General features: G+C 39.4%; 2 protein-coding genes across 6 annotated transcripts; one reads left to right on the top strand and one right to left on the bottom strand.

The window, feature by feature from the left end:
• The first annotated feature begins 11,868 nt into the window (after positions 1 to 11,868).
• On the top strand, positions 11,869 to 35,638 carry p4ha2 (procollagen-proline, 2-oxoglutarate 4-dioxygenase (proline 4-hydroxylase), alpha polypeptide 2). 5 transcript variants are annotated; one of them, XM_085289555.1, is made up of 15 exons: positions 11,869 to 12,024; positions 17,648 to 17,747; positions 19,513 to 19,609; positions 19,765 to 19,916; positions 20,959 to 21,096; positions 21,325 to 21,564; positions 23,001 to 23,197; positions 23,830 to 24,006; positions 24,402 to 24,472; positions 24,870 to 24,969; positions 29,685 to 29,738; positions 31,995 to 32,060; positions 33,976 to 34,044; positions 34,425 to 34,521; positions 35,115 to 35,638. In XM_085289555.1, exons 1-15 carry the CDS (start codon positions 12,019 to 12,021, stop codon positions 35,183 to 35,185), a joined length of 1,635 nt encoding a protein of 544 aa, XP_085145681.1. In that variant the 5' UTR covers positions 11,869 to 12,018; the 3' UTR covers positions 35,186 to 35,638. The 5 variants fall into 5 exon arrangements, with proteins under 5 accessions (XP_085145681.1, XP_085145682.1, XP_085145680.1 ...); XM_085289554.1 differs by lacking the exons at positions 11,869 to 12,024; positions 31,995 to 32,060 and adding exons at positions 12,540 to 12,595; positions 31,874 to 31,933; XM_085289553.1 differs by lacking the exon at positions 11,869 to 12,024 and adding an exon at positions 12,545 to 12,595.
• Positions 35,639 to 37,134: 1,496 nt separating this feature from the next.
• LOC146566027 (sodium- and chloride-dependent GABA transporter 2-like) lies at positions 37,135 to 59,476 on the bottom strand. Its single transcript, XM_085289552.1, has 14 exons — positions 59,110 to 59,476; positions 58,878 to 59,012; positions 58,141 to 58,281; positions 57,278 to 57,359; positions 56,842 to 56,974; positions 53,463 to 53,597; positions 53,255 to 53,358; positions 53,015 to 53,139; positions 47,493 to 47,605; positions 47,267 to 47,401; positions 40,311 to 40,413; positions 40,040 to 40,140; positions 39,745 to 39,915; positions 37,135 to 38,878 (listed from the first exon to the last, which is right to left on the bottom strand). Exons 1-14 carry the CDS (start codon positions 59,309 to 59,311, stop codon positions 38,744 to 38,746), a joined length of 1,815 nt encoding a protein of 604 aa, XP_085145678.1. The 5' UTR covers positions 59,312 to 59,476; the 3' UTR covers positions 37,135 to 38,743.
• Between the last annotated feature and the right edge of the window lie 7,637 nt (positions 59,477 to 67,113).

Below are 67,113 nucleotides of genomic sequence, written 5' to 3'. Positions count from 1 at the left end.
TGTTGGTGCATCTGCCTAAGCTGCCTGTTCTTTCATTAGAAAGAGCTGTGTCAATATTAGTGAAGTTGTAATTCACTGTTATGCTGAATGGTTAGATAATGCTTCCATAACAGGAGGATTTGAGGAGTCAAATGAGGTGTGTGCTGACACATATGCTTCAGTGCACTCACTGGCAAACCACTTACGTGCTTGTACAGTACCCACAATAAAGGAGGGGGAAGGACAGAGAAAGACAGAAACACAAATGTACAGAAAGTTATACAGGAACGAAACACTATGTGTGTTTAACGTGTGACCTCTGTGGTTTCTCGGGATTATTCCTAAATTTGTATTATTGAAAGATAGATAGATAGATAATCAGCAATTAAAACATCATTGTTAAAAGTAAAAGTACCACAGGTTTGCAGGACCCACTGCACCAGCATAAGGTCAGACAGTGGGTTCAAGGATGTCATCCCGATAGTCAATGACAGTCAGGGTGCTGCTGCCTAGCCTGTAAAGGTCCATCCGTTTCTGATTATTTGATAGAGAAGTTTACACCAGTGCCCTGCAGGATATCATTTTGTTATGCTTTGACGGTGCTCATCCTGTTCCTCTTTGCACAAAGGAGCAGATATCCGTCCTGCTGATGCGTTAAGGACCTTCTACAGCCCCTTCCAGCTCTCCTAGAGTAACTGCCTGTCTCCTGTAATCTCCTCCACACTCTTGAGACTGTGCTGGGAGACACACCAAACTTTCTGGGGTTGATTTCATTAACACAAAAGCAGCTAATTGACAACTGATTAACAACCTCCTCTGCTACTTAACTGATCTTATAAAAAAAAAACAGAAGTTTAACTGACTTCATGCTATACAATGAATAAAAAGTGTTCCTTTATTTCATTTTATTTGTATGATTTACCAGAATGCTGCCCATTCCCAAATTTCTAGGGTTATTTCCAGTTTTTCCTGTTATCCTCAAGTGTATTGGTTAATTTAGGGTTGTCTGAATTAATATGAGTTCTTCTAACTGCTTCTTCTGATGTATTTTATTGACTAATCACTGATTCTCATGCTGAACAGTATTTAGTCTGGCACTCCCTTTAACCTTTATTGATTTATTGCTGTTCTTTTCAGTAAAACACCTTGAGGCCACTTTTTGTTTTGATTGGTATTATTTGCAGACTTGGACAGAATGGTCTTCACAGTTAAAAGACATCCACCCCTAATGGGTCTGACTTGTTTTTGACCTTAAATGACCCATAGTTGTAAAAATTATGTTTGTCTGCCAGATAGCCAGGCCTGTCCAGGGTGTAACTCTCATGCGACCTTTGCTGACCTGGACAAGATAAGTGGGTATCAAAGAGGAAAAAGGTCCACATTGTGTCAGAGAAGCTGTCAATAACACACCAGTCAAGCCAACTTTGCAATGGATTCCTGTGATTTTTTTTTTAAGGGTATCTGGTATCAAACGCCACCCATTTGGGAATCCTAGCTCCTAAAAACAAATGTTAGGGATTACTTCCAAATACTATTTGACATTTACGCATTACCCCTCATGTCCTGAGGGGGCTCATTTAGTTTGTGTTGATAGACAGCTTGTGTAATCCAATCCTCAGGTACTGCAACCTGTCCAGAGTCATTACTTTGTGCTGAAGTACACACAATGCTGCTTTTTAATGTAAATTGGTAGTGATTTGCCAGACATCATTGGTTGTAAAAAAAAAAATTAAAAAATCTCATTACCAGATAGAGGAAAAAAATACAAGGAAGACACTTTTTTTTCTGTTTCTTACAGGATTGTTCACTGTTGAGCTCTTGAACTCTGCTGATGATGAGTGATTGCAGCTGCTGAAACCCAAAACTTACTCTCTGTGTGTTCGCTTTCAAACACTCTGCCACACACGTACGTACCAGAGAAAAGGCGTACAGCACATACAAAGAGCTCACACACACTCAAGTGCTATGCTTTCTTTCAATGTGTTTCCTTTCTAAATCACCCATACACAATAAGGGAGCTTCTTGTGGCCTTTCTGATGCACAACTTACCAGCTTGAGCCTAGTAGAGGATGAACTTTGATGTTAAGAAACATGTGGAAAACCTTGATCTCAAATAAATGAATAGATCAGAGTAGATGATTGGCTTGTTGTGGTTATTTTGTCATCAGGTGACATATTGGCATTGGCATTGATCTAGAAAACATATTTTGAGGAAATGTTTCCACATAGTGTCTTCAAGAACGTAAATCAAAAAGGAATGACATAATCTTCATACTCTCAGATGGGTTTCTGTTGGACAATATGACATGCCAAGCATTCACTTCCTCTCGTGTAATTGCTGAATCAGTTTCACAGTCTGTTTTTTTCAGGAACAAACTGTATGTTGAGGTATGAAAATGACTGGTTTGTTAGTCATTGCTGAAGCATGACAGCATGGGGAAATTGCTGTCATTATTTCCTAGCAATAAAAGAGTCCTGTTATGTCATCGGCAAGTTTCAATCTGTATTATTATCCTGTAAACAGTCAGATAAGCTGTTTCATGTGTATTTTAATTGGAAATGTAATAGAGAGCATCTTCTGTGTGCTAAAACCAGCACAATGCGAAGCAGGTGAAGACCAACACCTGTTGACCAAACAAGAAAACAGTTTTATTGGTTGCACAAATCTTGTTTAACCTGTGCCCAGGGCCCTGTTTCAGGAAGCCGGTTTAGAAAACTCAGAGTTAAAAATGATACGCAGGGTTGAGTAACCCCGAACTGTCCAACTCGGAATATTCGGTTTCAGAAAGGCTGATAACAATTAGTTCAATCAACGCGGAGTTGCTTTAACCCCAAGTGAAGCGCGCGGACGAGGATACATAAAGCCCTGATAAGCAGAGCACAGATTAAGCGAGTCACCATGGAGACGGAGGGAAAGAAGGCGCGGTCAATGTATTTCACAGCGCTTGAGGCCGAAATTCTGATGGCAGCATATGCCGATAACATGCAGATTTCTCAGAAAAAAAGTAACACAGCCTCAGCTGCAAAACAAAGGGAGCATGCATGGCAAAACATAGCCGACAGAGTCAATGCGTGAGTGTTAATATAAACATTGATCGAGGGATTTCCACCCATTTAACACGTTATTTTATCATATGTTATTTTATCATATGTTATTTTATTTGTTATTTTATACATTTTATTTTGTGATGTGATGTGAGCGCAGGTGCAACCCAACAGGCCCCAAACGTTCCTGGCAGCAAGTAAAAATGAAATATAAAAATATAGTCCAAACAGGTGAGGTGTAATTGTATTATGAGCCATAGTGCTTGGTCTGTTTGTCCGATGTAAATCAATTGCAGTTAGAGGCTACATTAATTTTCTTTCTGTAAGCACTTATTGAAATTATCTGAGCACATTACAAGTACATATTTGCTTACTCTGTATGCTCAAATGTGGCCCGTTATAGCCAACAGAAAAAAAGCGGAGGCCCGAAAAACAGGTGGGGGTCCTCCACCACCACCACTCACAGAGGCTGAGCAGTTGGCCCTCAGCCAAAACAGTGGGCGCCCTGTGGCCGAAGGCATCTCTGCGGGGACATCCTCTGAGTCAATAACCCCGCAAGACACAAGTGCCTACATAGGGGGTAAATTCAAAATAATACATGATGTGCATACATCCTTTCTTCACAGTCACCTTTGCAGTGCGACTCATTCATTTGATAAACTCTTTACCATAATGGATTATTTTGTAGTGAAGTTATTTTCCTACTGATTTTGCCTTCCCTCAGTCTTGGTTGTCTTTGAGAGCATAATGACAATGAAGTGTAAGGTGATTGGTATGTTTGTTAATTGCCATTTGGTCCCTTGTAAGTTTAAGTGACCTGTATAAACCTCATATTCTATCAGTTGATGGTGGTGGTGTACTGCATCTGGTGCAGCCTCCTGTTGAGCCAGACCAACATGCAGTTGTGAGTACTCTTAATACTCCACAGATTATATGAGTTTACAGTAGAACAGTAATGTTGTTTTTTTCTTTACTACAGGAAAATAATGAAGAAACATTGACAGCTGTTACAGAGGAGGAAGCAACAGAGACACTTTATGAGGTTTACATCTTTTAATACTTTGTGTACAGGAAATACAGGCGACCAATAAAGCCAGTTGAACAAAAAATCTGTTTATTCTTCTTTCAACATGTTGAGGTGATGGGTCAAAGGAAATGATTGTGACATATGGTGTCTCTGACTGCTCTTCCATCTTGTATGTCCGTGGGAGGGTCAGGATGTTCATGGTTTGGATCACTGCTGATGTTTGGTTCAGAAGGACAGTGTTCTCCTCTAATTGTGGCAATGTTGTGAAGAATCACACATGCCACAATAATGTCACATGCCCTTTCTGGGGTGACCCTGAGTCTTTGCAGGCACTGTAACCGGGCCTTAAGCATTCCGATAGTCATTTCAACTCTGGCTCTTGTCCTGCAATTAGCCAGATTATATCGCTGCTGTGGGCCCGGTTCAGGGTCAGGGTAAGGGTAAACAAATAGGGTAAACATGGATACCCCCTATCACCAAGCAAGTAGCCAGTGAACTCTCCTAAGACAGAAGGGTACACTTCAGTTCAAATGTCCCTGAAGCAATTGGTCTTTATATATTTTAAAGTATTCTCAACTCGCCATGTCCAAATTTTGTGCTCAGTGTACATTCACGGAATATTTGTGAGTCATGGACAGAGCCTGGCCGCTTGGCTTCCACATTTGTGATAATGTTGGCAGCATCATATATGATCTTCACAGTGCAGAGAACACAAATTAGCATCCATTACTATAATGAAATAATTTGTTAGTTTGAAATGCTACAGGGAACTATGTACCTGTACATTAATGCTGTGGAAAGACTTCCTGTTCACATAGTCTCCTTCATTTACTGAAGGAGCAATGATTGGAATGTGAGTGCCATCTGTACAGCCAATCACGCCTGGGAACCGTGAAAATAAATGTGCAATTTAAGTAGTAGTCCAAGTAGCACCACATCATAAATTAAGTTTTGGTCATCCTGATACCTGCAATTTTGTGGCATCCCTCTTTGATAAATCTTGTGGGTCTATGACCGGGGAACACAAACGAGTACAGGAGACGTTTCAGTGCAACTGTAACATTCCTGACTGCCCGACAGACGGTAGCCTTGGAAACGTGCTCAGCGTCACCAATATTATACAGAAAGCTCCCGTTTGCAAAAAACCGAAGTGCAATACAAATAATATGTAATGAACTGAGAGCATGTCCGCGATGTGTCACATGCGTAATATATGGCCTGAGGATGTTATCCAAATAACTTATAGATTGTGCTGAGAAAAGGTAACGTTCGCACAGAAAATCATCAGGAAATGATAAAATGTCCAAACGCGCTCTGATCACTCTCTCCCGGCGGAGAGCTCTGCGGAGAATTTGGGCTTCACGATCTACTGGCTCTTCAAGGAAGGGACACGCCATGTCTGACACTTCCTACTGTCAGGTTTCCGACAAAGGGGCGGAGACAGTCAGGGTTAGTTGTAGTAAACCTGCTAGGGGGCAGGTTAGCTTCACGGAGTGTGTCGTCATAGTGACTCACTGAGGCTTCATCTGAACTCGCTTTGTGAAACCGAAAACCCAGAGTTTTCGTTAACTCAGGGTATACTTACTCAGTTTTTCCACTAAACCGGCTTCCTGAAATAGGGCCCAGGACACAGGTTAGATATTTCTACTAGCTGTGACTGGCTCAACTAATTAACCATTACTCCTTCAAAGAATTCAAAATATGTTGCAACGGATAAGGCTGTATTAGCATGAAAACATAAACAGTCAAACTCATGTGTCATTTAATGACAATGATAGTCTAATATATTTTATATTTCTTATTCATTACTTTTTACTTTTTTTTTTAATACTAACACTTTTTTTTTTCAAAATGTGCCACTGTTTGTTGTTCAATGTTAGCACAGCATGTGAGGCTGGCATGACTGCAATATTATTACGCTTGCACAAGAAAACAAAATAACAATTAAAGTTTTGACTCTTGAATCTTGCATAAAGGGTTTCTGGGAGACAGTCTGCACTAATTCCTGCTATGCAGGCAGAAAATAACTTGGTGAAGGGGCCTGAGGCTGTGAAAGCAGGTTTGTTTATCCATCCACTGAACACTGCTGACACCAAGTGGATCTTAGTGAACAGTGCATCAATGTTGTTAAAAAGCTGAGGTTGAAAGTTTACACACACTCATTTTCCTTCCCAGGGAGTGATTTACAGCATACACCTTTAATGACTTAAAAAAAAAAATCCAACTTGTGAAGCAAGTGGTACCTCACCCAGATGATTTTGGTAGCTATTAAGAAGCCAGGATTGGGTATTTGACTAACTTTTTTGGCAGAATTGGCAAAGTTCTTTAAATTAGTTGGTGTCAGACCTGGGTTGAGGCTGGTGCTGGGGATCATTGTCCTGTTTGAACTGTGTCCAAGTTTCAACCATCTAGCTCTTCAATTTGGATGTAGTTCTACTTCTTCTCATTTTGCAATATACCAGGACCACTGGCAGCCCAAGATCATGAAGCTACTATCACCATCCTTAAAAGCTGCTAAAGTATTCTTAGATTTAAAAGCCTCACCTTTACGCCTCCAAACTCTTGTCACTGTGGCCCGATAGTTTAATCTTTGTCTCATTTGACTCTAAAACTTTTGTCCAAAAGTTGGTCTGCACAGCCATGAAGGCAGCTGCAAATTTCAGTCATGCTTGAATGTGCTGATTTTGGAGCAGAGGCTTTATTGGTCATCCCATTTCAGTTTGTGGTGATTCCCCAGCAACTCATTCACAAACTGGATCTGATGGGGATCAGCACCTCACTGTGTAACTGGCTGCTGGATTTCCTGACAGGAAGAAAGCAGACAGTACGGGTTGGCAGCAACACTTCCAGCACAAGAACACTGAATACAGCGGCTCCCCAAGGATGTGTGTTGAGCCCCCTTCTCTTCACTCTGCTGATGCACGACTGCACACCATCACACAGCTTCAGCCTTTTCATAAAGTTTGCAGACAACTGTGGGAGGTCACATCAGCAACAACGATGAGACCTACTACAGGAGTGAAGTTAAACATCTGGCCGAGTGGTGCAGCAACAACACCTTGTACCTGAATGTGGAGAAGACTAAGAAGATCATCATAGACTTTAGGAGACCCTGCACGCCCCACTAACCATCAATGGTGCTGCTGTGGAGAGGGTAAGCAGCACCAAGTTCCTGGGTGTGCACATCTCAGAAGATCTCTCCTGGTCAAAACAAAAAAACCAAAACACTGCATCACTGGTCAGCAAAGCCCAACAGTGACTCTACTTTCCCTGCAAACTGAGGAGATCAAGAGCCTCAACCCCCATTATGAGCACCTTTTACAGAGGCACCATTGAAAGTATCCTCACCAGCTGCATCACTGTGTGGTATGGCTCCTGCACTGGGTCCTGCCGAAAAAAGTTACAACAGTAGTGAGAGCAACGGAGAGGATCGTGGGTACTTCTCTTCCCTCCCTCCAGGACATCTACTGCACCCGCCTCTGCATTACAGGGGACTCCACTCATCCGTCCAACAGCTTCTTCAGTTTGCTGCCATCAGGAAGGAGACTGAAGAGCCTCCAGGCTAGAACCACCTAGCAGACTGAGAGACAGCTTCGTCCATCAGGCTGTCAGGATGCTGAATTCACTCCATGCTCTCACACACACGAATTTCAGACCTGCATTCATCTCTTCCCTCTGAACCCTCGACCCCCCCAAAAATACAAATTCCGACCCACCACCATTCAACTGGACTTTCCCATTGTTCTGAGTATTGGTCAATCCAATGAGTGCTGTCAAACAAATCCTTTTTATGCTGCCGATGAAAAATAACCAGATGTATGCAATCATGATCAACTAATCAACTAATGAGTAGTTAATCGGTTTTGGCCTTGTGAAGCTAAAAGACATCATAGAGTCTTCAGCATCATTATTAAAAGATTTTGGCGAGTTCAAACATGTGTATCCAATTCTTGCTTCTTAAAGTCATTGAACATGTAAGCTGTAAAATCATTAATTTAAGACCACATCTCTGTAATTCTTTCTTCACATTTAAATGTTAAAAAACACAACTTTAAAAAGTTAACTGTTAACAGTTTGGATTTTTTTTCACTTCTTTGCAGTTTTTACCGTGGAAATTGTGTAGAAATTAAAAATAATCTCTGTTTGTTTGGGGTTTTTTTTTTACATAAAGTACAAAGAGACGGATGCGGAACACGTTAGTTTTGTCTTCCTTCGGTTAAAAGACCCTATTCGTATGAGTAATGATGAGTCATGATGTGTAGAAACAAGATTTGTTGAAGACCTGGAGAAAATAGGTCACATAGCAGAAAGAGGTAGCTTTGCTTTCTATCTACACATTGTAGTGTAGTATATTGTATTAAAAAAACACTACACTGATACAGTTGAGCTAAGCTATATTTTTCTCATACAAGCAGCCAAAGCACATTAAAGCATCTTATTCACTGCAGAAACAACACTAGTGCTAGTGCCTGCTGCAATTTCAGCAAGTCTTTCATCACATAGGTCTTCCACGTGTTACAGTATATTCCTCTGCAATCCCATTGCTTGCCTTGTAATTATACAAGTTTTATTACAAGGTAGGCCTATTAAATGTTATTGAAGAGAATTTCTCTTGCACATAATACACAAACATAATGTTTGAGGGAAAATGAAAAATACAGGCAAAGACTTCAAGAATAGCAGGTAATTGAAAAGCAATGTGCTAAAATACTCCAGATGGTTTTTAGTCCACCCAGCGAACAAGCTGTGGAAACCCAGACCCAACTGTAAACGTGCAGAATTGCAGGGATCACATTACCGTAAATATTCTAAAAGAGTTGATTGTAATTGGATTCCTTGGGGAAGAAAATGTCTTCATTTCCTTTTCCTTCATATATATATATATATATATATATATATATATATATATATATATATATATATATATATATAGCATTGAAAAATGTTTCCTTCATGGGGAGCTTCCAGTGAATTGTGAATGCAGGTGTTACTGTTGCTGTCCTTTGAACTGAAGTGCAGTTGTCGATGACGTATCTTGGTGCTCTTATTTTGAGACAGTTGTATAACACAACTATTTAGTATGTTCAGTATGTGTGTTTAGTTCTTTAGTGTAACATTACCCTGTTACTTTGGATGAGGTGACCTTTGTATTTACAGCTAGTCAAACGTTCACATACTGTACACTTCCACAGTACGGGCATGAATGTCATGGCAATTTGGGGCTTTTAATGATTTCTCAGTTCTGTTGCTGGAACACCAGTGAAGGAACCTTTACATCAACCAAGAAAGAAGCTCCTGTTCCAAGCTCGACTGACGTTTGCATCTACCCATGTGGACAAGCCAAATAAAGTTTTATTATAAGATGAGATAAAGATTGAGCACAGTTGGATGCTCCAACAAGATAATGATCCAAAACACACATCAAAGGTAGTTTTTGAATGGATAGAGCAGGCAAACATTAAGCTTCCAGAATAGCCTTCCCAATGTCTTGATGTCAACCCTATTGAAAACATATGGACCATACTTAACCCTTGTGTGGTGTTCGTATTTTTGTTACTCAGCCAGTGTTCATGGGTCTGGTGGACCCGCTAGAGTTTTGGCTTTCCAAATTAACACTATCAAACAATTTTATGTTAAATTACTCAACAGATGTTTACTTCATCCCAATTACAAGACATATGAACAGCAAACATGGTTAATTTTTTCCCTTTACCTTTGTTAGATCACATTTATGAATTAATGTGCTTCTCGTTTTTCTTTTATATAAAATGTTATAAATAAATCAGTTATAATCAAGTGGAGTGAGTGGAAAGACACAACACATTTACACGTGAAAAAATAATTAATTGTTTGATTTTTCTTTTGAAGAAAAATGAACACGGGTCTCACAGACCCGAACACCATACAAGGGTTAAAAGCTGGATCAGTGCCTGGAAACAAATTCAGATGAACTCTAGCAATTCTGCTAAGGTGAGCAGTCAAATATCCAGCTGGAATTATGCCAGAAGCTTGTTGATGGCTACCAAAAGCACTGAGGTGTAATTTACAAAAGGTCATTTTACCAAATATTAGTTGGCGTGTATGTATATATCTAAGCCAGTATGTATATTTTTAACCCTGAATTATTGTGACAAATGACCTGGATAATCTAGCCATAAAAATGCACTTTACTGCAGTAAAATAAAATTAACAAGACAATCTTACATCTTCCAGTTCATTAACAATAACCAGTCTAATTGTGCTTTTGTAGTTTCATCCACTAACAAACTACTTAACCCCTCCAAAACCATACCCTCTAAATTTCTCATCAATGTTATCAATAACCTAAAGATCAGTAGTGACGCACAAAGAATTTTAGCTTTTCTGGATCTCACTCCTGAATTCAACACTGTTTATCCTGACATTTTAATTCAAAGGCTGCATGGCACAGTTGGTTTAATAGAACAGGTTCTTGATTGGCTTTCATTTTATCTAAAGGGTGGAAATTTTTATGTTTCAAATGGCAATTTACAACTTGAACAACTCAAAATTTAACTAGGGGCTCAAGGGTCTGTCCTTATTCCATTGCTGTTTAACCTTTACATGCTCCTATTTAGTACTGCCATAAAGAATAACAATATGTCCTACCAATCTTATGCAGATGACACACAGTTGTACTTATTTTTTTCCTCTGATGAGCTATCCTCTGTTCACAAACTAATGATTTGCATTGATGACATTAACTACTGAATGCCATATTACTCGGCATCATTCTGCACAGTGATCACAGTTTTGATCATTTTTGATAATTACATCAATACGAGAATTACGAGAATTGCTTTCACTCACTTAAAAAGACATATCCATGGTTAGAAAATTTCTATCTCAAACTGACTCTGAGAAACTGGTCCATGCATTCACATCAAGAAGGTTAGATTATTTTAAGGCAAAATTATCCAAACCATCAACACTTTAGCTGATTCAAAATGCAGCAGCCAAAATCATTACATATATGTGGAAGGTTGAGCACAAACCAAGCATTGAAGGCACTTCATTGGCTCCAAGTGCAATACAGAACCTTTAAAATCATTTTAGTAGTTCATAAGCCCCCCAGGGAATCTCTGACTTGCTCACTGTTTACAGTCCAGTCAGCCCTCAAAGGTCACCAGGTGCAAATCCTTTAGCTGTTCCTAGAATTAGATCTCAGTGTACTGAGGGTGCTTTCACTTACTGGGGTCCTTTTCTTTGGAACAAGCTGCCTGCTGACCTGAGAACAATTGCATATGTGCATTTAAAAACAAACTAAAAAACTTTTTTTTTTTTTTTTAATTGAAACAGGCTCAATAAGAGTTTTTTGGTTTTATTGACTTTATTTTGCTCATATATATATATATATATATATATATATATAAATAAAAGAAGGCATCGGTGGGCAAGGGACGAAATATATCGTTGCCTTTAGCCTTTATTCTAAACCTACACAGGTTTTTATGTTCTTCTGTACTGAGCACACTGAGTTTGCAGGTAATTAAATGGACTACATAAATACAGTTGCCATTGCAAAATGTAAAATAAAACGGAGTTGTATATAATATGACATTGACCGCAGCAATTTCCTAATGTTGTAAACCCGCTCAACATTTGGCAATAAAACCCTTTCTGATTCTGATTGAAATAAAACAAAAAATCGTAATCATGTAAAGTTAAAAATGCGCATATATGTATATACACGCTCACTATTTTTTTTTATTAAAAAATAAGACTGTGGTCTTACTTTCTAAATAAGAAGAGCCAATTCTCCACCCTACAGCTTAGAAGCCGCAGGAATGTCTCTGCGCATCTATTCAAAGGATTAGGGTGAGCCTTTCGGGAGGTTCTGTACGTGGCAGCGCTTTCCTCCCCTCTCCGTACTTTTCATAACCCCTGGGTGCCAAGTGGATTTGCGTCCACATTCTCAAACGTGACTATCCCGTTTGAAAGCCACGAGAATGAAGGTAAGCTGACATTAAATGCTGTCTCGGATTAGCTATCGCACAAAATGCTGTGTAGCACTACATCACGGCAGAGTCCTTGACCTCGCATGCCTCCCGAACATGCTGGGATGGTTGTCAATCGTGGGTCCAACAGGCTTCTGTTGTTTTTTTAGTGCACCAGATTGTACAGACTATCAGGTTCCCAAGGTTAAAGAAAACACAACATGTTATTCAGTGAGGTTTGTGTTCATTCCCGGTTACATTATAATGCGAGACACAGCTGAGTAGCAAATGTTCCACAGCGGACAAGGAGAAAGTTTTGAAAGTTTGCGCGAAACTTCGTGACCGAGCATCTCACGCGTGGATGACATTCTGTGTTTTACACACACTCACACACATACTTTGAATCGGAAAGTGTAGCTTTTTTCGGCACAGTGAATTAAAATCTCTACACAGCACGGACTACAGGACATTTACGGGACCAAAAAAAGGGAAGTGTTGGGAATTTCTAGAAACAGCCGTCCCGGGCTGACGTCACTGGGACGGCTCCTCTACTCTGGAGATGGTCTGCACACTCGGTCGCGGGGGAAGAGTGAGTTTTGCTCATCTTTACCTAATTTCTGCTCTCACGCAGACACGTAAGCAGCGTAAGATTGGTCTGATGTTAGCAGTTATCGACACATATTCCAGCCTCGCGGAGTTACATTGTTTCTATTTCATGTACCGCAAACAAATCACCTCTAGCTCTGCACCTGACGATTATTTTGATCGCTATTGGCTTTTAATATGCCAAATAACCATGTAAAACGAATGGGATAGCAGTGGCAGTTAAAGTACTTATACAAAATCCAAAAATATTAGTTTCATCTAATGTTAGAGTAATAAAAAAGATCAATTTACGACACTAAGGAACGTGCAGCTATCAGATATATATGCGTCTTTGAAAATTACGAAAAATTGTTAGTTATCAAAACTTAAATAACTTTAGTTATCCGAATAAATCATGTAAAACCGCTGAATGCTTATTATACTCACATTAGATTCGTAGAAATAGGTCACACAGGGCTGTTATATGTAATTGCAATATAAATTAACTCCCTTTAAAGGGGGTGAATTCACTGTGGCTGCCTACTGTTCACTGGGTTCAAAAGATTAGGTCTTGCATAGCTCCAAAAAAGGGCTTTGTTCTCCCTTAACAAATGGCACAGCGTCACTAAATACACTGGCCTGGTAGCGTGATGCCCTGCAGTGATTTATGCATGGTAGAATGCAAATAATTGTCTCTGGCTGTTATGGGAGTGTGTAAAAATGGAAGGTAACAAATAAATACATCTGCCAGCTGCATAAACCCAGAAGACAGGTGACTCTTACTAAATAAGCTGCAGCCACTGTCCTGATCCAACTGTTTTCAACTAAACTGAATGCTACAACTGTCTTGCTGTCAAGTAGGTAAAATCCCCAAATAAATGCAAAGATAAAATATATTTTGTTTTATTTAATAACTTATTAAATTAGGGTGATTTGGGTTATTATTGAGCTCCAGCAAACTTGCCTTAATATAAACCACAGTAGAAGTCAGTAGTTTTCCATGCTTTTCCTCTGGATAATGTTTCCATGGTCAGCAGAACATGATTGGGATCTTGGATGAGGAATGCTCTCTTTCCATATCAAAGTAGGGGATGTGTCATAAGTAGTATTTCCATTGATTTGCTGACCACACAAAACCACAAAATTGCTCCACTTTGCTGACCTCATCCTGTGACGTTTAGTGGAAGTGAAAGTCAAAGTGCGAGTGGCTATAGATGAAAATGAATGAAGGGGTTGCCCGCTTATACTAAAAGCCCTGAAGAATTGAGCAAATTGTTAGTACTTTGTCAGTAAGGATCTTAAAAAACACAAACCGTAACCAACCTAAGCTGGGTGTTAAAGAGGGAAATCTCTTTTTTTTTTCCTGCCCACAGTGTAATTTGAACTGCACAGATTAGCAACGATCACCAGGTTGACTCTGGAATTTTTGTTCATTGCTGGAGGATAGTTCTGTGTCTTAAGACTGATGGCCATTGATTGCCTGGGCACGTTCACCTGTTCTGGGTATGGTACGTGCAGATGCTGTATGCGGTGCACCGTGTAACATGCATGTGACGTGGTTATGTGTCTATGTCTGCGTGTGGCTGTTGAGTTTGATCCTATTTACTGATTACATCAGTCGTTAAAATATCTGTTAAACATCAACTGCTTGCTTTTCTTCTTAGTGCACCAGAGTGGAAAAAATTGGCAAGTACCAGGCCTTTTTTTTCTTCTTCTCTCTTTTCAGATTTTAGTTTTCTGGCATGCAACTTCCATTTTTTTGCTTACATGCAAAGATAGCTGCATTTACTCCCATCTAGGTTTATCAAACACTGGAATTTGGTGTTTGGGGCCAAAAATCTACTCAGAAATGAATTTCTTTTGGGCTCTTCAACTTCTTTCTTCCTCATCCATAATTCTATTTAAACTATTCTGTTATGTTTGGGTGGGCGATGTCACTGTTTTCAACATTGTGGAATATAATTTTCCAGAGGAATTGTACAGATGTCATCATTAAATAAATAACAACACGTGATCTACCTTGCGTGACCCAATTAAATGTGTGACTGATTACAAAATGGTTGGGGTGCTCATTGGACACACTTTCCATCTTGGAGTTATAACAGATTTAGCGTACCAGACTTGAAGTAGCTGTGAGTGGACAAACATTCACAACATTCACACAACAGTCAGAGTGAAAAACAGGGTGCAGAGATTAATAAGTGGCACTTTTTGCCTTTAAAGTGATCCAAACATATGGGCTTTTGGCTAGAATGTCCACCCGTGCTGTCATGGAGCATATGTCCTGCAAACATGAGCCATTCAGATTCAAGGTTAGGCTTCAGGGGAAAAACTAAACAAAATTTGGTAGAAGTATTTTGCAGCAGTGTTGAAATATTGCATCATTCAGACTGCTCCGTCCTCTTTGCACAAGCCCGAGGTCATAAATGCTTAATTTTTTTCCCCCTTGTTTGTATTTCTTAGAAATGAAATGTTTATATAAACATATATTAAATGAAAGATATTTTATCTTTGCACATTGATATGTTTAATCTTCTTCCTCTTAAAACTCAAATTTATTTTAGTGTTTTCACCAGTCGGACAGATGTTGCATAGACCAGCCATGCTTGTTGTGTTTAGTTTTTCTCAAGTATGTAAAGTCCCATAGAAGAGTAGAACAAGATGACCACAGAAGTTGAACGTTTTACTCTAAGTGCAAACATTTGCTCCTAATAGGAACCCCTGCCCCACTGCAGACCTTGCATCCTGATGTCTTTGCCAGAGACTGTGTTGCTTTGGTTCCTTATCTCACTTACAGAGCCACTCCTCCATGTAAAGCAGGAAAGTCTGAACAAACTCAACCTCAGTATGAACTGGCAGAGATACTTTTAGGCTATTATCATTGAGTTCAGGCCAGTTTTGCAAATGCTCAACATTAAAACTGATGCTCCTTAATGCAATGGCAAAATGTTGAAGATCTGCCTGCTTTCTCCTACCTACCTCGGTCTGAGATGCATGCACACAACTTTGGCCTGTGTACAAAGTGCAGCTGTGCATACCTGCACTCTCGGGACATCCTAGCCTGTCCTCTCCCCCTCATTTTACTTTCTAGAAAAACCCGACACCACTCGAGTAGTAAGTGTACCAGTCCTCTTTTTCAGGAATGTTGCCACCTGCAGAAACAGGCCAGACTCTGTTTGAGCTGAGCAATGATACTGGCTGTAAATTACAAGGCGAGAGAAGCAATCGTTTACTTTTTAGTTTGAGACTTTGGGGATGATTATCTAGCCAGTGTTTAAGCCAACTCAAAATGCTTAAACGTAACACACAAGAAGCTGAATTTATACTGCAAGGAATATATTTATTAATATATATAGTCTTAGTAATGCACACAAAGTTGCATTAAAGAATGTCTTAGCCTTCTTTCTGAGTTCAGCATAAAGGTTTTCAGCCAATATACATCTGTCAGCTCAGCATAAGGCTTGTGCTTTTTGTCAGTCGTGTCACTCAAATGCAAATATATTTATTCTGCATACAATGCAAATTTAGTCACATTCTTTGTGAACCGATTTAAAGCTCTCATACATTCAGGAAGAGACAGTGAAAGTTTTTTTTTTTTTCTGTGTTTCAAAAACGTGTAACTTTTTCTTTTAATCCCAAAATGAACAGTGCGGCTAAATGTGTGCTGCTTCGTCTCTCCTGAATCTTGGTCCAGTCATATCATTTTTTTGATCATTTGGCTACAAAGTTACACCCTCTGTGGTACATTCCAGTGTAATAGCTGTAATTGTAAATGTTAAAAGAGAAGATGAGGAAAAATAGTTCTTTCCTATACACGTTAAGGAGATTTCACAGCCTTTCTTCAGTCGCGCCTGCTGTAGATTAGCATCGGCATGTCTGTGTCAGATGTTTACCCCATCAGAAGAATCAGGATGTCACATATGAGCCACATTCCACCTGTGTTTGTGTCACACCATCACTGGCAGACAGATATGGTGCTTACACACTGACATTTATTTCCTGTAAATTTGTTATACTTGTTCCTTTTGGACATCATGTTGCTTTCTTATTGTCACTGTAGAAAATCACTGAATTTGCCCAGAAGGTGTCAGTCAAATAGTTTCTCTTTCCAGGAGGTTATTAAGCTATTTCTTTACTCAAATTTATTCAAACATCAATGTGTCTGTGCTTGCAGTTAGAATTATAGATGTGTACGTTTTAAACATACTGTAGTAAACAGTCATCAGTGCCAAGTGATGTTTTAAAAACAGAAGGAAAGGAGAAAGTAGCACACAGTTGCTTTTTACAGTCTTGGACTGATGTTACTTCTACTTTTTCTGCTCAGCCCTGTAGCTGGCTCCGATACTTAATCCTCATAACACTACTAATGCATTGTGGCAAAGTCTGCCATTAATAAACACTGAGGTTTTGTGCCTTATTGTGTTTTATTTAGTGTGTCAAATGCATCTAATTGCATGGAAATGTAGGTTATATTTTTAAAAGCAAGGCACGTAAGTAAGTAAATAGGTACATAAGATTATCTTCAGTGCACGAGCTCATTTCCAAAATAAATTTTCTGGTTGTCATGTTGAATTGTAGAGCAGGAGACTGAAAATGAACTTATGCCGACCTGGCGCGACCCTGATGGAAAGAGAAATGAGAAAATTACACACATAAACATATTAAAAATATACTGTTCAGTTACAGCTGTGTCCCCTATTTTTCCCTTCTCAGTGAGAACTGGGAACAATAGACCATGACTCATTTGTAGGAAACGTGCTGGAAACTTTTGAGAATTGTTTGGCGATCTGCAAATTTAGTCTGGAAACACAGAGTCAGACTTGGTGTAACACAAACTGAAAGTTTGAAACGTTTTATATATGATACGCTTACAAATTGTGTTAAACGGCTTTAAGGAGGAATACTTCAAAAAAGACACTTTATTCATAGAGATTTATAGAAAACGGTGGATAAAAAAATCGTTTTATATGCTTTATAATGTTCAGCATAACTAGTTTATTTTGCGTGCCACTGTGACATGATGTGATTATGGGTTTTTTTTTAAATGTAATTGCAGGTTACTGAACAAGGCAGAATGAGCAAAGTCCTGCTTTTTGTCTCCTCGGTCCTGCTGTGTTGCTGCCGGACCACACGGGCAGAGATCTTTACATCCATTGGTAGGTTTACTGGTTGTCAGGGCAGCTAGTCCACTTATCACAGTGTCGCTGCCTCCTTCACATACTGAAGTGTCCTTGGGCCTGACTCTTAAAAATGAGTCAGGCCGATCGGTGTCCTGTGTGTGTGAGAGAGAGAGAGAGAGACTGGTAGAATTTGACAGACATTGCTGCTAACCTGTATTGCCTCCTTTTTGTCCTATTATAAGTCAATGGGTAATAAAATTGTGGGGAAAATCCCATCTTTTGGAAGGCATCAAAATAAAATGAATATGTTCTATAAAAGGTCAAGAGAACAAATAGAAAATAAAATATTAGTATCTGTTCCAACAATTATCCTCAAGCAGATTTGCAAACTTTGTCAGTTCTTTAAACATTTAGTGTTAGAATCCAGAAACTCTAGAAAGCATTGGTGAGTGAGCCTTTAATCTGTCATCAGGTGTTTGGAATTACTTGGGACTCATTTACAGGACTTGCATGAATAGTCAATCATTCATTCAATTGATTAATCAAACCAAGCCCACGGGTCAAGAGCTCAGTGCTACTCTGGATTTAAAAAAAAAAACAATCTTGATTGATGCCTTACTAATTACCTGTGTTGTTTTTAATCAAATCGGCCACGTTTGACCACAATAATAGGATGCTGAATTGCTCAAGAATGTACATCTGTGCTTTTCACTTTGTATTAAATGGAGGATGTGGCCAGAAGAGGACTAATAATAACTTTATAGAGAAATAGTTGTGGTACATAGATTCGTCTTTCTTTCTTTCAAATCAGTGCTCAGATATTCAACATGATTTCCGTAGAAATTAATCTCTTGAACCACTTTAAAAGGGAAAAAAAGCTTTTCTTACACAATGCCCTTGATTTGTGCAATCACAGAGACATTGCTGGCATACAGAAAATGCTTTTTGTATACAATATGTGTCACATCGCTCAACTGGTTAGTTCTTATTGCTTGGAAAGGTATACTGATGTGCTGTTCTGTTGATTTAATGCACTTAGGTGGTCAGATATGCTGTTTGCATGCAAAAACAATGCAGACTTGTCATCCTCTGTCTTTTAAAACTTCTGTTAAGCTAAGCAATCCAATGAGGATGTTTACTAAGCACACTACACCCCATCTATCTCTTCCAAGGCTCATGGGTGGGTGCTTAACTGTAATTTTGCTGAGTAATTCTATAGTATTAAAGCCCCGCAGTTTTTGGCTGAAGAGTTATTTTCAGCCTAAGTCTGAGGGGAGTGGTGGGGAGAAAGTGTTACCAGAAATAGACTCATTTTTTTCTTTGGCTTTTAAAGCAAAATACAACAGAAAAACATTTCTATAGCTTTTTGGTTTGTTTTTTTTTTACTGACTCCTCAAACCAAAGTACCTGACAACACGTATTCACATATTTCCACGCACACTAATACAGCTTTTTATAATACAGTCTAACCAATGTGCCTGTCTTACAGCTAATATTTATTTACCCATTAACCTAATATCCCTGTGTTCATTGTGGGAGCAAACAAGAGTGCCCAGAGGAAAATCCCACATGGAGAACATGCTGAACAAACAGAAAGGTCTCTCGACCGTCTGATCAGCAGGCTAAGCGCTGCACCGACATCAAGTATCGCTTGATGGAGTTTTAATGTGAAATGAGTCATTTTGTCTCAGAAACACTAAACCTGCAAATTGCTTGAAATTGTAATAATAAACAAGCTGATGTTGACTTTATCCTCAGTGAAACGTCTAATTTACCTTCATATCTGTGTGTGTGCCTACAGGCCAAATGACAGACCTGATCTACACAGAAAAGGAGCTGGTTCAGTCTCTGAGGGAGTACATCAAAGCAGAGGAGTCCAAGCTGGCCGCTGTAAAAAGGTACATTCTGAACTCTCAGATATCACCCCATATTAGTCTGTTTATGTGTGTTACTTTTCCTTTAATCCGTTCTCACATTTATAGGGTAAGTTGATATGAAGTGTATTGTCTCTCTATAAAATGTGTAGTAGAATCACCCTGTATCCGTTTCTTAGCTGGGCCAATAAACTTGATGCCCTGACCCGAGTGTCCACCGCTGACCCAGAAGGCTACCTGGCTCACCCAGTGAATGCCTATAAACTGATGAAGAGACTCAACACTGAGTGGTCTGAACTGGAGAGCCTGGTACTTCAGAATCCCGCTGATGGTAAGGATATATCTCCAAAGCAGTATTTTACTAAAGGAGCACTCGTGAAGTGCCCTGATTTGAACTCTGCTTGGAAAAATTAGGATGTTTTCTGTGTGGTCTGTGAGATCTTGCAGATCATCACGTGCATGCTACAATCAGACAAAGGGGAAATGTTTTTTAAATAGTGCCTACCTCTGTGTCTAGAGCAGTTCATTTGCCACTTTACTTATTGCATGTTGCAAAATATAGAGAAATACCTCAGTGTATGTTTTCTTGGCCAAATCTGTATGTTACCCTTTATTAATCCCAAATCAATAGCATTCTTTTAATGGCTTTTAAAGCAAAACCCAACAGGAAAAACTTTTCTAGTTTTTTGTAATTTTACTGACTAATCAAACCACTCTACCTGGCAACCCGTATTCACCTATTCTATGTATTGTCACCATGACACAATATATACAGTAATATATATCTCTCAGCATAACCAAAAGGCAAGCAGCACAGAGCAAATATAAGCTCCAGAATGGATGTGAGGAGAATGAATGCAGCTTTTGCTGGGGAGTGGAAATGTTTACTGTGCTGCTTTGTCCACATGCTGTGATCAAGAACAGAGCTTGTCATGTTTTAGCTGCAGCTGTTCTTCATATCTGCATATTTTGGCAATGAAGAGTGTGTGTGTCTTTGTCTCTGTGCACTTGGACCTGAAAGTGTGTACGTGTTTAGACACAGGACCATATCTGTGTAAGGCAGATAAACTTAGCATATGTGTACAGAATTCTGTAACTGTGTATTGCACGGTTGTGATGCTATTGTGTAGTACAGTCTGTGAAGAAACGCAAACACACAGAGACTGACTAAAAAGGCGAAGACACATTCCAGCTACACCTTTAGAGCTGGTACATCTAGATCAATATGATGTTGCTGTTCTGCATGTGTAAGTAAACGATTAAGTACCAACAAGTTAAAAATGACCCAAATTTGAATTATATGTGAGTGTTGTGAGTGTCATGTGATACATGCAAATGAGATGTACAGAAAGACATTCTCACTTTCTGTCCAGGGTTCGTCTCCAACATGTCCGTACACAGACAATATTTCCCAGACGAGGAAGATGAGACGGGTGCAGCCAAGGCGTTGATGCGCCTGCAGGACACGTACCAACTGGATTCTGAAGCCTTCTCCAAAGGAAAGCTGCCAGGTAAGCAAGAAGTGTGTGTGTTGAATATAAAAAAGCATGAAAATATCACAAAGGGCAGAGTAACTTAAGCATGTCATGGAAAAGTAATTAATATTAAGTTAATAAATAACTTAATAATTATTATGTTATTTATTAATAACTTAATAAATGGTGCACATTTAAAAAAAAGTGGTATGTCTTAAGTACATTTTGTTCAGTCATTTAGTCTTACTGAGTGGTTTCCATCAGGTGTGCACTCGAATGCTGTACTGACCGTGGATGACTGCTTCGACATGGGAAAGACGGCTTACAACGATGCAGACTATTACCATGCCGTGCTGTGGCTGCAGCAGGCCTTGAAACAGCTGGACGATGGCGAGGAAGCTGTGGTTTCCAAGGCAGACATTTTGGACTACCTCAGCTACTCTGTTTACCAAATGGGTGACCTCCCTCGAGCCATTGAACTGACGCGACGGCTTGTAGCTATTGGTAAGACACAACATAGGCAAATGAAGCATTCTTCCTGCACACCAACGCTCATTACACACACACACACACACACACACACACACACTCTATTTCCAGCCTGAGTCGGACAGAGATGTAGTCTTCCTTGTAAATATAAAAACTGGATGAATGGAGTTCATGGGACACATGTTTAGATCAAATGTTTTATGTAAATATGTTTAAAGATTTAAGTCTTTTTCATTTGTTTCTAATTACACCTTCTTCTACAACTCAATTTCTCTACTGTGCTGTAATTAATAGTTTGCTTTCTTCTGGTTTCACTAGTTACTACAGTTCACTCTCCTCTCTGACTGTTGTGGTGCTCTGTGCTCACCACAGTAGCTGGGAGTTGTCCATTCGAGAAAAAAAAAGTGGCCTGTGGGTTTAAACTGTTATTTTAGCCTCTGTATCACAGGCTCTGACAGCTATAGGTCACAGGCTACAGCTGCATTTTTAAGTTGTGGTATACTTGTTTACTTGTCAAGTGAAATGAATCGAGCTGTTGTAGAGGTGAAACGGTATGCCATCAAGTGCGGCAAAAATATCCTGCAAATAGCACCTCATACAGAAATACTCCAGTATGTGACTCGCCCGTAAAAGTGGGACGCAAATGTACAGCATGAAAACACATTTCTCGGACATTTTCCAGCACATACCTGGCTATTTATATACAAGACAGCACATCTGAAATGGAGGAGAGAAACATGATATTCTCACTGTCTCATAACCTGCAGTAATATTAATTCTATCAGGAGATCCTGAGGTTGTAGTCATTCTGGAAATTTCCTAACTAAATGTGTAATGCTGTAAGCGCACATGCTTACAGTCCTGTGTAAAACTACACCCAGCAAACTGCAAACACATTAACACCCTAGAAGAACCACAACAAAATCAACATGTAGGATAAACAATAACTAAAATACACTTAAAGTTTCTTTGTTTCTGTAAATGAGCTGACTTTGCTGCTAAATTAATTAGGCTTCAATGAAGAGGCACTACCTGCAAATTCCACAAGAGGGTGCACTTTTTCCATTATTTAACTCAGTTACTTTAGTAACTCAACAACAAATAACAAGAAGAAGACACAAAGGAGAAGTTTTTTGATAATAGTAGGTTTTCTTAGTGTTGTATTCACTAAGAAAATCTTCAAGATTAAAAAAATTTGAAGTTAAAAATACTCATAATTGTTCTGTTGCTGGCAAATGAGTAAATGCAGTTATATCACAAAGTCTTAACAAAATAAAATAGAAAACAGCCAGATTTCAGGGTTATTTATTTGTTTGTTTGTTTGTTTTCAGTGTCTACCTACTATGACTACTGTTTGAAATGTGTTATTAGCACACACGGGATACGGCTCCAAAGTGTTTCATATCATCACGTTCTTCTACCTCTGCTAATCACTTTTGTTGTATTGACAGATCCCAGCCACCAGAGGGCAGGAGGAAACCTCCGTTATTTTGAGCAGCTACTGATGAAGCAGCTCCGTGAGATGAACCAAGACTACCAGCCTCCATCTGAGGAGCCCATTCAGCTGGGAACCTACAGTAGACCCAAAGACCATCTCCCTGAGAGAGAGTCCTATGAGGCTCTGTGCAGAGGAGAGGGGATCCAAATGGCGAGTCATCCTGCAGACTCTATTTTGAGTCGCTATTTTGTGAAACCAAATCCTAAATTGAATATTTATGTGTTTTCATTGATTTTTATGGACATTCATTGTTAGGCTGTTTTTCTGATGCTATGTAAAATCAGCACTAGCCAAGCCAAAAACGTCAGCCCTGATTTAAGATGTATTTAATCCTGAAAAGCAATACATAAGAAACTAATTTTGACTCTGTTGCAGATTTTTCTATGTGCAAACTATAACCAAACTATAAAGGAGGATTAAAGTATAATTGTCCAAACATGGTGATTATTTGTGCACAATAAGAGCACAGAAACTTTTATAGACAACAACTGGAAACCTATTGCATAATTAGATGTGTTTATTGTATAAACAAACAGGAACACAGGAAAAACCACACGCACGGAGTACAGAGTCATTTACAACAGAGATAGTTCTGTAGTCTATTTAAGTTTAGACGCTTAAAATGATGAAGAGGTCAGTCAACCCTGCTACCAAGCTCAGATACCTGTGCTACTATGAGGCTGCATTATAAATGCATGGCACTGCACGTTGTTTCCATTAAAGTTAGTTATAAAATTGAAAAGAATGGCAAAATTAAAAATTTTCTTTGTTATTTTTACTAGACTGAAGCGAGGAGGAGCCGTTTGTTTTGTCGCTACCATGACGGGAAAAGAAACCCTCGTCTTCTGCTGAAGCCTGTTAAAGAAGAGGACGAGTGGGACAGCCCCCACATTGTGCGCTACCTGGATTCGTTGTCAGATGAGGAGGTTGAGAAGATCAAAGAACTGGCAAAACCCAGGGTAAGACAAGAAGCATTTAATAAAATGGAAACAGAATATTTTCTTGCTGACCACCATTAAAATATTTAATTACTTTAAAGGTTAATGAGACTAATGCACAGGAGGAAAGCTTTTGAACATTACCTTCTTACAGCTGCTGATCGAGTGCACGTTCTTTGTGTTTAAAAACTCATTCAGGCTAAGCTGTACAGAGCAGAACGTGGACTTTAAAAAAAAAAAACAACTTTTATTGCTCGGCATATATAAATAAGAAATAGTTGTAAAGTATTTAAGATTAACAGTTAAGAGGGGATGAGAAGAGTGGTACCACAACGTAGAACTGGAATGGTTGGATTAACTCTTCTATTTAATGTTTTATTTCTTTCTGTTCTTATGTTTTATTTATTTTTTTCAAGCTTGCAAGAGCCACTGTCCGTGATCCCAAAACAGGTGTCCTGACCACAGCCAACTACAGAGTCTCGAAAAGGTAACGCATCCAGGAAAAAAGGATCCTTTGGTTTTGTTTTGTTGTTTTTAGTTTCTTTAGTTATGACGGATTCCAGGAATACAGTAGCTTGTATCCTCCTGAGGCTGGATTTGGGTCTCTTGCTGGTCTTGAACCAGCGATACTGCATGTGTCAAGTGAATGATGCTGATGGTCCAAACATATTTTAATAGGACAAAATCTTAATAGCTTCACTAAATGGACTGGTTCTTATATAGTGCTTTTCTACTCTACTCGTGTACTCAGAGTACTTTATACAACAAGGTCAGAATAAAACTGTATCATCATTTGTTGTATATCCTGTCTTGTTTCTCTAAATTGCGAATTGTTTTTAAGTGTGTGTGTGTGGGCCACATTTAATACTTGTTTGTTTATTCAGTGCGTGGTTAGAAGGAGAGGAGGACCCCGTCATTGACAGAGTCAATCAGAGAATAGAAGACATCACCGGTCTCACAGTAGAAACTGCAGAGTTATTGCAGGTAATGGAGTTTATTTCACACATTTGATATTTAGCCTAACCTGTGTAACTAGTGAGTGTTGACTCAGTAAGTCAAAAATCCTACTCAGACACTTAAAAATACTGTTTTTACCCTTTAACTTCAATAGATGAATGATTGGTGCATTCACTTGACAGAATATGTTTTTGTTTTGTTTGTTTTGTTTATTTATTTATTTTTTAAATTACAGCATTTCTCTTAACCAGATTTCAATAACCCAAAGTAGAGTTAATGATATATGAATAGCCTCTAAATAATTAAGTCTTCACTTCAGATGTGCCTGTGCACCATCACTTCTTTGGATCCATTTTTCCAGCTGAAACCGAGATTATCGAAACTACAAAGAAATAGTCCAACGGGAGACTTCGGTTATGTCTTTTATTTCTAACATCTCTGTCTCTTTGAGAGCTAGTTTTTACATTTACTCCAATTCTACACACACAGGAGCATTTAGTTTCTGCGAGCCTTAAAGTGACTGCATGTAATATGTGGATGGGCACGATTAGTTGTCCCCATGTGCAGAAAATTAATCACAGATGAATAATATGAAGTAATTTTATAATGAAATGTCACTTTCTTTCAAGAGGAACAGGTAAGCATGCCTATCCAGTTCAGATGTTCTTATCAGACTCCTTCTGATTTTAAAATAATGTCTGGTGTCAAATATATTCATCTTAATGTGCACAGCCTACTACCGAAGATGGACATGGTCAAAATTTGGGTTAAATCTACAGATGCAGATGTTGTTATAATTTCTGAAACTTGGTTAACTAAATCTATTACTAATGAAGACATTAACATATATGGGTACAATGTATATCGCACTGATAGGCCAAAAAAAGGAGGCGGTGTAGCTATTTATGTCAAATCAAGATTTAATGCTTCGATTGTTCTGTCCCAATCGATATGCAAACAAATGGAGTTTTTGGCCTTGAATGTAGATATTGCTAATACTTTTTCGATAACCATTGCTGGGTGTTACAGGCCCCCATCTGCTTCAAAAGAGGCATTATCTTCATTAAAGCACCTTTTGGCTAAACTAAATTATACCGAACTACTAATGGCTGGAGACTTGAACTGGGACTGGCTAAATGCAACTTCTGGTGAATTTAAAGAATTCTGCGATTCAATTAATCTTACCCAGCTAGTCTATCTTCCTACCAGGCCAAATCTTAAATGTCCTGAAAAGTCTACATTAATTGATTTGGTTTTAACAAATGTACCTCATAAATTCTCTTCACTTGGTGTTTTCTGTAATGACCTAAGTGATCACTGTGTTGTTGCTGTTTGCAGAAATGCTAAAATTCCAAAATGTAAGCCACGCATAGTGTGCAAAAGGAATCTTAAACAATTTAATGAACAGGCTTTTCATCATGATTTGTCATTAGTTAATTGGGAAAAAATCGGACTATTACCAGATGTAGAGCTAGCTTGGACATATTTTAAGGAAAGTTTTATGGGAATTGTTAATAAACATGCCCCCTTACGGAAAGTTAGAATTAAAGGTCGAGAAAATCCTTGGTTTTCGCAGACACTCGCAGATAGCATACACAAGCGTAATAGAGCATGGGACAAGGCGAGACAAACAGATACTTCCACTGATTGGTCTGTTTTCAAACAGCTTAGAAATAAATGTACTTCTCTTATTAAAAAGGCCAAATCTGAATACTTTTTGTCTGTCACCACTGAGAACCTCAATGATCCACAGAAATTTTGGAAAGTAATCAAGTCTTTTTCCGCCAATAAAATGACTCAAACCTTTCCTAAATCTGTTGTAAAAGATTCAGTCTCAATTAATGATAAAACTGAAATTTTGAATTGTTTTAATGAACACTTTCTATCAGTGGGTTCCTTGTTTGCTTCTGCAGAAACTTTTTTAACAAATACTTGCCCAGAACTCTCTATGTTTTCTGGAGACCGTTTTAACTTTGTACCTTTTAGTGTTTATGAAGTGCATAAAGCTTTAAAGGCTTTGGATCACAGAAAACCTCCTGGTCCAGACTTGATGGAACCTTATTTTTTGAAGTTGGCAGCTGATTTTATTGCAGAACCACTCTCAATTCTATTTAATTTTTCAATTAAAACCAAAGAAATTCCAGCGGTTTGGAAATCAGCTTTCGTTTTGCCTTTATTGAAAGGAGGTGATCCATCGGTGTTGACTAATTATAGGCCAATATCAAATTTGTGTGTTTTATCCAAAATCCTGGAATCTCTAGTTTGTGACCAGTTGAAAGAGTTTTTGTACTCTAATGATATTGTCTCCAAATTTCAGTCAGGCTTCAGGAAAAAACACAGTACTAACACTGCCACTATGAAAGTGATAAATGATATTATTGTGGCACTTGATAAGAAATTGTACTGTGCGTCACTCTTTATTGACCTCTCAAAAGCTTTTGACACTGTTGATCATGCAGTCCTAAAAAACAGACTGCTCAGCCTTGGATTGTCAGAACATGCATTAGCGTGGTTCTCAAATTATCTGAAAAATAGAACCCAGTGCATTAAACTTGAAGGTCTTTGTTCTAAATTTGTTGCTGTCCACAAGGGGGTGCCACAGGGCTCAGTTTTGGGTCCCCTTCTGTTCCTTTTATATATCAATGACTTGGGTCAAAATGTCTCAGACACAAATTTGCATTTTTATGCTGACGACACAGTTATTTACTGTTATGGATCATCTCTTGCTCAGGCCATTGAAACTTTACAGAAAGCCTTTGTTGCTTTCCAGCATTCACTTATTCAGCTAAAATTAGTTCTCAATGCTGACAAGACTAAGCTAATGTTGTTTTCCAAGTCAAAGAAGGTCCCGGAGCCTATTCCAGTGGTGTCCACCCTTGAAGGAAATGTCATAGAGATAGTTCATGAATATAAATACCTTGGTGTCTGGATTGATGACTCCTTCACCTTTAAACCACATATAGAGAGACTAGTAAAGAAACTGAGACTTAAACTTCGTTTTTTCTTCCGTAATAAACAGTGCTTTTCTTTTGCAGTAAAAAAACGTCTTGTCACTGCAACCTTTTTATCTGTGTTAGATTATGGTGACATTCTGTATATGAACGCTTCTTCTTCATGTCTTCTAATGTTGGACACGATGTATCATGCTTCCTTGAGGTTTATTACCAATTGTAAATACCTGACCCATCACTGTGATTTGTACTTAAGAGTAAAATGGCCTTCTTTGGCCATTAGAAGACAGGGGCATTGGTACACTTTTATTTACAAAGCTATGCTTGGATTGCTGCCTCCTTATATTTGTACTTTGGTCACAAGGACAAATAGTGGTTCTTACTCCTTGCGCTCAAATGATCAGCTGCTGTTGTCTGTTCCCCTTGTCCGCACAGAGCTGGGTAAGAAAGCCTTTGTCCACTCTGCGCCTTTTTCATGGAACATGTTACAGAAAGACTGGAAACTAACTGAATTGTTGTCTTTAAATGTTTTTAAAACTAAACTCAAAGGCCTACAGGCTGCCTCAATAATGTGTAATTGTTTTGTGTAATTTTAACTTTGTTTGTTCGTATGTATTTGTCTTGAAATGTGCTGCCTCTTGGCCAGGACTCCCTTGAAAAAGAGGTCTTTGATCTCAACGGGACATTCCTGGTTAAATAAAGGTTAAATAAATAAAAAAAATAAAAATCTCATCATATAGTTTTTCATATCAATGTGCAGTCCCATATGAAATCAGAGATAACTGTACTCCTAAAGGTTCCACTAAGACTGGTGACTTTGCCAAATCGAGGCGTTAACCCCAGATAATCACTTACAGCTTTGACCATGTTTACATTGTACATCTGCTTTATCTCACAGCAGCCTGTGGGCTCACTCTATGGGGTTCCTTTTGAGTTGCTCATACATTTTACATATACTTACTGTACTTTATTTTAAACTTGTAAATTAAATACTAACTCTTAAATAATGGAAGAAAAAATAATGATGCTGTTACTTTTACGTGATTTGATCTGGTTTATTTAAGAGTGTCTTTAGATGATTAGACGAATCCAAACCATCGCTATTCCATAAGTTGGATATTTTCTGTTTTCATAGTTTCTAAGGGAGGTATAGCAATTCTGATTGAAGTGCCAAATTCACTAGAGGACAGTGGTCAGAGCTTACTCATGAAACCATCAAACCGATACTGAAAACATGCAACAGCTTCACACACAGACATGTACTTTTAAAAGTAAAATTCATATTTATACAAGCTATAAATATGTTCTATATGAATTAATAATAACCTTTACATGGCTTTAAATACAAACAAACAAACAAACAAACAATAATAAAAACCCCTCTGGCACATAATGTGAATATAACCAAACAAATGAATCAAGTAAAAAATAAAGACAACCTTTGACAAGGTTGCATGAATAAAAGTTTCTTACTCACTAAAAGTATTGTAAAGGAGTTTGCAATGTTAAAAGATGAAATATAAATAATTGATAAAAAATATTTTCAAAAGTCTGTTAGAAATAATGATGCAGAATTAGCTGGGATAATTTCCCTTTATCAATTAATTATTTTTGCCATTACTGAGATTTGTGGCTTCTTGATTTGTAGTCTTATGTAGTGTAGCTTAGTTGTTTTGCACAAGTTCAATGATACACAGAGCAACAGCATGAGTTAATAATTCAGTTTTCAGTGGACAGGAGAGTTTATTTATCACCTCTATCTAAGGGTCATTTTTGTCATTGGCTGACCAGGTTGCAAACTATGGCGTGGGAGGACAGTATGAGCCACATTTTGACTTCTCCAGGGTAAGTTCACTTTTTATGTGAAAGTTTGTGTGCACTGTGGATGTGAAAACTGCTGTGGTTTGTCTTGGCATGCTTCCCACATTCCAAAGCTTAACTTAAATATGTCTTACTTGTGAACAGAATTACTTGTGTTGCAGAATGACTAATACATGAGTGTGTGTGTGTGTGTATATATGTGTGTGTGTGTGTGTGTATATATATATATCCATATACTAGGGGTGCAACGATACACAAAATTCACGGTTCGGTTCGGTTTGATACTTTGGTGTCACGGTTCAATATTTTTTCGAAACAAAAAAATTTTCATGCTTTTTTAATTTGTCATTTATTTAAAATTATAAATATATATTTTAACTCAAACCTACAGTTTTTTTTATTTAATGTTGCTGAAACAACAAAGGCATAAAATAATAAATCTATCTGATCGAGAAATCCCTCATCTTTGGAAAAGAGAGTTTATTACAGAGAAATGTCTCTTTCCAAAATAAAAGCTATACTATACGCTTCTTCTGGGCTATATTCTCAGCAGCATATTAAACATATCAGGTCCCCATAAGGAGAATCATGTGCTAACGGCTGTCTAAATGACTCGGGTAAAGTTTGTAGCATGCGTGCTAGTTGGGTTTTGTCTGCTTCCTCTTGTCTTTGCACTAGGATGATGTCGGAGTAAATGTGCAGTCATATTCATTGTGTTTCCACTAGTGCTGTCAGCGTTAATCTGAAATGACGTTAACGCCACCACATGGCAAATCTCCGTTAAAGAGCTACCATGGATCGCCCCGTGCGTGGGGCTGGACAGCATCAACACGTTAACGAGCAAACTGCGCTAACGCAGTAGTTCCCACCCATGTAATTGAGCATTGAGTGGCACATCCGACATACTGTTTTACTTTAGTCCATGACACGCTTACCTTCAGGGTCATACTTCACATGAAGACCAAAATAGTTCCAAAGGCCACATCTGAATGAGGGTGGGGGAGGTTAAATTTGCCATGTTGCAACGAGCTTAGCTTCTGTCTTGCTAACTTGCGCTGCGCTCAGTGGATCTGCACTCGGCAGTGCAGCCTAGGCGAAGTAGTCGAACGCAAATCCACTAAGCGCTCAACACAGACAGCATCATCAGAAGAAAAGTTGATAAAATAAATTTTGTATTGTTCAATACATATGCGTACTGTTGAAATCTCCCAATTCTTTGAATCTTTGGGCTGAAGGAGGGACAATACTCGGTGTATCAATGCTCAATCAACAATCATTTATTTCCATACAATTCAACAGTCAGAGCATTACAACGTCCGGACGGGAGAGATGCTACCAGAGGGTCAGGCACATGTCTCAAAATGGTGACGGGTTGCTCAGCTTTTTATAGTCTCTAGTGGCCCCCAGCTAGTCGTAAAAGCCAAAACATCACATTTTTTCTCTGTTACAGCGCCTAAGTTATGACCTCGGCAGTTGTTTCTCTGCTTTCTGTAAGGTGGGGGTGTGGAATGTGGTCTATCTATCTCCCCTGTCTTTAGACACAGAGTCTCCTGCTTACAACCTTCTCTTCATGATTCAACAATTAAGCATGTCAAGAAAACAGTGTAACACATTCCCAGCAGATCAAGGATACAGAGTGATGCACATTTATCTAATGAACTAATATGTGAATATGTTCTGTTAACTCAAAAGTATAATGAGAACTAAACTACATACAGCTCACACACTCTATATTAAAGGGTATAATGTGATCTACAGCAGTATTCTAATTCAACTACTTTGATTACATATATAAGGTAACATATAATAACAGAATAATCTAATAGTACCGAACCGAAAGCACTGTATCGAACGGTTCAATATCGATACGAGTATAGTTGCACCCCTACCATATGCATATATACCTTTTTATTTTTCCAATTATGTAGTTGAGGGTAATAATGCGCTAAATAATAAGAGTGATTCTCTTCTATTCACTTGAAGACATAATGCAATAAATATATAAAAAGGTGTCTTTAACTCAAATTAACGCAAAAAACATAAACGTCTGACAAATAACAGATAAATAATACATTTTATTTGAATGTAGTTTGTGCCCTTAATGGCAGGCTCTAATTTTGAGTCTATTTGGTGATCGGTTAAATAAACATCTGTTGCAGCGTCCTTTTGACAGCAACCTCCACGTCGATGGAAATAGACTTGCTACCTTCCTAAACTACGTAAGTAATGTGCGTGCAGTTTGTTATTATGTATCTTCACTCTTAAATTTTATCTTTATAGAAAGATGAGCCAGATGCTTTCAAAAGATTAGGCACTGGAAATCGTGTGGCGACTTATTTAAACTACGTAAGTATACGTATCTGTTCACTGCTGATTGAAGGCAGTGGTGGCCGTCTCCTGGCATCCACTCTCCATCGTTTCATTCCGGCTTCATGGGCATAAGCAAAAGCTCTGGCTCAATGTTGGACTTGGATTGATTGACTTTCATAGATTAATTCACCTGCAGTGTGTTGTCATAATTTTTAAGTTCACAATCAAGAATTAGTGCAAAAGGTTGTAACATTTCTTTGGCAATAATACTGAATAATATCAATACATAGCAAAATTATGTTTACCTGTCAATCAGTTCTGGTACATATTGTAGAGAGTTTTGTTGTCCGTGCGCCATTAACAGGCCGACAAAGAACCTTGTTTTGTTTTTTTGTTTTTTCTTTTGCCTTTGCTAACACTGAGCTGTCTATGAGACAAGATTTTAATTTTGAATGATGTAGAGCATGTAGTGTATGGATTGCTGCACCCCACCTCCGTTCACGGTTTAAATTCATACATCATACATGTACATGGGGTGGGCGATATAAACGATATACGATAGAAACGATATAAATTTGGCCAACGGTAGAGGTTTTGACTATACCGCTCTATCGCGATAGCGCACGTTGATGATGTCATCAAGCTGCGCCTGTTTTGGTCGAAAGCATCGCAACGGCTACAACCATTATCATCTGCAAATTATGCCGACAGTCATAGCAAAGAGATGAAGCACTTTTGAAATATGGGGAAAGCCAAAAACTGTGCTTCCTCCACTTCCGTAACATTGATTCATTAATGTTGAATTCTCTCGCAGCTGCTCTATTCCCATGTTGTCGCAGTATATTAATAACTAACCTTGTACTGTGGATGAATAATCTCAGTTGTTCTCCTGATTGAAGTTTGGCCCGTGTATAGCATCCTGCTATGCGATTGCATTTGTCCCTAACCACCAGAATCCCTCACATTAACTTTTATCGAGTGGAAAAAAAGTTGACGTTCATCCTCCAGCTTCACTGTGCTAATATTATGCTAACATAACTGTGTCGCTAGCAATCACGTAGCACAACATTATATACCGGGTAGTCCAACTTCAGTAACCCTGCAAATGCCACTGCTGTTTAGTTTCCTGTCTTCATTTATGTTGGAAGTGGTAGCAGATCTGTACGTTTGAATTAGTTTCAAAAATCTCTCAGCCAGAACATGGTGTCATGTTTAGGTTGAAACTAGCGAGCTAACTTCCTGTTAACTTCTAACTCCGTTAAATTTAATAACTTCTGTTTTCATGGATGCCTGGATGTTAAACTTACTTGTTACACCTGGTAAAGCAGCATCGCTGATGATTTTATTAAAGATGAAAGAATTTAGACCATTTTTAACTCTCAGTGTTCGTTTGACTTTGGGACCTGAAGCGGACGGAGTTTTGGACCCAGATTACTCCGAAGCTCCTCACTACGGCAGCCGTAATGCTCTGACAATCCATCAAGCAGTGCAGCTTACCAAAGTTGTACTAAAACATTTTTTTAACAGATTTCTCCTAGCCCAAATCGGTTCGAGGTCAGTAAGCACAACCAGAATTCATACATAAGGAACACTCTCAATTTTTGAGAAAATTAAAGGATTTTAAGTGTGCCTTATAGTGTGGAAAATACGTTATACAGAAGAAAAGAATATATCGCGATATATATCGTTACTGCACATGCTTCAAATTATATCGCGATATGAATTTTAGGCCATATCGCCCAGCCCTAATCTATACCGTAAATTGGTAACAATTGGTAAACAAGTTTAAGGATGAAAGAAAACTAACAGCATTGAGGGAAGAACTTCACAACATGAACAATCACACTTTTTATTTTTTACGTAACTTATTGAGACATGGCGTAGTATGGAATAGCGTCTTACGAGAAGCCAGTGACCACTAGTGATTATAAATGATCTTGTCTTTTTTCAGATGAGTGATGTTGAGGCAGGAGGTGCCACAGTCTTCCCTGACTTTGGAGCAGTAATCTGGCCAAGAAAGGTGATGATATTTTTATGTTTCTTTGATTGTGAGCGAGCTTGTGTGAAGACTGGCATTATTATTCCCTTTGTATTGTCTTTTTATTTTATACTACTGCTATCCTCAGGCTATTAGCGTTTACTTTATAGTTAAACAGTTTTTTAACAAAATCAGAAATAGTCACGATCTCACAAAGACAGCTGAACAAACACAAAAAAAAAAAAGATTTTATAATTTTTTTTTTTTTTAAAGCTAATTCAAGTCCAGAATTATTTTGGTGCCCTTGACTTTTTACCCTACCATGAGCAGTAAGCCATTTTTACTCAAAGTACTTTTAAACCTCCTATTTACTGGACACTCAACTTTATCGTCATATTTGCTTTCTAATTATTTTTCCACAGGGAACATCAGTGTTCTGGTATAATTTGTTCAGGAGCGGCGAGGGAGACTATAGGACCAGACATGCAGCCTGTCCTGTCCTAGTAGGAAGCAAATGGGGTAAACTGTAGTTCAGATTTATAAAGCCACATTTGTGATTCATCAAATAGGTTTGGAAACGGCCACGTTCTCATTAAACATAAAGACAAGAAAACAGAAAACAGGAGGTCAATGACAATTACAGCTGCACAATAAATAAAATATTTGATATCTAATATTTAATCCAGTTGGTCCTGGTGTGTTCTTTGGTTTGTACAGAATTTTTAAGTGCTCTACTCTGCAACCACTATCACTTCAAGTATGTGAATTAACAGGTTCACAATTCAAGATGTTATTGCAAAACATGAGGCAGCATTAGAGAGGAAATGAAACTAATAATGATAAAACAGCACTATAATAAGCAAAACTAATTCCCTAATACAATGTAAAAATAACATTTTATCATTTCTAGCTTTTCCATTTGTACAAGTATAAATATTGAATTAATTATAAATAAGAGAAGAATCCAGCAGGCTTAAATGTGGTTTACGTTAGGTACTTGAGATGTGCAAGCTTATTTACAAAAAAGTATGATTTAAAATGTCAAAAGCTATTAGACAGCATGTTCAAGCTGCTTTACTTGGTTAATTTTATTTGTCTTGTCTTTTTATCAGTCTCAAATAAGTGGATTCATGAGCGAGGTCAAGAGTTCAGAAGACCCTGTGGCCTGACAGAAGTGGACTGAAACTGACTCTACTCCTACACAGCACCCATGCTATCTTGCATAGATAGAGCGCTTTAGGTTGAAGTTGTAAAATGTTGCTTTTTTTGTTTCTTTCTTTGTTTTGTTTTTTTGTGTGTGTGCTTTGTGTGTTTGTTTGTTTGTTCTATACATGGATTGCATTTTGTGAACTGACTCACCCACTCACTTGCTGGTCAGTCCAGTCTGTGTGTCCACTGCTCTGTTTATCATCCAGTCCCAGAAGATGATTTTTACAAGTCTGAGTGGGAGGTTTGAGATTTTTTTGGTTTTGTTCGTATTTGTTGTTTGTTTTTGTTTTTTTAAACTGAAAAATAACTCAGAACTTTGTTGTGCATGGTCATGCCACCCACACATCATTAAATGGGCAATTTAAATTAAGAATGAGAAACTGTGTCCTGAAATGGAATTAACAAATAAACACTGAAAAAACACAAAGCTGTATTTTATGTACGATTTTTTTTGGGTGGTTTTTCCAGTATATGTACTTCACATATATATTTTATAGTGTTTAAATTAAGAATTGCTTTAAAACCTGCATAGGTTGGCCGTGATTCTTGCCGGCCTCAGGACCGTGGCCACCTAGTGCACACGGCCACCAGGTGTTACTGTGGATGATCAGGTCATCCAAGAAGGCAGGATATGCAGCATGTGGAGGCCATGATGCGTTTCAAAATCGTGATCTATAAGATTTGTACGTTGGGCACCTCTAGCCCCAGTCCATCTCTTTCATTCACCAGGCTCACCAGAGAAGTGGTTTCAGGGATAACTGGACCACTCGAGATCTCCAGAAGAGCACAGTCCTACGAACAGCAAAGATACAGTGCAGGACCCTCAACTTCCCAGGCCTTGGGTAGAGAACCTGAGCTTAAAGGGTAATGACTGCCTACAGGGATGAGTCGGGAATTTATATATAGAAATAGATAAAGTATTGAACACATCACCAGTTTTCTAAGTAAATGTATATTTCAAAAGGTGCTTTTGACATGGAATTCTCACTAGATTCTCACCAGATGTCAGTAATAATCCATCTAATCCACGCATTAGAAAGCAATCCTGCCACTAAGTGTAAATCATTATCAGCTGGTTCAGTCCAACTGATGGGCTATGAAAATTACCAATGTTTCACACACAAGAAGCATCTAATGATGGGTTAAACCAGTGAGTTCTCTCAAGACCTTGGCACCCTCATGGTAGCAAAACATACTGATGGTGTTGGTTATTGGTTAATTTCTCAGCTACTGAAGGTTCCAGTGAGCACTGTTGGGGCCATAATCCTGGAAGTGAAAAGAACATCAGTTCACCAAACACACCCAAGGAAACTCTCAGTTGGTTTCAGAGAAGGAATTAAAGCTGGTGGAAGCTGGCCAGTCACCTGAATCCACAGAACAGTCAGGATTTAGAATAGAATAGAGTAGCCCTTTATTGTCATTTTATATGTACAACAAAATTATGGGTGGTCCACGCCCACTGTGCAGGAGTGGGAAAAAGTATAAATAGTTTGTGTGAAAGATAATTTCGTGTCAATAGCACCTTTAGAAATATATTTACTTTGAAAACTGGTGACGTGTCCAACACTTATTTTACCAACAGACACACACTTTGTAATTATATATATATATATATATATATATATATATATATATAAAAAAAATTATAGTTTGGTTCACTAAGTGGAAAATATTTATTTTCTCTTTAAATACATTTTAATTAAATAATTTAATAATCTGCTTTACTGCACAAAAAAATATATAGGGTTAATTTTTTTATTCAAGAAATTGCGAAACAGAAATAGCCACTCCTCATTTCTTCATATTTTGCTTCCTATTCTTTATATTGCTGCCGTAACACAACAATTTCCATTGTCATGTCATGATTCGGCCGTGTGGCAGGCAGGATGAGGACCCAAATTGCAAACTCACAGACACGGGGGATAAACTCAAAATGCAGCTTTATTGCTGACAGGTGATAAACAATAACGATGATACAAAAGCAATGCAAAACTACACTAAACTGGGAAAAGCTAAAGTAACATATACCGGAAGACACGGGGAGAACCACACACGGCATGAGGGAGAACGCGACGCCGAACAGAGGGAGACTCAGACAGAAATACACAGAGGGTAAACGAGGAAAGTGGGCACACACGGGGAACACAGGTGACACTGATAATCATAACGAGACAGGGCGGGGTGAACTGAACATGACATGTACAGGCACAGAGGTTCAGACAGGAGGAGAGAGAGCACGGGGAAAACACAGACATAACGGGCTGGGGAAACATGAAACAACCACAAAGGGAGACGAGGGCTCATAAATACATAGAGGGCACACGGGGGAGAGAGAGCACGGGGAGAACTTAGACATAAAGGGCAGGGGAAACATGGAATAAAACATAAGGAGAGACGAGGGCTCACAGATACACAGAGGGGCACACAGGGGGTAAAAGCCATGAAGGGAAAACACTTAGGGAACAACACAACAGGGCAACTCAGAAAACATGGTCTAAATAAGGAACGAAATACAAAAATACAAGGAACTAAGAATACTGGGCCCACATGGCCCAGGACCATGACATGTCAGATCAATACAGTTACCTACCCTACAAGGAGCAAAATATTCTTGTAGAATTTTTAAGTGGTCTTCAGCCTTTCTGTAGATTTTGGCTGCTTTTTACACTTTTCATATCGTATCTAAGCTAAAATAATAATATACAGAACATTTCTTCAGCTTTAGTCTGTCCCTTTGGTCAAAATTATCAACACAACACCACAAGAAGAATGTGTTTTTTGAGACTGGGACGTCATTATTGCAAATCACATTCTGAATTTAATACAAAACCCTCCATGTTATGGAAAAAATGAAGAAGCAAACACTTTTAAATATTTGAAACTGAAATGAAATGAACAAAGTGACTAAGCAAAACAAACAATACCGATACAAACTAATAAAAAAATAATAATTGAATTAATAGTAACAATTGTCTGGACAGATTTGGTAAACGGTCTAGATACAGTTACAAGAATTAACAGATGAGTTCAAAACTACGCCTGAGTTTACAGATGGGTACTACATGAGTACTTTAGTCATGGAATAATGTAGTACTGACTACAGAGTTGCCTTCTCATGGATCAGAATGCCAGCATTTTGATCCCATCACTGCATGGGATTTATTTATTCATATGAAATGGTAACGCAGCTTAAAATTATATGAGTGTCTGTGTGTGTGTGTGTGTGTGTGTGTGTGTGTGTGTGTGTGTGTAGTTCTATTATTCAGCTCGCTTAAGACAAACTATATAAACAGTATATAAGCTTGTTCTAATATATTTTGATAATATATGTTTATTGCTATTGAAGATATTAAAGCTTAAAGATGAAATATAATTAGATAAAGGTAAACTAAGGTAAGGTACAAATGTGAAAGCTGTAGGTAAAAATTTCAGGGCATGCTTGTTCTTTTCAAAGCACTCTTTAAGTTTCATTAGATGGATAAAAGCTCAGAAAAGCAGAGAGTAATTTACAATGTCCGTTATGTTATTGTGTTCATTGAGTGTTTTCCCCATTGCATGATAAAGGAGCGAGGTCTGTGTGGTCTGCTGTACCATCTCGTCCCAAAGCAAGATGGAGGTTTTGATCAAACAGCGGTTCGTCTACAGGCTGGCAGAGCTCTAAGAAACGCTGAGGAAAGAAAGGATAAATTGTAGATTGTAATTGTTTTGAGGATTTAAAAAAAGCCATCTTTAAATAGATTTTTGATTAACATTTTTGGAAGATATGAGGCGCAATTAAATACAATCTTGAAACTTTACAACCAATGAAAGAATTGCATTCAGTTTTCCTGTAAAAGAACAATTCAGTATTACAATATTATAATTTGACATTTCATGAAGATGTAATAAAAACACAAAAAAGGTGAAATATGTTTAGTGTGCTGATAAGTATTTGCAGCAGTAGAACAGAACTGACTTAACATGAAACTCAGAGGCCACGGTCACATTATGGTGGAGTAAGGCTCGCTAATTAAACAGAAGAAAAGAGTCCATTGTTTTCCCTGTATTAATTCTAAAAGTGTTTTCCATAAACCCATTCTTATGTAAGATGATTTGAGATCTCCTGCTGATACTCCTGGTGAAAGGCAGGGATTCAGTGTATGCAGTCCAAAACTCTTTAAAAATGTTCAAACACTGAATTTAACAATGTGGGAAAATCCAAACACTTTTCTCAGACCCAGGGGCCAGAATCAGCCAACCAAAGTCTCCAACTCAGACTGGACTGCTTTGGAAAATGTGAACAGGGCCATAGGTTTTGGACTTTTAACTGCATTTTCATGCATTTAACAGCTTTTCCCACTGATAAAAACTATTCTATGTCTATTAATACACCAAAATAACTAAGCATAGATAAACAATAAAAACAGTGAACGCTCAATGTCATAAGTTATTGTTTTTCTTTGTCAGTGATAGTTCTTAAAAGTGAATCCATTCCCCATCAAATATAAGCCATCTCATACTGATTCCACAATTTTTGAGAGAAAAAAGGCTCACCTGTCGAAGAGTGCCCTTTCCCTGGATTATTTTATATAATAGAAACAGTGGAATGAGGGAGAGGGAGACTGTGGCAATGAACCAGCCCAAGATGTTGGCCCAGAGTGGATAAACATAAGTGCTACTGAACTTCAGTGGGGAATATCTGACAATGGAGAAGACAAAGGTGCCCTGTGATGAAATAAGACAAAGTGGATTATTCTTCAGTGTGAAACTGAAAAGTGTGAATACTCTGCAGTGCCAAAACTGTGGAAAGGGAAACACAAATTATACATTATTATATGACATGACTTACAAAACAGGTGAAAGGAGTGATGTAGCGCCAACAGTACTTCATGAATGGGTGTGGACGATAGCCAATCATGTCTGAGATGTTACCATAAAAACGATCAGCACCTTTAGGTAAAAGAGAGCTATTAGAAAGACCAACCATTTATTTCAAACTAATCTATACCAAACAAGCAGACGCTGGTCTTTGTCTCAATGAAAATTGTTCTGAATCTGAGCAGCGTCTTTTTTTTTGTCACAACACAGTCTGTAATTGGTTGGCTATTTGTCTGACTTACCATACACCCAGCCAATGCTCACAGACTGGCAAAAAGAGAGAAGCAGCAGAGTGGTGCCACTACAGACATGATGATCTAACAGCTGGAGCAAATACATTCCTCCCTAAAAAAACAAAAAAGGACAGGGGGAATAATACACAGTCGTTCAAATCCAATGATAAAAAGAAAGTTAGGAAATAAAGCTAATCACAGACATACTCAGTCTCACTCACAACAGTTGACACAAGCATGCTTGGTCATGTCCCTTGGCATGACTTTATAATGCATTTTTTTTCCTTAGGGTTTACTGGAGCAATTTACATTTTAATAGAGTAATTAAAAATTTACTAAAGCAGTTTGATGGTTTTATACCAATTAGATGCAAACTTATAAAACTTATATAAAAATTCTGATGTTTATTCTAATTGTGGTTGCCATGGTAATACTGTAAAATTGTATATTACACCAGAAAACAGTAAGTTGTTGTAGCTCCCGTGTATGTTGCCTAATTATGTCTTTGCCATTTTGAGACTTAACCAGAGTGATCTCAGATCTGTTATCTAAAAACTTTTGCAGTGCAAAGTTTTTAAAATTAAAAGTGTTTTCCAAGAAAAGGGTAACTATTATAGGCCTTTTGCCAGAATCTTGAAATCCACCTTATCAAACGAAATCTCTTCTGATCAGTGTCTTTTTCTTTCTGTTAAAATTTAGGAAATCAGAGCGTCATTACAGTTATATATTAGGGGTGCAATGATACACAAAATTCACGGTTCGGTTCGATACTTTGGTGTCACAGTTCGATATTTTTTCGATACAAAAAAGTGTTCATGCTTTTTTAATTTGTCATTTATTAAAATTATAAATATATATTTTAACTCAAAAGTACAGTTTTTAAATTTAATGTTGCTGAAACAAAAAAGTAAGAAAAAAATAAATCTATCTGATCGAGAAATCACTCATCTTTGGAAAAGAGAGTTTATTACAGAGAAATGGCTCTTTCCAAAATAAAAGCTATACTATACGCTTCTTCTGGGCTATATTCTCAGCAGCATATTATTAAACATATCAGGTCCCCATAAGGAGAATCATGTGCTAACGGCTGTCTAAATGACTCGGGTAAAGTTTGTAGCATGCGTGCTTGTTGTTTTTGTCTGTTTCCACTTGTCTTTGCACTAGGATGATGTCGGAGTAAATGTGGAGTCATATTTGTTGTGTTCCCACTAGTGCTGTCAGCGTTAATCTGAAGTGATGTTTACGCCACAACACGGCAAATCTCCGTTAACGAGCTACCGCGGATCGCCCCATGTGTGGGGCTGGACGGCCAACACGTTAACGAGCTAACTGCGCTAACCACTAGTTCCCACCCATGTAATTGAGCATTGTGTGGCACATCCGACATACTGTTTTACTTTAGTCCATGACACGCTTACCTTCAGGGTCATACTTCACATGAAGACCAAAATAGTTCCAAAGGCCAGGGGCCCGTTCTTCGTACCTCGCTAAGTAAGTTAGCTGGATTAGATTGTTGACGATTTCGCGTGATCTTGGATCGTTCGGTTCCCCGAAGCTCATCCGGGACTTGCTGCCATAGCAACAGAGCCGTAAGCGTAAACCTGCTCGGGAGCAGGTTTACTTTATGCAAACAGGATTAGATCGCGGCCACGCAGGTATGTCCGCTTCATTTATACGAAAGCAACAGCGATATTCCACCACTGTTTCACCATAAATAAATAACATCAATGTAACTAAAGATAATGCAGCACTTGATCCTTCTATTGATTTCACACAGATACATACAGGTCATTTCCTAAAAAAGGGAAATGTACTATTATTACAGATGTAAGTCATATTTCAGAGTAGTAATTGCAAATTACTTTGTGTAATCAAGATGAGAGACCACGGCTATAAAAGCGAAGGTGGATTTGGGAAGCCTGTCGCAGCCATGTCCTGTCCGTATACGCGAGCCACCCATTGCGGAAGGTGCAAGATTGATAAGGAGAGTCCTCAGAATCCAGCGTATATTGCGGGACAGACAGGATCCTTTAGCTCAGCGCGACAGTGTGCTCATAGAGAGATATCGATATTCCCGTGAGGGTATTATTCACTTAACCAACTTGTTGACGAGGGGGTGCAGGACCACCACCTGTCTTTTTTTTTTGCTCTGCCCTTTTCTTGGTTGCTGTTATGAACAAACAAACAGATTATTTCAGGGTCTCTTTTCAAGAGACGAAAAGCAATATAAGTGATAAATATTACCATTCTGTAGAATATTCCTATATTTCACTTTTACTTGTTCCCATGTTCTAGTGGGTTCTGTCGTGGCTCTAATGTGTAAGGGGATATAATATAACATAATATAATATAATGTAATATAATATTGGATAATATAGTGTAATATAATAAATCTACCCTACCGCCTACTGGTGTTGGCCAGAGGGGCCGATGGTGCGATATGGCAGCCTGGCTTCTGTCAGTCTGCCCCAGGGCAGCTGTGGCTACAACTGTAGCTGCCTCCACCAGTGTGTGAATGTGAGAGTGAATGAATAGTGGCATTGTAAAGCGCTTTGGGTGCCTTGAAAAGCGCTATATAAATCCAATCCATTATTATTGTTATTATTAAATCACTTACGAGTTTAATTTGTCAGCAACTTTCTGCCAGCCCTCTCTCCTTGCTTTTGCAGCCTTTGCAGTGTTCCCTTGTGTTCTGATTAAACTCTGAAACTCCTGAAATCCCTCACTCAAGAGTTCTTGCTCTGCTGCCGAAAAATACCGAGCGCGCTCCTTTGACATTTTCGCCGACCAATCAGAGGGTTGCCGATCAATGTTTCTACTATCGATGCGTAGCCCCTTTTACGACACCCAGTGATCTCACATTACTTCATCCAGCTGTACTAATCGTCAACAGCAGGTGTGTTCGGAGAACCGGATTAGCGAGCTCACGGTTAGCGCGATGATTTGGTCTTGGATGTGTCATTTGATCTTGGATGTAGTAAACGACGTACGAAGAACGGGCCCCAGATCTGAATGAGGGTGGGGGAGGTTCAATTTTCCATGTTGCAACTTCTGTCTCGCTAGCTTGCGCTGCGCTCAGTGAATCTGTGTTCAACTACTCCGCCTAGGTTGCACTGTCGAGCACAGATCCACTGAGCGCTCAACACAGACAGCAGAAGGAAACTTGATAAAATAAATTAAAAATTTTGTATTGTTTGATACATATGCGTACCAAACCGAAAGCACTGTATCGAACGGTTCAATATCGATACGAGTATCGTTGCACCCTATTATATATATATATATATATATATATATATATATATATATAAAAATAAATAAATAATACACTCAGCACGCCCCTGCGGGCGGTTTATCCTTCAAGCTCGGGTCCTCTACCAGAGGCCTGGGAGCTTGAGGGTCCTGCGCAGTATCTTAGCTGTTCCCAGGACTGCGCTCTTCTGGACAGAGATCTCCGATGTTATTCCCGGGATCTGCTGGAGCCACTCAGCTAGCTTGGGAGTCACCGCACCTAGTGCTCCGATTACCATGGGGACCACCGTGGTAATATATATATATATATATATATATATATATATATATATATATACATATATACATATATACAAACTAACTGTAATGACACTCTGATTTCCTAATATATATATATATATATCTAGTAAAGCTGGTGGTTTTAACTACCAGATTTTGCATTGTGCTTCATCATAGAAACTTCTCTTCTGTGGTGTTTTTAAAGAGATTTTTGAGATAAAAGACATCTCTTTTAATGTTTTTCTACATTCATTCCAGGTATGATACTCTAATTACATTATGCTTGTGTTGGAGCTCCGTTTGGCCAGTTTAGTTGCCCTACACTTATAAAGGTTCCTTTGTAAGTGCGGATCCGCCATTAGCATGCTGCCTGCTGTAACCCATAATTTCCTTCGGGATTAATAAAGTATTCTGATTCTGATTCTAAAAGACCGGATCCTCCAGCTAAAAAACATTTTCACTTCTCCAATATGCAGCGATTCAACAAGAAAATTTGGGACACAGGTGACTTCATCTTCACTTTTCCAACCGTTCCATCTCACAATTTCAAATTGTAAATTGTAAAATTGTGAAGACTGTAAACAACTTATCATCTATGTGTACATAACATGTTGTCTGTCAACAAGACTGAATATGGACAAGGCTGATTCTTAATATTAGATGCCTGAGATCCCTAAGCTCTCAAACAGCACTTCATTAAAAACAGGCATGATTCTGTCATGGAAATCACTGCACTACTAGTCTCAGGATCACTTCCAGAAATCATTGTCTGCCACGTCACCCACAAATGCAGATGAAGGCAAAGAAAAAGCCTTATGTGGACACAATCCAGAAACACTGCTCTTACAGTATCTCTGTGCCAGAGCTCATTCAACATGGACATGGAGTAAAAAACTGCTCTGTGGTCATGAATTGACATTTTTGGAACACACAGACACCACATGCTCCAGGCTAAAGAAGAAATGAATCATCTGGCTTGTTATGAGTGCTCAATCCAAAAGCCTGCACCTCCATGATATAACAGTGTGTGAATGTGTGTGTGAATGGGTGGATGACTGGATATGTAAAGCGCTTTGGGGTCCTTAGGGACTAGTAAAGCGCTATATAAATACAGGCCATTTACCATAACACCTTATAAAACCCCCTTTCAATAACTTCTTTATTGGTTTCTAATGTCATTGTGGAAGAATTTTAGCCCAGTCTTCCCCAATTACTAATAAAATATTCTGATTCTGAGAAACTTTAGCCAAGTCTTCCCTACAACAATTTATTTATGCATAGCTCTGTTAAGGCTCCACTGCAGCATTTCAGTCTGTTTGAGGTCTGGGCCATTGCAGCGTGTTGATTTTTATTTTTCTTTGTCAGCCATTCTGTTTTGGATTTGTTGTTGTGCTTGGAATCATTATCCTGTTGCACGGCCCAGTTTCAGCCAAGCTTTAGTTTCAAGTTGGTCTCACATTTGACTCTAAAATACTACGGCATGTTCTGCTCAATGCCTGCAAGCTGCATAGCAAGCCTGATTCATCACCCCTCCTCCAGCAAGTAATGTAAACTTCATGAGTTGCTTGACATCTGTGACTCTGTGCATTATGGCTAATCATCTCCACGTTGATCTTGTCTGTCCAAAGGACATTGTTCCAGCATACTTGTGGTTTCTTCAGATGCTGCTTTGCAAAGCTAAACCGAATCTGTCATACTCTTTTTAGAGGAAAAAATGTTTTCTCTTAGTAAGCATTCCAGGCAAGCCCTACTTATTCAGTTTTTTTTTCTATTATAAACTTCAACATGCTAACTGAGGCTTAGAGGTTTTTTTTCCCGGGCATTGTATGGCCTAATCTTAAAAATGTCCACTCCCAGAATAGCATGGCATAGTGTTAACACTCACCTGAGTGCTCCAGACCAGCAAACTGCCAAAACATCCACTATATTATAGACGTGGTCACACTTGCTGATAATTAGTTAATTAAGTGCACATGATTTTAACCTTAATAAAATAACCACATAGATATTTTGAAAGTGTTAAAACTTGAAAATTCAATCGAGGTGCATTATTGTGAATTTTATTTTACTTCAGGTGACTGATATGGGGTAAATAAACTTAAATTTGTCTTTTCTTATTAATAGTAATTTGGAATCAAATAAATTATTATATCTTGGTTGGAACTTCAATAATTAAATGGTATCCAATCACAAAATTTTGTGTATATTATTTTGCCAGTTAAAATAATTAAAAACCATATGTATGTCAGCCATATATATTTAACTGTCACCTTAAATTTAACTTTAGCTTGTGTTAAATAGGTTAAATATTACAGCAAAGCCATTAATTCATTTAAAGAACACAACAAAGCATTGATTAATGCACAAGCTTACACTGAAACATGAGCAAGAGAAATATTGCTGTAGCGTCAAACCACAATCTTTGCATTGAATGTCAGGCAAGCAGGACATGCTGATTAAAGTGCATTACTAGAACAAGACACATATGAGCAAGTACTGAGAAGCTACAGCAACATATTCAAGAACCTTAGATGAGCAGAAGACCCAAATACATAATTAAAATGCAGCTGTTTTCTAGAGCTGGAACGTCAAAAGAAGGAAGCGTCAGTCACAGCTGGAGCTATAGAGGCTCTAGTGCAGTGGGAACCCTGCTAAGATACTAAGTTGGAACCAGTATAAAAAGGCAGTGTTACAAAGGCAAGTGATACCCAACCACCAGTCATGACAGCTGCATCCGCTCTACTTAGCATGGAAACCGTGGCCAAATGCAACCCACGCAATCCCCAGATACAACTCCCCCAACTCAAAGGCATCATTCATAAAGTATACACCACAGTAGCAGTAATCCTGGAGATAAAAGAGCAAGAATGCAACATGCAATACTTGTTTTGCACAGTGACAAGAGTAAAGGATTTCAGTTGCGGGTTATAGTGTTACACCAAAACCAAAATTGATCAAACTCACATCTGGAGCACATACGTGTTCTTGCTATGTAAAAGAATTTTTCCATACTTGGAAATTGGATCCTTGGGGAAAAAACTCCTAAATATGAACTGTATTCTAGTTAGCACACCATAGCGGTCTCATTTTTAGGTAAAACTAAATGTTTAGATATAAGATTTATAGTATAAGTTTATTCTGTTCGTTTATTTTTCATTAGATCTGTCTTAGCCCCCCAGAATACATGGATTTAACCCCACTGTTTCATCCCTATTTTTTAAATGTGTTCCAGTAGAGGCCACTTCCCTTGATTCTACCTGTACACTAAAACATGTAGTGTCAATAACTAAGGTTTAGTTAGTAGTTGACTACATACCTTATATAGTTCTTTCAGTCTCACTACAAATCACATTAAGAGCTATATCGGTCAAACAGTATCAAAAACGTCCTTAATGTTTTCTTATCGTGTAGCTCCGTCTGTACTGAATACGTACCTCAGTGACCAAGGAGAGTCCCAGCAAACAGCAGGTACAGCATACAGCCAGCAGAAGCAGCTCACGTCTATAGCCTTGATGCAGGCAAGGAAAAAGATCAACCAGTGATGTCATCACACACTCCAGACCAACAAACTGTAAGGAACCAATTGCAACACACGGTTTGTTCATTAGTCACATAGTATTCCATTTCTTCATTCATACATACTCTAACGTGGATTAGTACCTGACTATCCAACCCAAGCAGAATGATCATGAGGAAGAAACACACCGACCACACTTGGGGCACTGGCATCATGGCTACAGCACGGGGGTAAACAATGAATGCCAACCCTGGACCTAAAAACAAATAATGTAAAGACAGATCAAAGATGTCAATTATAGGACACAGACAGGAATCGTTATGTGTGGATACTTCAGTATACTGTCTTATTGCTTTTATCTCTATTATGGTGCTAAAGGAGAGGCCAAGGGATCCATCAATTTCTTTACAAAAACATCCTTTTTTGTTGTTATTGTTTTGTCAGCCACAGCAGTTTGCCTTGCGGTCTGCAGTACAATCCATTTAAAGTTCTTGTTTTCGCTTGTTATTGTAGTTCAGCTGCTCAACCATGTTTCTAGCGTCATAGACTTTTATTGTCTAGCCATAGTGGTGTACTAGCTGTGGAAACTAATTTGGCATTATTGTCTTACTGATTCCCTCAAAAAGAAAAATTTAAAGGTTTAATGAGCCAGATTATTACTTTATATATATGTATATTAGGGGTGCAACGATACACAAAATTCACGGTTCGGTTCGGTTCGATACTTTGGTGTCACGGTTCGATATTTTTTCGATACAAAAAATGTTCATGCATTTTTAATTTGTCATTTATTAAAATTATAAATATATATTTTAACTCAAAAGTACAGTTTTTAAATTTAACCCTAACCCTTGTGCGTGTTTTTTATTTTGACAGCGAATGCGCACCTGCGGACCACTTATGTGCAGCCCTGGTTATTTAGCTCATCATATTGCAGCCACAGAAATTCTTTTGTCCATGAAACCATAAAGCTGCACTTTCTTTTTGCCTTATAGTCTCATTTGTCATAACTTCTCCGTTTTGTGGTAAGCTTTTCTTTGACTGTCACTTCTTCACCCTGACCTGTCTTATTTGGCTCAGCAGAACTGAAATGCTTTTACACACGCACTCACATAAGCTCAGCGATTCTCTGCGCGATCAACCTCTCACATGTTTAAGCTTGCTGTGGGAGATTTCACTTGTCATGTTTGCATAGTAAGCTAACGATTGATAAGACGATGTCAGAGGAATTGGTGCACAAATTATCATCACTCACAGATCAGTGCTGTCGCTCTCTATACACAGTTCGCACGATTGCAAAGTGAAAGCAAAAAAACAAGCACAAATTCAAACGCGACTTCAATATGTCACATATTGACAGTGGCTCACCGATGCCAATGACATAATTACCCAGCTACATTTCTGAAAGAATGCAAAAGCATTGACATATATTTTTCCTACAACAGCCCGACGGGCAGGGCAGAGATAGATTTTGGTAGCCCGACTGAAAAAAATCGCTAGCCCCGGGACGTCGGGCTAGCGATATTGCGAGCCCTGTATCTTATTGAGGAATCACTCATCTTTGGAAAAGAGAGTTTATTACAGAGAAATGTCTCTTTCCAAAATAAAAGCTATACTATCCGCTTCTTCTGGGCTATATTCTCAGCAGCATAAGGAGAATCATGTGCTAACAGCTGTCTAAATGACTCGGCTAAAGTTAGTAGCATGCTTGTTGTTTTTGTCTTTGCACTAGGATGATGTCGGCGTAAATGTGCAGTCATATTCGTTGTGTTCCCACTAGTGCTTTCAGGTTAATCTCGTTGAAATGACCTTAACGCCACAACACGGCAAATCTCCGTTAACAAGCTACCGCTGATTGCTCCGTGCATGGGGCTAGACGGCCAACACGTTAATGAGCTAACTGCGCTAACACACTAGTTCACACCAATGTAATTGAGCATTGCATGGCACATCCAACATAGTGTTTTACTTTAGTCCATGACTCGCTTACCTTCAGGGTCATACATCACATGAAAACCAAAATAATTCCAAACGCCAGATCTGAATGAGGTTCAATTTGCTTGTTGCAAGCAGAGCTTAACTTCTGTCTCGCTAGCTTGCCCTGCGCTCTTCCTTCTGACTATGCTGTCTGTGTTGAGCGCTCAGTGGATCTGCGCTGGACAGTGCAGCCTAGGCGGAGTAGTCGAACACAGATTCACTGAGCGCTCAACACAGACAGCATCGTCAGAAGGAAAATTGATAAAATAAATTACAAATGTTGTATTGTTCGATACATATGCGTACCGAACCGAAAGCACTGTATCGAACGGTTCAATATTGATACGAATATCGTTGCACCCCTAATGTATATATACCAAAAATGAATTAATACCAATTAATTGCCTGTAATAAATATAGTTACATATCTCAACTATTAGCCACCTTCCCAAAAGGCCTGAAAGTTGGCAATCCTGTATTATTATCTGCTGATAATAATACAGGGTTGCCAACTTTAGCCTCTGCATTCCTAGTATCCACTGGGCCCTGTGCTTCGTACGTCGCTTACTACATCCAAGATCAAATGAAACATCCAAGACCAAACCATCGCGCTAACCGTGAGCGCGCTAATCCGGTTCCCCGAACACACCTGCTGTTGACGATTAGTACAGCTGGACGCAGTAATGTGACATCACTGGGTGTAAAAGGGGCTACGCATCGATAGTAGAAACATTGATCGGCAACCCTCTGATTGGTCGGCGAAAATGTCGACGGAGCGCGCTCGGCTCGGTATTTTTCGGCAGCAGAGCAAGAACTCTTGAGTGAGGGATTTCAGGAGTTTCAGAGTTTAATCAGAACGCAAGGGAACACTGCAAAGGCTGCAAAAGCAAGGAGCGAGGGCTGGCAGGAAGTTGCTGACAAATTAAACTCGTAAGTAATTCAATAATAACAATAATAATGGAGTGGATTGATATAGCGCTTTTCAAGGCACCCAAAGCGCTTTACAATGCCACTATTCAGTCACTCTCACATTCACACACTGGTGGAGGCAAGCTACAGTTGTAGCCACAGCTGCCCTGGGGCAGACTGACAGAAGCCAGGCTGCCATATCGCGCCATCAGCCCCTCTGGCCAACACCAGTAGGCGGTAGGGTAGATTTATTATATTACACTATATTATCCAATATTATATTACATTATATTATAATATGTTATATTTTATCCTCTTTCACATTAGAGCCACGACAGGACCCACTAGAACATGGGAACAGGTAAAAGTGAAATATAAGAATATTCTACAGAATGGTAATATTTATCACTTATCTTGCTTTTAGTCTCTTGGAAAGAGACCCTGAAATAATCTGTTTGTTTGTTCATAACAGCAACCAAGAAAAGGGCAGAGCAACAAAAGACAGGTGGTGGTCCTGCACCCCCTCGTCAACAAGTTGGTTAAGTAAATAATACCCTCACGGGAAAATCGATATCTCTCTATGAGCACACTGTCGCGCTGAGCTAAAGGATCCTGTCTGTCCCGCAATATACGCTGAATTCTGAGGACTCTCCTTATCAATCTTGCACCTTCCGCAATGGGTGGCTCGCGTATACGGACAGGACATGGCTGCGACAGACTTCCCAAATCCACCTTCGCTTTTATAGCCGTGGTCTCTCATCTTGATTACACGAAGTAATTTACAATTGCTACTCTGAAATATGAATTAAATCTGTAATAATCACATACATGTAATAGAATGCTAATAGTACATTTCCCTTTTTTAGGAAATGACCTGTGTGAAATCAATAAATGGATCAGGTGCTGCATTGTCTTTAGTTACATTGATGTTATTTATTTATGGTGAAACAGTGGTGGGCCCGTTCTTCGTACCTCGCTAAGTAGGTTAGCCGGATGAGATTGTTGACGATTTCGCGTGATCCTGGATCAGTCGGTTCCCCGAAGCTCATCCGGGACTTGCTGTCATAGCAACAGAGCCGTAAGCGTAAACCTGCTCGGGAGCAGGTTTACTTTATGTAAACAGGATTAGATCGCGGCCACGCAGGTATGTCCGCTTCATTTATACGAAAGCAACAGCGATATTTTTCCACTGTTTCACCATAAATAAATAACATCAATGTAACTAAAGATAATGCAGCACTTGATCCTTTTATTGATTTCACACAGATACATACAGGTCATTTCCTAAAAAAGGGAAATGTACTATTAACATTCTATTACATGTATGTGATTATTACAGATGTAATTCATATTTCAGAGTAGAAATTGTAAATTACTTCGTGTAATCAAGATGAGAGACCACGGCTATAAAAGCGAAGGTGGATTTGGGAAGCCTGTCGCAGCCATGTCCTGTCCGTATACGCGAGCCACCCATTGCGGAAGGTGCAAGATTGATAAGGAGAGTCCTCAGAATTCAGCGTATATTGCGGGATAGACAGGATCCTTTAGCTCAGCGCGACAGTGTGCTCATAGAGAGATATCGATATTCCCGTGAGGGTATTATTTACTTAACCAACTTGTTGACGAGGGGGTGCAGGACCACCACCTGTCTTTTTTTCCTCTGCCCTTTTCTTGGTTGCTGTTATGAACAAACTAACAGAGTATTACAGGCCAGTATTACCTTGCCAAGAGACGCAAAGCAATCTAAGAGATAAATATTACCATTCTGTAGAATACTCCTGTATTCCACTTTTACTTGTTCCCATGTTCTTGTGGGTCCTGTTGTGGCTCTAATGTGAAAGGGGATATAATATAACATATTATAATATAATATAATGCCATATGATATTGGACAATATAGTGTCATATGATAGATCTACCCTACCGCCTACTGGTGTTGGCCAGAGGGGCCGATGGCGCGATATGGCAGCCTGGCTACAACCGTAGCTGCCTCCACCAGTGTGTGAATGTGGGAGTGAATGAATAGTGGTATCGTAAAGCGCTTTGGGTGCCTTGGAAAGCGCTATATAAACCCAATCCATTATTATTATTATTATTAAATTACCTACGAGTTTGATTTGTCAGCAACTTTCTGCCAGCCCTCTCTCCTTGCTTTTGCAGCCTTTGCAGTGTTCTCTTGCGTTTTAATTAAACTCTGAAACTCCTGAAATCCCTCACTCATGAGTTCTTGCTCTGCTGCCGGAAAATACCGAGCACGCCCCTTGGACATTTTCGCCGACCAATCAGCGGGTTGCCGATCAATGTTTCTACTATCGATGCGTAGCCCCTTTTACGACACCCAGTGATGTCACATTCCTGCGTCCAGCTGTAGTAATCGTCAACAGCAGGTGTGTTCGGGGAACCGGATTAGCGAGCTCACGGTTAGCGCGATGATTTGATCTTGGATGTGTCATTTGATCTTGGATGTAGTAAGCGACGTACGAAGAACGGGCCCCTGGTTAGCTTTAATCAGACTCACCTTAACTAAGATGATTCAAGTTTAAGCCAAAACATCAAAAGAAAAATAAAATGGCAGAGCAACATATGAGCTCTGCCAGAAAGCTTCTTATGATTGAAAGAAAGAAAAGAAGAATCACAAGATCTTCCCAAAGGGTGAAAAGTTTGCTGCCATGCAGGTTTCCTGAATATTTTTACAACACCAGAAAGCCTCAAAGAAAATGTATGAAACTGCCACTCTCATGTCCAGTATATAGTTGAACTGAAGCGAGACAGTACATGCCTGATTCTGCTACTTCAGAAATATCCACTCCTTGTTCATATGTCATGAAACCCAACACAGAGAAAATGGCAAAGCCTGCCACAATGCTCGTGGCACTGTTCAGCAGACACAAGTAGAAACAGTCCCTGCAATAAAATGAATATGGTAAGTAGAAATACTTAGACACAGATGTTGTAGATGCTGATGCTCAACTTAAAAGATGATCATAATGATCTTTATGACAGTTAGTACTGGACTTACTTATAACAGTTGTTGTTGTAAGTGTTATAACTCCCAAGAGAAGTGAGGAAACCAAGGCCAATGGCATAAGAGAAGAAGATTTGAGTGCCAGCATCCATCCACACCTGGAAAGGTCAAACAAAATCATCGTGTGTGTGTCTGTAGTGCATGAATGTCACTGTAAAACATCTAGCTTTTTTGATCTCGGGTCTCTATGTGCTTTCTTTACCTGGGCATCTAACAGGCGAGAAATGTCAGGGTAGAGGTAATAAATGATCCCATCCTTTGCCCCTGGGAGGGTAACACCACGTATAAGCAAAACAAATAGCATGACATAGGGGAAGGTTGCTGTAAAGTAGGCTGCCTGAAAAAAAAAAAAAAAAAAACAGAGAAAAGAGATGGTAAAGAAAGTTATAGTTTGTTTTGACCTGTCATTTCATTATTTTATTCATATTTTTTTCTTTAGTTTTACTGTATTGCACGCTTGCTTTCCTAAATCCAGCTTTGGTGTGGCACATTAGTAGCATCTTGGGTGTATTACTCTTGAAATAAACAGTTCCCACAACGTTAATCAGATCACTATAACTTCCAGTGTAATGTTTAGCTTAAACGTGAATATTACTTACCTTTTGAAATGATAAAAATCACACCAACAGCTTTTCTTTATAGCTGCTCTTCTGATATTACTAATCAGTGCTTTAAAACATGGTGTAAAGCTTACTAAATACTTTGCCAAAACTGTTCTTTGGAAAGTTGAAAGAAACTTCAATTAATCCCAGCCAAGTTATGCTTTGTATCGATTTTGCACCATTTAGATCTTACAATAAGAAACCTGTCACACACTGCACACATACTGTAACATTGAATCTTGTCCCCTTTACTCATAAATTTCATGAATGACAAGTTTGAAAACCATACACTTCAGTATCAGATTAATTCAAATGAGTTCATAGATGGTTTTCATGCAAGCATCTGAAATGTAAACTGAATAGAGGATGGAGACATAGCTGCTGCATGTTCAGCAGTGTCCTAAAAGAACATTGGAAGAGACTATTTCATTTGACTATTTGGAGACTGAGTATATTCATTTATGTAGCCAGAAAAAGACTTCCTTCATCTTCTTCATAAAAAAGGACAACAGCACATGTCACAACAAGCATTGCTAGCAACAAAATTCAAGATAAATGGCATGAGATGGGTAGCTATGACAGACAATTACATCAGGCAGTAATGACACTTATAATACAGGTATACAGGAAAACTGGGAGCAGGAGACGGACCAGTGCTTGGACATATAAGTGGGTTAGGAAACAGCTGCAGATGTCACATCTGTCACATTCAATTTTGGATGAATGTGCAAAGTGCTTTTCCCTGCTGTATCATGTATACTGAGCAACTCCTATTGAGCAACATTTATCAAATTGTACTGTACATTGAAAAAATGTGGATAACGGGGTAGCAGTATAGATCAAAATATGAAAACAAGTCCTGATCAAGCATGGGTATGTAAGACTGGGTAATGACACACTGACTTAATGTGCTGTGCCCTCCAGTAGCTACTGTGTTTGTGTGCCTTTATTCTAGTGTTTCTAATGCATGCATTAACATAGAGAATTGTAGGATGTGAGTTTGCAGACATCAGTTTGTGTCATGGGGCAATACTCACCCCGTGCACCATGCAAGCTACAGCAGCCACTAGCCAAAAGTTTCAACAATCAGAAGAAAAAAAAATTTTTTTTTCAATGGTTGCTTGTACCTCCTGTGTTAGTGTCTTAACAGTGCAACAGTGCAGTTATTTGCTTTATAACTATGTGAAAATGTCTTCAAAAATACATGAATCAATGGTTCTAATTGCCAATTATACAGCTGATACTTACTGTGTAATTTGACCAGATGTTAAAGCATGAGTAAAACAGAGAATAAAACTATGCTTTTCTGATGTTGGAGTTTTACCCAAGCTAACACAATACCCATTTAGCACAGAGTTATTATAGTTTTGCATTTTCTATTTTTTTTTATATATAGCATTTCAAGGATAAAAGATCTGATGTCTCAACAGGACCTGGAAAAACTAGTCCATGCATTCATCTTTAGTAGGCTTGATTACTGTAACAGCATCTTTACAGGTCTACCTAAAAAATCAGTCAGACAACTACAGCTCATTCAGAACTCTGCTGCTCGAGTCCTCACTAAGACCAAAAAAGTGGACCACATCAGTCCAGCTCTGAGGTCTTTACACTGGCTGCCTGTCCGTCAGAGGATAGACTTTAAAGTCCTGATGCTGGTCTATAAAGCTGTGAATGGTTTAGGACCAAAATACATCAGTGACCTCCTGACCCAGTATGAACCTTCCAGATCCCTCAGGTCATCTGGATCCGGTCTTTTATCAGTTCCCAGAGTCAGAACCAGACACAGAGAAGCTGCATTCAGCTTTTATGCTCCTTATATCTGGAACAAACTCCCAGAAAGCCTCAGATCAGCTGAAACACTCAGTTTATTTAAATCCAGGTTGAAGACTCACCTGTTCTCAGCTGCATTTGAATAAAGCACCAAATCCACACTTTAAGCTTAAATTTCAAAACTTACATTTAACTACTGATTTTATCTACTGTTCTGATTTTATCTGTTTTGATTTTATATACTGTTGTTTGTTTGTTTGTTAATTAGTTAGTTAGTTTATTTGCTTGTTTTAATCAATTTTAAATCATGCTTTTTATTTGTTTTTGTTTCTGATGTCTCTGTAAAGCACTTTGAATCACCTTGTTGTTGAATTGTGCTATACAAATAAACTTGCCTTGCCTTGCCTTTTATTTGGTTTTTAGAATGGGTTTGATGATTTCAGTTTAGTCTTTATTGTTTGAAAATGTTGAAAATGTTCTGTTTGTTTCAGTTTATTTGTATTTGTTTAGTGTTAGTTTTAGTCTTTTTAAGATTATATAGAAAGCATAGGTCACAAGCAAGATTTCAGAAAGTCAGTCTTAGACATCCAAAGTCTCAATAAAAACGCACATCAAATCCTTATTATGCTAGTTTGAAATTTTAAAATGAACAAATACTAAAAGTGAGTCCCTCAATATTTTATTATATTTTTATTTCCAATTTCACAAAACATTTTACTTTGTTTTTTTTTTTTTTTTTCAAAAGCCTAGTATTTATTTTTATTTTAGTTAACTAAGCTGCCTCATGTTAGTTTTTAGTTTAGTTTGAGTTAGCTCTAATAACCTTGGTTTAGCCTTCAAATATAAAACAACCCAATGATGTATACATATTTTATGTGGAAATACATACATTCTGCAACCCTCTAATAAAAATTGATTAGATTTTTAATAAAGGCTCTTTTATTGCTAATTCAGACATCTTGGATTTTTGTACTGAGTCACTGTTTTTTGTTGTTTGTTTGCTGTCAACAAGCACGGTGTTCCACAAGGCTCTAGATTAAATCCTCTGTTATTTTTTTTAATGTACATTCTTTCACAAGGCCACATTATCAGGACTTTTAAAATCTTTTTAGAATGGTTTTATGATATACTATTACAACTTTTCTTGTTTGTTTTTTTAAAGGAAAAAATTTAAAAAAAAAAAAGATGTTCAGTTTTTAAATTACTAACCTTTCCTGTCGACTTGATACCCTTCCAAACACAAAAGTAGCAGATAATCCAGCTGAGGATGAGACAAAGGACCAGTTCCCATCGCAAGCCCCCAACTTCCTCAATACCACCAGAGACCTTTAAAACCCGACGCCTGGTCAAATGAAGGGAGCAGTAATGTGGGTGAGAGGGAGACCAGGAGACCACAAATGAATGGCAGGTGAAAGGGAAGGACATGTGGAAATTGGGAGGGAGGAAAACTGAGTGCTAGATTGGATGACTGACGAATGAGGAAAAAAAAAAAGTGTGGGAGGAAGTGGAGAGTTAAAAGAAAACATCTGAAAATGATCATAAAGAAAGGAGGAGAGAGGGAACGAGACAAGTGAGGGAGGGGAGTGAAAAAGGGGAGGAGGGGGGAGCATTCTGTTTAACTTGTGTGAGTTGACTATATGCTTACTGCCAGAACTCCACAACAGGAAGAGTAGTGTTCAGTCTGGACGTCATACTCAGATTCAGATGGCTTAAGTCCAAGCATGAGTCTGGTATAGGGAAGGCAAGGCAAGGCAAGGCAAGTTTATTTGTATAGCACAATTCAACAACAAGGTGATTCAAAGTGCTTTACAGAGACATTAGAAACAAGAACAAATAAAAAGCATGATTTAAAATTGATTAAAACAAGCAAATAAACTAACTAACTAATTAACAAACAAACAAACAAACAAACAACAGTATATAAAATCAAAACAGATAAAATCAGAACAGTAGATAAAATCAGTAGTTAAATGTAAGTTTTGAAATTTAAGCTTAAAGTGTGGATTTGGTGCTTTATTCAAATGCAGCTGAGAACAGGTGAGTCTTCAACCTGGATTTAAATAAACTGAGTGTTTCAGCTGATCTGAGGCTTTCTGGGAGTTTGTTCCAGATATAAGGAGCATAAAAGCTGAATGCAGCTTCTCCGTGTCTGGTTCTGACTCTGGGAACTGATAAAAGACCGGATCCAGATGACCTGAGGGATCTGGATGGTTCATACTGGGTCAGGAGGTCATTGATGTATTTTGGTCCTAAACCATTCACAGCTTTATAGGCCAGCATCAGAACTTTAAAGTCTATCCTCTGACGGACAGGCAGCCAGTGTAAGGACCTCAGAGCTGGACTGATGTGGAAATAAAACATCAGCAAAGTAAAAATGCCCATTTACAGTGTCAAAGGTGTTGCCTTCAAATTATATTTCATATATTCTATATTCAAAACTATTACAGCACACAACAAGCAATGCATACAATAGTCACTGCTTTTTAGAATATACCAGTACTGTAGTACCTGTGTTCCAGTAGTGTCCACATGTGGCCCAAGGCAAATCCCCACTGAAAGACTGGAACAGGTAAAAGAACGCCCATGCCAAGATTATAATATAAGATGTTGCACTGAATGCGATGATTAAGTGACTGGCATAGCCCATGCCTAAAATGAACAAACAAATAAATAAAATTGGTAATGGTCAATTATTGAAACTGTTCTGTTCTTGCACAGCACCTAAAGTCTAAGAGCTAAGAGGTGCGCAAAGGAAACACCGCAGACATAAGCTATATACAAGTGCAATGTCAGTCGAAACACTGTGTAAACACTTTCTCTTTGCAGAGGTCTAATTATATAAATAAGGTCGTTGTGGCGATGAAGCAGGAATATAAATGGAACGTAACCAACATATTTATGAAATGCATTCATGTGGTTCTTACACTTAACAATCATGCGTGTAATAATCTTTTACATGAGCATAAATAATTTATCATTCTTCCTCTTCCAGTAGCAGTGATTACTTTCCTACTGGAAGTGTAAACAACTTCCCTCTGGCACCTTGCCTCAACACTGTTTATTGTTCGACCGAGACCATTTTTGGACACGGAGGCGGTCTCAGCTCTGTTTCTAGGGGAATAATCGAGCACGCATAAAAAATAGACTAGGATACAAGCCCGTTGGTAAATATAAGGACTCACTGAATATATATAAAGTATGACTGACATTTCGGAGAAAAATTTGGGGGAGTTTATTTTAATTACCTTGAAAGAGCGGACAAATCCTTCTCCAGCAAGTAATTCCCCCCTGGCTAGTGTACTGTCCCAAGGCAGTCTCAAGGAAAAAGAGGGGGATCCCGCACGTGAATATGAACAAGATGTATGGGATGAAAAACACACCTGTAAGAAAGGCGGAATTTTTCGTTCTAACGCACGGAGGAAAAAAATACTGGTGGACAAAATGTGCTTGACGACTAAGAGCGTTTCTTTCACCCACCTCCTCCGTTTCTGTAGCACAGGTAGGGGAACCTCCACACATTCCCGGGTCCAATGATCGCACCCATCACAGTCAATATGAACTCGGCTTTGGTTCCCCAGTGCCCCCTTCCTTCCACCTCTTCAGCCTTCTCTGGGTGACTGTTTGGCACACAAGCTGTGGAGGTGCCATTCTTGCCGTTTGTGGTCATCTGTTCCCCCATTTAAATAGTTTACTTGGTGCCAGATTTCCTTTGTTTCTGTGTAAAGTTCCCCGCGCACTGGACTAAAACTCACACGGGGTTGATCACACGAATATGAACTGCGGTAAAGTGAGCCGTCATTTGTGAGCCGCGGTCAAGCCAGCCGCCTCCTATCCGCCGCATAAATTTCCTTGCGCTTTTACACCAGTCTTTACGGTAGCGCCTTTTCGCTTTATATCCTGATTGAAAGCCTAGACTCGCGCACACATGCACGCGCGTGAACAGTCACACGCACGCGCGCACACAAATTACAATGGAACAGCCCAATACAGCCATCGTGACAGTCTGGTTGCATATTCAAAAATTCATTAAAAATCATTCTTAAAAGTTGATGCCAAGCTTTCAACACAATCCTCTTCTCGGACACCTACTTTACCTCTGGGCCAGTTTTTACCCAGATTTACTGTAATATTACTCAGAAATCACAGTAAACTCATATTCAGTGCAATACAGTCAATGCACTACAATTATGTTTATTTCAAAAATTCATTAAAAATCATCCTGAGTAGTTGATGTACAACTTTCAACACATCCCTCCTCTGGGACACCTACTGTACCTGTGTGCCAATTTTCATCCAGATTTACTGTAGAATTCCTCAGAAATTAAAGGAAGCTTATATTCAATTCAATACAGTCAATACAGTAGAATTATGTCAATTTTCAAAAATTCATTAAAAATCATCCTGAGTAGTTGATGTACAACTTTCAACACATCCCCCCTCTGGGACACCTACTGTACCTGTGTGCCAGGTTTCAGCCAGATTTACTGTAGAATTCCTCAGAAATTAAAGGGTACTTGTATCCAATGCAGTCGGCCAATACAGTAGAATTATGTCAATTTTCAAAAATTCATTAAAAATCATCCTGAGTAGTTGATGTACAACTTTCAACACATCCCCCCTCTGGGACACCTACTGTACCTGTGTGCCAAGTTTCATCCAGATTTACTGTAGAACTCCTCAGAAATTAATGGAAACATTTATTCAATTCAATACAGTCAATACACTACAATTATGGAAATTTCAAAAATTCATTAAAAATCACCCATAATAGTTGAGGTCCAACTTTCAACACTTTCTTACTCTGGGCGTCCTACCGTACCTCTGGGCCAAGTTACATCTCAATTCACTGTAATCTTTATCAAAAATTGAAAGAACAATTCTATGTAAATGCTGGCTGTGTGTCCTTTCAAAGTGACACTAAATAACAGAACTCAGGCACATCAGGGAATAATCCAAAAGGCGGATTTATTAAACAAAAACAACATACAAAATATCTCTAACCCATACTACATAACCTAAAAAGAAACAAAGGGACACTTAGAAGCACAAGGAAACAATACTGAAAGGGCAAGAGACACAGTCCAAACACAATCCACAACTAAAATGCCAAAAGAACAAGTCATCCCACATAGCAGACGGGTCTTGCTTGGATCTGGTGTCAAGCCGGCACTGCTGGCTGACTTCTGGCATGGTAAGATGGCACTGTTTATGTGATGGCATGCCACATTTGGCCTGATTGGGTGAATGTGACATGTTGTATAGAGCACTTTGAGTAATATGGGTGAGTAAAAAAGTGCTGTATAAGAATCAGTCCATTCACTGTCTGAACAGAGTTTCGTCATGTTACTTTTGCACTATTATGTTCCAGCACATGTTGTTATTACATGGCTTACATGGCTAAGGTACACATTAGGCTGACATCTGGGGCCAGAGCTGAAACTGTTCTGGGCCAGCACAGGGCCAGCAGTGTGTCTGCAACTGGCCTTGTGCTGGCTCATGTGTGGGCCACCTCTGGTAAACCAGATCTGGGCTACCATAGGGCCGTCATTCTTTGCGGTACGCAGGCCATGTGTAAGCACATTGTGTGGGACAGATCCAGGCCATACCAATTTTGCTATGTGGGAGGAATTATGTAAAAATAGAAACATCATAAAAATGAAAATGAACATAAAGTAAAATGTACTGAAAAGAACATCAGTATGGCCATCATTATTTGCTTGGAAAGTCTAAAGTTCCATGGCTTTGAACAGCCAGAGAACGCAATGCCCAGCTTAGAATGACTAAAAGTAACTTCTTTTAACATTCTGTCATTCTGCTTCTATATCAAAAATCCACTAAAAATAGTCATTTGAAAAAAAATATTCGCCACTTTTCATCAGTTTGGGTTCCTCTGTTTATAGCAATTTTTAGAAAAGAACCCAATACCTTTGTCACTATCAGTGTTGGGTAAGTTACTTTAAAATAGTAACTTAGTTACATTACTAGTTACTTCTCTCAAAAGTAACTCAGTTACTTCAAGTTACTTGTTACTTTCAAAGTAACTAGTTACTAGGGAAAGTAACTTTGGTTTTACTCAGAATTCTCTTGTTAATGTGTTTCTTCCATAACTTTGCCAGTCTTCTAGCTTGCTTACTTGCCACAAGTGCACTGTGCCACCTACCAATAGAAAGGATATGATAACGTGCATATTTCCACGAGAGAAATCCCACGCCTGGACTGTCATTGACTGCTGCCATGATTCTAGCCTACGTCACAGCGTCATGTGCGCCTTTTACATCCAACACAAAAACTGCAGTCGTGGTGCTTTCGATTGTACTCAGAACTCAGAAATTCTGCCTTATGAATAGGAAGATGTAGGTAACACCAGACTGCAGATGAGCTGCATACAGGGCTGGACTGGGAAAGAAAATTGGCCCGGGCATTTTGACTAGAAACTGGCCCACCATTATAGGAAAAATCATAAAGCCTTTGAATGAAAATAAACACTGTTGTGACAGTGATGTACACTGTTTTGATGGTATATATGCATCAATCTATCAATCGTTTGTTGTAAGATTCAGATAATTATTTTTTAAAAGCGAGACATTTTAAATGAGAATAAGAAAGAAAAGTATTTCCTTGTGCCCCCCATTCCCTGTTAATGCCCTACATGCCCCCCTGGCCACACTTTGCTAGATCCGCACCTGCACAGTTACCAGCTGTCAGCTACCTAAAAAAGGATCCTGGGGTTATTTGTCTCTTGGAAACAGTTCATAACTTCCCTTCAACTCATTCATGTCACCTAAAAGGTAAACCTTTTTCTCCATCACCTGTTCAGCTCTGATGATCCAGTAAGGACATCTCCTGGTTTCATCTTCATGTTTCCCTCTCACCAGATAACCAAACCGACATCATGACCAGCAGCTTTTTTTTGCAGCTGTGGCTCCAGCAAACATCAGCTGATACTAGAAATTAGTATTAAATAAATTCTAACAACAGATGATCAAGCTTAAACGTGCTGCTGTTGTTTAGCGCGACATCCGCTGGTTTCCTCTTTCGGCGCAAAGTGAGCGATAAACAAACAAGAGAGCCGATCAGCTGATCATTGATCAGTTTTCATGATTGAAGTAGAAACGGGAGAGGGAGGGGGGAGAATGAGAGAAGAAGAGGCAGCTGTGCAGCAAAGACACAGAGTAACTCCAGCTTTGTGTCTTTTTCATTGTAGCTGAATTACGGGACAAACTGTTCCTTTTCACCTCAATAAGAAACGTGTAATATTTTCTCTGAATAGCAGACGGGAAGGTTGGCAACTCTAATAACTTATGAACAAAATAAGGTTCAACATCATTAACTTCATAGCACCCACCCAGCTGTGTAGAAACTCCGTCATGCTAGCTAGCACGCAGTACGGAAAAAGTCAGAATGAGGAAAATAAACTCCACCTAAACTTGGTTCATATCTGACCCAGAGAGACTGCAGGTCATAACTTCTTACCTGAAGTTCAGTTCACACTTGGACCGGCGGCCGCCTCGGGTCTCTTTTCCTTCTTCGTCCCCTTTCCTTCATCCACCTGCTGGCTTCCACCACTTGCTAATGTTACTGAATCTGTGGAAACTCCGCGATGCCACCACACGAAGTAACGAGTAACGACCCTATCTAAATCCCAGTAACGAGTAACGCGTTCCTGATTTTGGCATAATAACTAGTTACCGTGCTCGTTACCACAATAATAACGTAGTTACTGTAACGCGTTACTTAATAACGCGTTAGTCCCAACACTGGTCACTATACAGTTGTACAGTGAGATACAGAGCATCTCCTACTCATTGCAAACATGCTGGGAGGGTGGCTCTATCCGCCTTAGTGCAGCTGCTGTACCATACTGTGATGCAGTAAGTTAGTAGGCTCTCAATGGGCGAGTGGTGGAAGGGTGAGCTGTAGTCCACAAAGAGCATTCTGGCGTAGCTCTGCCGCTGTTCTAGGTGACTCAGCACCGAGTGGAGGGTGATGGCATCTTCTGTGAATCTGTTTGCACGGTATGCAAACTGGTGGGGGTCGAATTCTGGGGGGAGGTAATCCTTGGTGTGCTGAAGGACTAGTTTCATGATTACCGGTGTGAGGACCACAGGGCAATAATAGTTCAGGCTGGTGATGGGAGACTTCTTTGGTACTGGGATGATTGTGGCTGATTTTAAACAGGATGGGATGGCTGCTTCATCCAGTGAGAGGTTGAAGATTCTGGTGGAGATGAGGGTGAGCTGGTGGGCACATGGTCTTAGCACTTTACCACGTATTCCGTCTGGACGCCTTCCTGGGGTTCACTGCTAGGAACACTCATCTGACATCGTGCTCCGTTACAGTGAATGGAGCGGTGCAGGAACCAGGTGAGGATGAGGATGGGAGCAGGGCTGAGGCAGATGAATGTTGCTGTTGTGGTGTTTCAAAGCGGGCAAAGAAGCTGTTTATGTCCTCTGCTAGCTGCACACTCAGGTTTTCTGTTTTCACAGTTCTGCCTCTGTGGTTTATGATGTCTATTATTCCATGCCATGTGTTGTTGCTGGACAGGTGGGACCCCTTTTCAGGTCAGCTCGAGCAGACCTGTACAGAGCTCTGTCAACAGACCTACAGGGAGTGCAGAATTATTAGGCAAGTTGTATTTTTGAGGAATAATTTTATTATTGAACAACAACCATGTTCTCAATGAACCCTAAAGACTCATTAATATCAAAGCTGAATGTTTTTGGAAGTAGTTTTTTTTTTTTTTTTTTTAGTTATTTTAGGGGGATATCTGTGTGTGCAGGTGACTATTACTGTGCATAATTATTAGGCAACTTCACAAAAAACAAATATATACCCATTTCAATTATTTCTTTTTACCAGTGAAACCAATATAACATCTCCACATTCACAAATATACATCTCAGAATCAGAATCAGAATCGTGTTTATTGGCCAAGTACAGACACATACAGGGAATTTGGTTCCGGTAGATGGTGGCTCTCAAGCACAGCAATGTAAATCTCTCACACACACACACACACACACACACACACACACACACACACACACACACACACACACACACACACACACACACACAAGTGTCTATATATACACATTACACATACATACATAAAGCTATGTAAACCAACTATAAATAACGAATCTAACCTTATATACATAAAATACAGAAATGAATGAGGTGGAATGAATACTACAAAATGTACATAAGGTCCAGTTGCAGTCTGGCAGTGGGAGCAGTGTGACAGGTCAACTGTTAAGAAGGGAGATGGCGAGGGGAAAGAAACTGTTCCTGTGTCGGGTGGTCCTGGTCTGCAGGCTTCTGTACCGTCTGCCAGAGGGCAGCAGATCAAAAAGTCTGTGTGCAGGGTGTGAGGGGTCTGCGATGATTTTCCCTGCCCGTTTCCTGGTTCTTGAGAGGTACAGATCCTGGATGGAGGGCAGGGGGGGTGCTGATGATCCTTTCTGCTGCCCGTACAGTCCGCTGCAGTCTGCTCCTGTCCTGTTTAGTGGCTGCTCCATACCAGACTGTGATGGAGGAGCACAGGACAGACTCAATGACCGCAGTGTAGAACTGGATCAGCAGCTCCTGTGGAAGACTGTACTTCCCCAGTTGTCTCAGGAAGTACATCCTCTGCTGGGTCTTTTTGAGGATGGAGTTGATGTTGGTCTCCCACTTCAGGTCCTGGGAGATGGTTGTACCCAGGAACTTGAAGATCTTCACAGTCGACACAGGGCTGTCTGATATGGTGAGGGGGAGCAGAGTTGAGGGATGTCTCCTGAAGTCCACTGTCATCTCTACAGTCTTAAGAGTGTTCAGCTCCAGATTGTGCTGACTGCACCAGAGTACCAGCCGCTCAACTTCCTGCCGGTATGCAGACTCATCACCATCTTGAATGAGGCCAATGACAGTGGTGTCATCTGCAAACTTTAGGAGTTTGACAGCAGAGTTATTGGAGGTGCAGTCGTTAGTGTAGAGGGAGAACAGTAGTGGTGAGAGGACACATCCTTGAGGGCACCAATACTGAGGGACCGGGTTTCAGAGGTGATCTCCCCCAGCCTCACTTGTTGCTTTCTGTCTGTCAGGAAGCTGGTGATCCACTGACAGGTAGCTGGTGACACGCTGAGCTGGGAGAGTTTGGAGGAAAGAAGTTCAGGCACAATGGTGTTAAAAGCCGAACTAAAGTCCACAAACAGGACCCTGGCATAAGTTCCCGGGCAGTCAAGGTGTTGCAGGATGTAATGCAGCCCCATGTTCACTGCATCATCCACTGACCTGTTTGCCCGGTAGGCAAACTGCAGAGGGTCCAGCTGGTGGCCTGTAATGTCTTTCAGATGGGCTAACACCAGTCGTTCGAAGGATTTCATGACCACAGACGTCAAGGCGACAGGTCTGTAGTCATCCAGTCCTGTGATGGTGGGTTTCTTGGGAACAGGGATGATGGTGGAGCGTTTGAAGCAGGAGGGAACTTCACACAGCTCCAGGGATCTGTTGAAGATGCGAGTAAAGATGGGAGCCAGCTGTTCAGCACAGGTTTTGAGGCAGGAGGGTGAGACGCCATCTGGTCCGGGGGCTTTCCTGGGCTTCTGTTTCTGGAATAGTCGGCTCACATCCTGAGTGTGTATTCTTAGTTTCAGGGAGGAGGAAAGGGGGGTGAGAGGTGTGGTGGAGGTCGTTGAGTCTGGGTTGGAGAGGGTGGTGGTGGTCGTTGAGTCTGGATTGGGGAGGGTGGGGGTGGTCGTTGAGTCTTGATTGGGGAGGGGCAGGGTGAAGGGGGGAGAGGTGGAAGGTGTGTTGGGGGTCAATGTCTGAAGCAATGTCCCTGGGGAGGGGAGGGTGGGGCGTGGGAGTCTGTCCGTCTCAAACCTGCAATAGAAAGTGTTTAACTCGTTGGCCAGGTCTTTGTTTGCTTCAATAGTGGGTGGGGGGCGTCTGTAGCTGGTGATTTCCTGCAGGCCCCTCCACACTGACGCAGGGTCGTTGGCTGAGAGCCGTTCTTCCAGCTTCTGGGAGTAGATCCTTTTAGCTGCTTTGATCTCCTTGGTCAGTGTGTTCCTGGCTTGCTTGTACAGGACCCTGTCACCACTTCTGTAAGCGTCCTCCTTGGCCTTGCGAAGATGTTGGAGTTTAGGAGTGAACCATGGTTTATTGTTGTTGTATGTGCAAAAGGTCTTTGTTGGCACACACACGTCTTCACAGAAACTGATGTATGATGTCCCAGTGTCCGTGAGCTCATCTAGGTTCTCAGATGCAGCTTCAAAAACAGTCCAATCAGTGGAGTCAAAACAGTCCTGCAGTTCCTGCTTTGCTGCGTTAGTCCACTTCTTCACAGTTTTGACTACAGGCTTGGCACGTTTGAGTTTTTGCCTATAAACTGGAATAAGATGGACCATGCAGTGATCAGAATGTCCCAAAGCTGCCCGGGGCACAGAGCGATAGGTATCTTTTAGAGTGGTGTAGCAGTGATCCAGTATGATGTTG

The sequence above is a fragment of the Mchenga conophoros genome, linkage group LG10 (genome assembly GCF_057382185.1).
Source record: "Mchenga conophoros isolate Kocher_MC1m ecotype Shallow Benthic linkage group LG10, M_conophoros_male_GT1.1, whole genome shotgun sequence".
Classification (NCBI taxonomy): domain Eukaryota; kingdom Metazoa; phylum Chordata; class Actinopteri; order Cichliformes; family Cichlidae; genus Mchenga; species Mchenga conophoros.
The sequence above is the reverse complement of the archived record's forward strand: the minus strand, read 5'-3'. Positions and strand labels throughout refer to the sequence as shown.

Excerpts from the sequence above, each read along its gene's own strand:
- LOC146566027 (XM_085289552.1), bottom strand. The coding sequence starts at position 59,311 with ATGGGGGAACAGATGACCACAAACGGCAAGAATGGCACCTCCACAGCT. Across the intron at positions 57,360-58,140 it reads TGGACACTACTGGAACACAG|ACTCATGCTTGGACTTAAGC; the intron begins GTACTACAGTAC and ends TCCCTATACCAG. Across the intron at positions 38,879-39,744 it reads GAAAGGGCACTCTTCGACAG|CGTTTCTTAGAGCTCTGCCA; the intron begins GTGAGCCTTTTT and ends TTCTTTCCTCAG.
- p4ha2 (XM_085289557.1), top strand. The coding sequence starts at position 17,666 with ATGAGCAAAGTCCTGCTTTTTGTCTCCTCGGTCCTGCTGTGTTGCTGC. Across the intron at positions 19,917-20,958 it reads ACTTCAGAATCCCGCTGATG|GGTTCGTCTCCAACATGTCC; the intron begins GTAAGGATATAT and ends CTTTCTGTCCAG. Across the intron at positions 34,045-34,424 it reads CAGTAATCTGGCCAAGAAAG|GGAACATCAGTGTTCTGGTA; the intron begins GTGATGATATTT and ends ATTTTTCCACAG.